Source organism: Phyllobates terribilis, unplaced genomic scaffold (genome assembly GCF_046119375.1).
Source record: "Phyllobates terribilis strain yellow unplaced genomic scaffold, ASM4611937v1 Scaffold_821__1_contigs__length_628702, whole genome shotgun sequence".
NCBI lineage: Eukaryota > Metazoa > Chordata > Amphibia > Anura > Dendrobatidae > Phyllobates > Phyllobates terribilis.
In genome coordinates, this window is record NW_027363581.1 from 286922 (window position 1) to 359010 (window position 72089).

Below are 72089 nucleotides of genomic sequence, written 5' to 3' on the forward strand. Positions count from 1 at the left end.
ATGAAACAGTAATAATACAAATGCCACTACAGAGTAATAGAGATTAGCCATATTCAGCAGCATCATCCCGGCATAGGTGTGTATTCTAATTTGTAATGCTCTCATCAGGACATATATCCCATAATGGATGTGATCACAGAATTCGCCAAATCAAATTGGGTTAGGGAAGCAGCCAAATCTATACACTCCTGAAACCAAAAAGAAAACACAAATAGAAAGGCCACAGATAAAAACCAGAATGAAAAATAAAATGAAAAAATAAAATATAAATAATGAACAACCACCCAATATATGCATGTGTAAGGAGATTATATAGCTCCAAATAAGAAATGCATAGATTGTGGCTATAAGAATGGAGAGAAGCTCAGAGATTCGTTCAAGCCATAAGGTGTCACAGTGTTTTCTGAGCCAATAGCTTTTTGGCATTACCACCCCGTATCCCCATGTGTATTGCATCAATACCACGCACCATGAAAGAGCGGGGATTACAGTTATGTTTCAATTTAAAGTGCCGTGGTATTGTTTTTAGCTGAGCTAGATCGCTCGCCGAGGTAGCTGCTGCAATGTCACAAATATGCTTACGTGTGCGAACCCGTAGTTCCCTTGTGGTTAAACCAACATAGATCATGGGGCAGCTACACGTGGCATAGTAATGATGTTGGATGTACCGCAGGAAATATGGTGTCTGATATCGAATGTTCTGTGGCCATCAGCTGAACAAAAGCTGGTGTACCGCAAAACATTTGGACAGGCCACACAGTGTCCACATTTATAATTGCCTTTAATAGGGCCCCCAGAGCCAAAGGGTCGCGTTACCGGTGCAACGTAGTGACTCTTGGTCAATATGTCGCCAAGATTCCGACATCTCATTGGTGTCATTGATGGAAGAGACCCCGGGTGTCCCCTCAGGGAGGGCTCCACCATCAAGATACTCCAATGTTTTTGAAGGATGGCTCTCATGCTATCCCATTCGTGGTTATAGGTGGAGATGAAACGTATGGTTTCTTCCCTATCCGAAGATCGTATTTTCGGATGCAGGAGGACAGTACGAGGAGTCTTACATGCTCTATCATACCCCCTCCTAATACATCTCCGACTATAACCACGTTGCAGGAAGCGCTGTTTAAGGTCCTGTGCCTGACGCTGAAAGCTCTGTTCAGTAGAGCAGATGCGCCTCATCCTCAGGAACTGTCCGACCGGGACAGCTCCAATTGTGGCTGGACTGTGGGCAGATCCCGCATGAATCAAAGCATTGACCGAGGTGGGCTTTCTGAACACGTCCGTCTGCAGGCCCCCATGGATGTCGACACACAGGGATATGTCCAGAAAGTCCACCCTCTTAGTGTCATGTATATAGGTCAGCTTGATGTTTTATTGATTCATGTTAAGACAGTCCATGAACTCTCCGAGCTGCTGTATAGAGCCCCGCCACAAAAATAAAATGTCATCAATATATCTCAGCCAGCACAGCACATGGTGGGCAGCAGGGATGGTATCCCCATCAAAGATTTCCCTTTACCACAGCCCTAGGAAGAGGTTGGCATATGAGGAGGCACAGGCCGCCCCCATGGCTGTGCCACGCTTCTGGAGATAAAATTGATCTTTGAAAACAAAAAAGTTATGAGTCAGGGCAAATTCCATCAGCTCAAGGATGAGTTCACACAAGGGACTATCCAGGTCGGAGGCTCCGAGAAAGAGACGCACCGCGTTCAAACCATCAGTGTGGTTAATGCTGGTATACAGGCTTTCAACGTCGGCAGTGACCAAGAGAGTCCCCTCATCCACCGTGATACCGTCGACCCTAGTAAGGGCGTCCGTTGTGTCTTTGATGTATGATGGTAAATTGGTCACTAAGGGTTTTAAATAGTGATCAATAAATCTACATATGGGTTCACATAGTCCCCCAATACCAGACACAATCGGACACCCTGGGTAGAAGGTAAAAGGTGGGGATCCTGGGGTAGGCCACTGTCAAGCCCTCATAAACCTTTTTGGAGATTATTGAGCACTCCAGAGCCTGGGTTAGGATGTCCTGCAGCCTAGCAGTGAAGTGGGTCAAAAGACAAGAGGGCAATCTAACATAGGTATTGGGGTCTCTCAATTGGCGGAAAGCCTCCCGCTCATACTTGTTGATAGGCCAAATAACAATGTTGCCCCCCTTATCTACACCCTTGATAACCACGTCACTGAGTTCCTGAAGCTGTTGTAAAGCTCGGCGATGGTTATATGTGAGATTATCAAATTTCCGTTTTGTTGGTAATCTAAGGAAATCTTCAGTGACAAGTTTGGTGAAAATCTCTACTGCAGGGCATAGAGATAAGGGGGGAACCTTGTAGATTTCGGCATAATAGATTGAGGGAACCCACCTCGTGAAGGATTGCAGTGTTCCTCTGCCAGTTCTTCCAAACATCTCAATGCTTCTCTCTCAGTCACTGCTGCATCCATAACCTCCGGGCTCTTGTGATGCAACTTCTTCAATACCAATTTGCGAGAAAATAGGTGTAGATCTTTTATCCCTGTGAAGAAGTTGAAAGCATTAGTTGGAGAAAATGTAAGACCTCTCCCCAGGACCTCCACCTGTGGGGGCTGATATTAGTAGCCGCAGAAGGCTCCATTAGCCAACAATGTTCCCTGGCTATTAATATCAAACCACAGCTGTTTGTTTAGCCTTAACTGACTAGATTACAGGAGCAGCCCAGAAAAAAATTGACATGGGGTCCCCCTATAAAACCTAACCAGCAAAGGCTAAACTAGACAGCTGTGGGCTGATATTAATAGCCAGGGAAGGGGTCATGAATACTAGCCCCCTTCACGGCTATTAATATCACCCCTCAGCAGTCCCAGAAATGGCGCATAAGATCCCCAATACTAACCGTGTAGTAAAGTGAACGGCGCTTTTTCAATAAAAACACGGCCAGAATAAAGTATTTTAATGTATACTGACAGGGGTGTAAAATCACCCCTAGTCAGAATACAGTGCTTCAGGGGGTCACTGTGGTTCATCAGCTGAAGATCAGCTGATGAGCCCCTGTGAGTTTACCACCATGGGAACATTCTTGCAAATGTTCTCAGGTTGAACATCAGCTGATCGGACATGAGACTGATCAGCTGATTACCGGCGTCAGCAATCAGCTAATGGTCACGTGGTCATCAGCTGATTGTTGCCAGCACTGATCAGCTGATGATCACGCGACCATCAGCTGACCGCTGACTTCATTGATCACCTGATGGTCGCGTAACCATCAGGTGATCGCTGACGGCACTGATCACCTGATGGTCACGTGACCATCAGGTGAACGCTGACTTCACCGCAGGTCCTGGCAGCACACTGCGGGGCGCAGGTCCGCGCCCTGCAGTGTACTGCTAGCCACTGAGGACAGAGCATATATTATATATATATATATATATATACACACACACACACATACAGTATACATATACAGTACAGACCAAAAGTTTGGACACACCTTCTCATTTAAAGATTTTTCTGTATTTTCATGACTATGAAAATTGTACATTCACACTGAAGGCATCAAAACTATGAATTAACACATGTGGAATTATATACTTAACAAAAAAGTGTGAAACAACTGAAAATATGTCTTATATTCTAGGTTCTTCAAAGTAGCCACCTTTTGCTTTAATGACTGCTTTGCACACTCTTGGCATTCTCTTGATAAGCTTCAAGAGGTAGTCACTGGAAATAGTCTTCCAACAATCTTGAAGGAGTTCCCAGAGATGCTTAGCACTTGTTGGCCCTTTTGCCTTCACTCTGTGGTCCAGCTCACCCCAAACCATCTCGATTGGGTTCAGTTCTGGTGACTGTGGAGGCCAGGTCATCTGGCGTACCACCCCATCACTCTCTTTCTTGGTCAAATAGCCCTGACACAGCCTGGAGGTGTGTTTGGGGTCATTGTGTTGTTGAAAAATAAATGATGGTCCAACTGTGACGCGAGTCACTACAGAAATAACAGTCTCAGAAGAGGAGAGAAAAGACTAATATTACTGAAAGAAATATAATATTAGAGCTACTTACTAGATAAAAATAGGGAGGTCAAACAATCCAAAGTCAAGTCCAGGAAGATGGCGCAGTACAAAGGGAGCAGACAAAAGAGTAGTCAGATAACAAGCAAATGGTCAAAATCCAGGTAAGGGAAAATAGTCAGGCGGGGTCAGGCACACAGCACAGAGAGATCAGTCCTACACAGGTAATACCAAATGTACAATTGACACTGGGTGAAGGAGCTAGCATGCTTAAGTAGAAGACTAATCAAGGGAAGTGAACACAGATGATTGCAGAAACAACCCAGCAAACCCAAAACAGACTGACAGCCTCCACACAATAGTAACCTAGCAGACAAGGAAAGTGTGGAGACCGTGACACCAACTAAACGCAAACCGGATGGAATACCATGCCGCTGCAAGATGCTGTGGTAGCCATGCTGGTTCAGTATGCCTTCAATTTTGAATAAATCCCCAACAGTGTCACCAGCAAAGCTCCCCCACACCATCACACCTCCTCCTCCATGCTTCACGGTGGGAACCAGGCATGTAGAGTCCATCCGTTCACCTTTTCTGCGTTGCACAAAGACACGATGGTTTGAACCAACGATCTCAAATTTGGACTCCTCAGACCAAAGCACAGATTTCCACTAGTCTAATGTCCATTCCTTGTGTTCTTTAGCCCAAACAAGTCTCTTCTGCTTGTTGCCTGTCCTTAGCAGTGGTTTCCTAGCAGCTATTTTACCATGAAGGCCTGCTGCACAAAGTCTCCTCTTAACAGTTGTTGAAGAGATGTGTCTGCTGCTAGAACTCTGTGTGGCATTGACCTGGTCTCTAATCTGAGCTGCAGTTAACCTGTGATTTCTGAGGCTGGTGACTCGGATAAACTTATCCTCAGAAGCAGTAGTGACTCTTGGTCTTCCTTTCCTGGGGGGTCCTCATGTGAGCCAGTTTCTTTGTAGCGCTTGATGGTTTTTGCAACTGCACTTGGGGACACTTTCAAAGTTTGCCCAATTTTTCAGACTGACTGACCTTCGTTTCTTAAAGTAATGATGGTCACTCGTTTTTCTTTGCTTAGAATTTGTATTATGGCAAGAAAAAAGCAGCTAACAGTCTATTCAGTAGGATTATCAGCTGTGTAGCCACCTGACTTCTGCACAACACAACTGATGGTCCCAACCCCATTTATAAGGCAAGAAATCCCACTTATTAAACCTGACAGGGCACACCTGTGAAGTGAAAACCATTTCCGGTGACTACCTCTTGAAGCTCATCAAGAGAATGCCAAGAGTGTGCAAAGCAGTCATCAAAGCAAAAGGTGGTTACTTTGAAGAACCTAGAATATAAGACATATTTTCAGTTGTTTCACACTTTTTTGTTAAGTATATAATTCCACATGTGTTGTGTGGCGCCCCTGAGGGTTCGACCGCCACAGGGATGCTGCACTTCTTTAATGGATTGTAGTGTTCCTCCTCTGAGGTAAGAACAGTGTGATAGTCGTGACCCAATCTTTGCATCCAACACCACACTTCTCCACCAGAGGGGGCTAGTATGTTACAGGGAGACTGGGGAACCAAGAGTGAGGGGAACCAGTTAGTGGGTGTGGGTGGAGGACCTACAAGTTAGTTACACTTTAAATTTCATATTTAATAAAAAGCCATCTTTGGTTTTGGTCTTTGTGCTGTTAAATACTGTGTGTTACTGTGCTCTCCCACTCTGATAGTGGACCCTGTGTGGGCCTGCAGAGGTCGGAGACACGGCCCTCGTACCCTGGTCTTGGGACGAGAGGCAAGTTGCAGATGGGGAATGTCTCAACCCGGCCAATGACCATGACCAAGAAGGCCTGGAGCTTAAGAGTGTGACTCCACAGCAAATGGATCCCAGGCAGGATGCAGACGGAGCGGTGTACGCCACCTGTCCTCGCCAACCTGATATATTCAGAGGGAGTCCGGCTGCAAGAGGGGTACCTACCCCCGACACCCGACCTTGCTACTCCATGTCCTGGTCGGGGAAGCCCGGTAGGCCCTGAGGATCCCACCGGGTACCGGACGGAGCGGAGCTGCCACCCGAGCCCTTGTTCTGAGAGGAGCTCAGAGGGAGACCCGGCCTATTTGCACACACACTGACAGGAAAGGATTAGGCCCGTAGTTCAGGAACACTCTGGTGTAGTGTCCCGACTGAATGCTGGACTTACTCGGAGGTTGTCGGACCCCCGTCTCTGGTGACCGAAGGACTCCGCGGGGAGCAGGGAGTCACCTTCCTCATGCCATCTATGTGAGTAAAGCCTTGGAAGTTCACCCCTACGGCCTCCGGACTGTTCATTCTGCGCCACACCACGAGACGCGGAGCCCGCATTCCTTCACTACTACCCCCTCCATCCTGTCCCTCTGCCCTGAGGCCACGCTCCGCCTGTGGGGAGTAGTAATAACTTTGACCGCCATAACACCATGCCTCAGCGGACTGAAGCGGCGCTGGTGGCCCTTCACCAGGTACCACCGGTGGCGTAGTCGTTAATCAGCCACTCAACCCGGACAAGCATACACCATCTCTTTTTTTACTGTGACGGCCCTGAGCACGGGTCGGGTCCGGGCCACGGCTACACCCCATCTCTCCATCACAGGACCTGACTTCGAGTCCCCCATCTCCCAGGGTAAAGAAAAGGGCTTTTTCGAGTAAGAGGCGTCACAGCTGATTCATAGTTTTGATGCCTTCAGTGTGAATGTACAATTTTCAAAGTAATGAAAATACAGAAAAATCTTTAAATGAGAAGGTGTTTCCAAACTTTTGGTCTGTACTGTATATATACACACATATACAGTATACATATATATACACACACATATACAATATATATATATACCCAAATATTTTGATTATGTGTATATATATATATATATATATATATTTCACTTTCTTACACTTTTTTTTACTTTTACACTTTGTCCCACTATGGGACTTTCATTTTTTGCAGGCCGATCGCTTGTACAGCATAGAGATGCAGCAGCAGCATCTCTATGCATGCAGCCTGTCAGCGCTGCACACGCACAAGTTATTTTGATTGTGCACTGCGCATGATCAAAGTAACTTTCTGGTGACCCGGATGTTGTCATGACGACATCGGGTCATCATAGCAACGATCGGGACCCCGTGCTCACAGTGCAGTTTTTGATTCAAGGTAAGAGAGTCGCGCTTACCTCCCCCCTGCTCCCGGAATGCTGCGATCGACTTAGTTCGCAACATTTCGAGGGAGCGGTGCGGCCCCACTCCTGGCACAAAGCATCGGGTGTTGGCTGTGAGAATCAGCTGACACCCGGCAGCGATCGCGCCAGCACAGCCTCTGTATGGGTGCGATCGCCAAGGCATAATAATACGCACCTGGTCCAATAGGCCCAGGTCGCAGGTACATATTATTACGCCTGACATCAGTAAGGAGTTAATATCAGATTTGTGGGGGTCCGGCACGTGGCACCTCCACTACTCAGTTGTTTGAAACTCCGGCAGAGGTCAGATGTAAACATTGTTGAGGAGCTGAACATCACAGCTCTGGTCACTGTGTAGTGGCTGCTACCTGGTGCTGCAGATCAGCTCCTATTACATGAATATTAGCTGACTTGCAGGACCCACAGTACAGTGAATGGAGCAGTGATGTTCAGATCTTCAAACTATTTACATCTGAGCGTTGCAAACAACTGATGGGTAGAGCCAGTGCCACGTGTGGGAGCCCACCTATCTGATATTGATAACCCATCCCCAGGATGGCATCTCAGTAGATACCATACCAGGATGGGGGACATTATGCCAGAATGGGTACATTATACCAGAATTAGGTCATTATGCCAGAATGTGAGACACTGTAACAGAATGGAGTGCATTGTACCAGGATGGGGGGCATTAAACCAGTATGATGGTCATTAAACCAGGATGGGGGGTCATTATACCAGGATGGGGGGTCATTATACCAGGATGGGGACATTATATCAGAATGAGGACATTATATCAGAATTGGGGACATTATACCAGAATTGGGGACATTATACCAGAATAAGGGACACTATACCAGAATGGGGTACACCATACCTGGATGGGTGACACTATATCAGAATGGGGACATGTGGAATTATATACTTAACAAAAAAGTGTGAAACAACTGAAAATATGTCTTATATTCTAGGTTCTTCAAAGTAGCCACCTTTTGCTTTAATGACTGCTTTGCACACTCTTGGCATTCTCTTGATAAGCTTCAAGAGGTAGTCACTGGAAATAGTCTTCCAACAATCTTGAAGGAGTTCCCAGAGATGCTTAGCACTTGTTGGCCCTTTTGCCTTCACTCTGTGGTCCAGCTCACCCCAAACCATCTCGATTGGGTTCAGTTCTGGTGACTGTGGAGGCCAGGTCATCTGGCGTACCACCCCATCACTCTCCTTCTTGGTTAAATAGCCCTGACACAGCCTGGAGGTGTGTTTGGGGTCATTGTGTTGTTGAAAAATAAATGATGGTCCAACTGTGATGCGAGTCACTACAGAAATAACAGTCTCAGAAGAGGAGAGAAAAGACTAATATTACTGAAAGAAATATAATATTAGAGCTACTTACTAGATAAAAATAGGGAGGTCAAACAATCCAAAGTCAAGTCCAGGAAGATGGCGCAGTACAAAGGGAGCAGACAAAAGAGTAGTCAGATAACAAGCAAATGGTCAAAATCCAGGTAAGGGAAAATAGTCAGGCGGGGTCAGGCACACAGCACAGAGAGATCAGTCCTACACAGGTAATACCAAATGTACAATTGACACTGGGTGAAGGAGCTAGCATGCTTAAGTAGAAGACTAATCAAGGGAAGTGAACACAGATGATTGCAGAAACAACCCAGCAAACCCAAAACAGACTGACAGCCTCCACACAATAGTAACCTAGCAGACAAGGAAAGTGTGGAGACCGTGACACCAACTAAACGCAAACCGGATGGAATACCATGCCGCTGCAAGATGCTGTGGTAGCCATGCTGGTTCAGTATGCCTTCAATTTTGAATAAATCCCCAACAGTGTCACCAGCAAAGCTCCCCCACACCATCACACCTCCTCCTCCATGCTTCACGGTGGGAACCAGGCATGTAGAGTCCATCCGTTCACCTTTTCTGCGTTGCACAAAGACACGATGGTTTGAACCAACGATCTCAAATTTGGACTCCTCAGACCAAAGCACAGATTTCCACTAGTCTAATGTCCATTCCTTGTGTTCTTTAGCCCAAACAAGTCTCTTCTGCTTGTTGCCTGTCCTTAGCAGTGGTTTCCTAGCAGCTATTTTACCATGAAGGCCTGCTGCACAAAGTCTCCTCTTAACAGTTGTTGAAGAGATGTGTCTGCTGCTAGAACTCTGTGTGGCATTGACCTGGTCTCTAATCTGAGCTGCAGTTAACCTGTGATTTCTGAGGCTGGTGACTCGGATAAACTTATCCTCAGAAGCAGTAGTGACTCTTGGTCTTCCTTTCCTGGGGGGTCCTCATGTGAGCCAGTTTCTTTGTAGCGCTTGATGGTTTTTGCAACTGCACTTGGGGACACTTTCAAAGTTTGCCCAATTTTTCAGACTGACTGACCTTCGTTTCTTAAAGTAATGATGGTCACTCGTTTTTCTTTGCTTAGAATTTGTATTATGGCAAGAAAAAAGCAGCTAACAGTCTATTCAGTAGGATTATCAGCTGTGTAGCCACCTGACTTCTGCACAACACAACTGATGGTCCCAACCCCATTTATAAGGCAAGAAATCCCACTTATTAAACCTGACAGGGCACACCTGTGAAGTGAAAACCATTTCCGGTGACTACCTCTTGAAGCTCATCAAGAGAATGCCAAGAGTGTGCAAAGCAGTCATCAAAGCAAAAGGTGGTTACTTTGAAGAACCTAGAATATAAGACATATTTTCAGTTGTTTCACACTTTTTTGTTAAGTATATAATTCCACATGTGTTGTGTGGCGCCCCTGAGGGTTCGACCGCCACAGGGATGCTGCACTTCTTTAATGGAGTGTAGTGTTCCTCCTCTGAGGTAAGAACAGTGTGATAGTCGTGACCCAATCTTTGCATCCAACACCACACTTCTCCACCAGAGGGGGCTAGTATGTTACAGGGAGACTGGGGAACCAAGAGTGAGGGGAACCAGTTAGTGGGTGTGGGTGGAGGACCTACAAGTTAGTTACACTTTAAATTTCATATTTAATAAAAAGCCATCTTTGGTTTTGGTCTTTGTGCTGTTAAATACTGTGTGTTACTGTGCTCTCCCACTCTGATAGTGGACCCTGTGTGGGCCTGCAGAGGTCGGAGACACGGCCCTCGTACCCTGGTCTTGGGACGAGAGGCAAGTTGCAGACGGGGAATGTCTCAACCCGGCCAATGACCATGACCAAGAAGGCCTGGAGCTTAAGAGTGTGACTCCACAGCAAATGGATCCCAGGCAGGATGCAGACGGAGCGGTGTACGCCACCTGTCCTCGCCAACCTGATATATTCAGAGGGAGTCCGGCTGCAAGAGGGGTACCTACCCCCGACACCCGACCTTGCTACTCCATGTCCTGGTCGGGGAAGCCCGGTAGGCCCTGAGGATCCCACCGGGTACCGGACGGAGCGGAGCTGCCACCCGAGCCCTTGTTCTGAGAGGAGCTCAGAGGGAGACCCGGCCTATTTGCACACACACTGACAGGAAAGGATTAGGCCCGTAGTTCAGGAACACTCTGGTGTAGTGTCCCGACTGAATGCTGGACTTACTCAGAGGTTGTCGGACCCCCGTCTCTGGTGACCGAAGGACTCCGCGGGGAGCAGGGAGTCACCTTCCTCATGCCATCTATGTGAGTAAAGCCTTGGAAGTTCACCCCTACGGCCTCCGGACTGTTCATTCTGCGCCACACCACGAGACGCGGAGCCCGCATTCCTTCACTACTACCCCCTCCATCCTGTCCCTCTGCCCTGAGGCCACGCTCCGCCTGTGGGGAGTAGTAATAACTTTGACCGCCATAACACCATGCCTCAGCGGACTGAAGCGGCGCTGGTGGCCCTTCACCAGGTACCACCGGTGGCGTAGTCGTTAATCAGCCACTCAACCCGGACAAGCATACACCATCTCTTTTTTTACTGTGACGGCCCTGAGCACGGGTCGGGTCCGGGCCACGGCTACACCCCATCTCTCCATCACAGGACCTGACTCCGAGTCCCCCATCTCCCAGGGTAAAGAAAAGGGCTTTTTCGAGTAAGAGGCGTCACAGCTGATTCATAGTTTTGATGCCTTCAGTGTGAATGTACAATTTTCAAAGTAATGAAAATACAGAAAAATCTTTAAATGAGAAGGTGTTTCCAAACTTTTGGTCTGTACTGTATATATACACACATATACAGTATACATATATATACACACACATATACAATATATATATATACCCAAATATTTTGATTATGTGTATATATATATATATATATATATATATATATATATATATTTCACTTTCTTACACTTTTTTTTACTTTTACACTTTGTCCCACTATGGGACTTTCATTTTTTGCAGGCCGATCGCTTGTACAGCATAGAGATGCAGCAGCAGCATCTCTATGCATGCAGCCTGTCAGCGCTGCACACGCACAAGTTATTTTGATTGTGCACTGCGCATGATCAAAGTAACTTTCTGGTGACCCGGATGTTGTCATGACGACATCGGGTCATCATAGCAACGATCGGGACCCCGTGCTCACAGTGCAGTTTTTGATTCAAGGTAAGAGAGTCGCGCTTACCTCCCCCCTGCTCCCGGAATGCTGCGATCGACTTAGTTCGCAACATTTCGAGGGAGCGGTGCGGCCCCACTCCTGGCACAAAGCATCGGGTGTTGGCTGTGAGAATCAGCTGACACCCGGCAGCGATCGCGCCAGCACAGCCTCTGTATGGGTGCGATCGCCAAGGCATAATAATACGCACCTGGTCCAATAGGCCCAGGTCGCAGGTACATATTATTACGCCTGACATCAGTAAGGAGTTAATATCAGATTTGTGGGGGTCCGGCACGTGGCACCTCCACTACTCAGTTGTTTGAAACTCCGGCAGAGGTCAGATGTAAACATTGTTGAGGAGCTGAACATCACAGCTCTGGTCACTGTGTAGTGGCTGCTACCTGGTGCTGCAGATCAGCTCCTATTACATGAATATTAGCTGACTTGCAGGACCCACAGTACAGTGAATGGAGCAGTGATGTTCAGATCTTCAAACTATTTACATCTGAGCGTTGCAAACAACTGATGGGTAGAGCCAGTGCCACGTGTGGGAGCCCACCTATCTGATATTGATAACCCATCCCCAGGATGGCATCTCAGTAGATACCATACCAGGATGGGGGACATTATGCCAGAATGGGTACATTATACCAGAATTAGGTCATTATGCCAGAATGTGAGACACTGTAACAGAATGGAGTGCATTGTACCAGGATGGGGGGCATTAAACCAGTATGATGGTCATTAAACCAGGATGGGGGGTCATTATACCAGGATGGGGGGTCATTATACCAGGATGGGGACATTATATCAGAATGAGGACATTATATCAGAATTGGGGACATTATACCAGAATTGGGGACATTATACCAGAATAAGGGACACTATACCAGAATGGGGTACACCATACCTGGATGGGTGACACTATATCAGAATGGGGACATTACATCACAATGATGATATTATACCAGTATGGGGGATATTATAGCAGCATGGGGGACATTATGCCAGAACTGGAGATACCATACCAGGATGTGGGGCATTATACCAGCTTTGGGGACATTATAGCAGAATTGGGAGCATTACACCAGCATGTGGGATATTATACCAGGTTAGAGACATTATACCAAAATGGGGACATTATATCAGAATGGGGACACTATACCAGGATGGGGACATTAAACCAGAATGAAGTAAATGATGCCAGAATGGGGACATTACCAGACAGGGGCACAGGTGGGGGAAAATGTCATAGCATAAGGCCCAGCATGTGGGAGATTATTACAAGAAGGAGCCAGGATGGGGGACATTACTACATAGGGAGAGAACACATATTTCTTTATAGGATCCAGAACGCTACAAGGGCCCATACATCTGACCAACATGCCGGTGGGGGCCTATCAGACTCTATTTACTCCACTAGGTGGGACCAGATCATTTCCAGGACTCCTTGTTCTTTACATTGAAGATAATTCTTAATGACATTGGCTGTATGTTTGGGGTTGTTGTTCTGCGGAAGAAAACATTTGGATCCAATCGGACACCTCCCTGATGATATTGCAGGATGGATAAGTATCTGCCTCTATATCTCAGCATTGAGGGAACCAATAATTCTGACCCAATTTCCACCTCCATTTGCTGAAATGCAGCCCCAAACTTACTGGACCCTCCACCGTGCTTATGCATCACTATTGCCCACAGACACTCATTATTGTTCTGCTCTCCAGCCCTTCAGTGAACAAAATCTCTTCTGTAATAACATTTTTCATATTTTGACTCAACCGTCCAGAGCACATCCTGCCAATTTTCTACACCCTGGTTCCTCTGTTTTAATGCATAGTTGAGTCACTTGGCCTTGTTTTGATGTGGAAGATATGGCTTTTTCACCACAATTTTGCTATGAAGACCACTTCTGGCCAGTCTTCTCTGAACAGTAGATGAGTGAAGCTGAGTCCCACTGGTTGCTGCCAGTTCTGAGCTGATGGCACTGCTGGACATCTTCTGCTTTTGAAGGAAAGTAACCATAATGTGTCATACATCTGCTGCACTAAGTTTCCTTGGCCGACCACTGCATCTACTGACCTCGACGTTGCACATTTTCTTGTGCATCTTCACAAGTGCTTGAATGACACATCTTGAACCCTCAATCTGCTTTGAAATTTGTGCCTTAGAGACCTTGCTGATGTAGTATAACTTCCTTGTGTATTCTTGCTCAGTCTTGCCATGGTGTATGACCAGACACCTGACTGTATTATTACAAAATCCCTGACTTTGCGCAGGTGTACCTAGAAGAATTGACGCTGTTTTAAAGTGAAAAGTTGGTCACACTAAATATTGATTGGATCTAGATTTTTTGTTTGTTCATTCACTTGTATTTTGTTAATTGATTAAATAGATCATTAACATTTCTATTTTTGAAGCGTTCTTACTTTACAGCATTTTTTCTACAGCTTTCTAGATTCTTTTTATGTGATTGTGTCTTTTATTTGCTCATTAATAATCTGATATATCTTTTGGTATTTTGTTTATAGTTGTTTTTTTGCTGTTGGGGTAAATTGTAGGATATTGATTTCAGAGGGGTTTCCTGACCCTTTGATTGTAGGAATGAGTGGTATATATGTGCTAATAAATTAGAACAAAACGTAGGAAATTTAGGAAAAAACTGAACATCTCAGCAGTAATAACATGCTGATTGTGATGTCATGAAGATGACTTGAATTTCCACCAATCAGAGATCAGCATGTATCAGGTCACCCAGATAGAACAGTCCATGAAACATGAGTCACGGCCACTGTGAGGTCATAATGCTGATTAGAATTTCCACCAGTCAGAAAACAGAACCGCCCAGAAGAACCACCCAGGAGGTATGAGTCATCGCCACTGTGAGGTCATAATGCTGACCAATCACAGAGCAGCCACACCCAGATTTTCCACCAATCAGAGAGCAGCCACACCCAGATCTTCCACCAATCAGAGATCAGCAGTGGGTATAAATAGCCGCTGCCGCCTGCCCGGCTTAGCCTTGCACTGGTTGGGTCTCTCTTTTTTTTCCTCTCTCTTGGTCTCTCTCTCTCTCTCTTCTCTCTCTCTTCTCTCTCTCTTCTCTCTCTCTCTCTCTCTCTTCTCTCTCTTCTCTCTCTCTTCTCTCTCTTCTCTCTCTCTTCTCTCTCTCTCTCTTTCTCTCTCTCTCTCTCCGGCCCTCTTAAGGGCTACCCCAAATGTGTAAAAGATAGAAACCAATATTTGTGTTGTTTGTCCGTTTTATGAGCCTTTGATTAACCCCTTCCCACTCTTTGCCATATATATATATATATATATATATATACAGTACAGACCAAAAGTTTGGACACATCTTCTCATTTAAAGATTTTTCTGTATTTTCATGACTATGAAAATTGTACATTCACACTGAAGGCATCAAAACTATGAATTAACACATGTGGAATTATATACTTAACAAAAAAGTGTGAAACAACTGAAAATATGTTTTATATTCTAGGTTCTTCAAAGTAGCCACCTTTTGCTTTGATGACTGCTTTGCACACTCTTGGCATTCTCTTGATGAGCTTCAAGAGGTAGTCACCGGAAAGGGTCTTCCAACAATCTTGAAGGAGTTCCCAGAGATGCTTAGCACTTGTTGGCCCTTTTGCCTTCACTCTGCAGTCCAGCTCACCCCAAACCATCTCAATTGGGTTCAGGTCTGGTAACTGTGGAGGCCAGGTCATCTGGCGTAGCACCCTATCACTCTCCCTCTTGGTCAAATAGCCCTTACACAGCCTGGAGGTGTGTTTGGGGTCATAGTCCTGTTGAAAAATAAATGATGGTCCAACTAAACGCAAACCGGATGGAATAGCATGCCGCTGCAAGATGCTGTGGTAGCCATGCTGGTTCAGTATGCCTTCAATTTTGAATAAATCCCCAACAGTGTCACCAGCAAAGCACCCCCACACCATCACACCTCCTCCTCCATGCTTCACGGAGGGAACCAGGCATGCAAAGTCCATCCGTTCACCTTTTCGGCGTCTCACAAAGACACGGTGGTTGGAACCAAAGATCTCAATTTTGGACTCATCAGACCAAAGCACAGATTTCCACTGGTCTAATGTCCATTCCTTGTGTTCTTTAGCCCAAACAGGTCTCTTCTGCTTGTTGGCTGTCCTTGGCAGTGGTTTCCTAGCAGCTATTTTACCATGAAGGCCTGCTGCACAAAGTCTCCTCTTAACAGTTGTTATAGAGATGTGTCTGCTGCTAGAACTCTGTGTGGCATTGACCTGGTCTCTAATCTGAGCTGCTGTTAACCTGCAATTTCTGAGGCTGGTGACTTGGATAAACCTATCCTCAGAAGCAGAGGTGACTCTTGGTCTTCCTTTCCTGGGGCGGTCTTCATGTGAGCCAGTTTTTTTGTAGTGCTTGGTGGTTTTTGCAACTGCACTTGGGGACACTTTCAAAGTTTGCCCAATTTTTCGGACTCACTGACCTTCATTTCTTAAAGTAATGATGGCCACTCGTTTTTCTCTACTTAGTTGCTTTTTTCTTGCCATAATACAAATTCTAACAGTCTATTCAGTAGGACTATCAGCTGTGTATCCACCTGACTTCTGCACAACACAACTGATGGTCCCAACCCCATTTATAAGGCAAGAAATCCCACTTGTTAAACCTGACAGGGCACACCTGTGAAGTGAAAACCATTTCCGGTGACTACCTCTTGAAGCTCATCAAGAGAATGCCAAGAGTGTGCAAAGCAGTCATCAAAGCAAAAGGTGGCTACTTTGAAGAACCTAGAATATAAGACATATTTTCAGTTGTTTCACACTTTTTTGTTAAGTATATAATTCTATATGTGTTAATTCATAGTTTTGATGCCCTCAGTGTGAATGTACAATTTTCATAGTCATAAAAATACAGAAAAATCTTTAAATGACAAGGTGTGTCCAAACTTTTGGTCTGTACTGTATATATATATATATATATATATATATATATATATATACATAGTATGTGCAGGTGGGCCTTAAAGGGAATTTCCAGGACAAACATATTCATGGCCTATCCCCTGGTTATCTCATTAATATCAGATTTGTGGGGGTCCGGCACGTGTCACCTCCACTAATCAGCTGTTTGCAGCTTCGGTCGAGGTCAGATGTAAACAGTGTTGAGCAGGGGCGGACACAGACTGTAGTGGGCCCCTGTGCAAGAAATTTTGGGGGGCCCCCCCTGCCCTTCATAAGGCAACAAAGTTATGTAAACATAACCCCCCATGTGCATCTCTCACCCCCCCATGTGCAGCTCTCATCCCACCCATGTGCAGCTCTCACCCCCCGTGCATCTCTCATCCCCCCATGTGCATCTCTCACCCCCCCATGTGCATCTCTCACCCCCCCATGTGCATCTCTCACCCCCCCATGTGCATCTCTCACCCCCCCATGTGCATCTCTCATCCCCCCCATGTGCATCTCTCATCCCCCCCGTGCATCTCTGATTCCCCCCACTCCTAGTTAATTAATTGTATTTAAAAAAAATAAAACTTGTTATACTTACCCCCATGCAATCCCTGCAGAATCCTGGCGCTCGTCCACGTCACTGCCACCAGGTTCTCCTGACGTTCGGCCATGTGACGGCGCCACATACATAGCCATCAGCTTTTGTTTTGGCCAAAAGATTTTTAAAGCCGCCACCACGATAAGGTAGACTCTTCTGGCCGGGCCCTACTCTAACCTATTAAAATTTTCTTAAAATATCCAATACTCTTTTTAGATATATTTTTATTTAGTTTTCTTTAAGGGAATGTGTCATATACATTTTTTTTTTAAATGACCAATAATACCACATACAGGGAATACCGCCACACCATGACCAGACCACATATTACCACAACATAGTGACCGAATAATACCACACAGAAGGGAGAAAAACTGCCACACCATGACCAGACCACATATTACCACTACATTACTAATATTACCACCACATTACTAATATTACCATAAGTGTCATTATACACGGGAGCTCTATACATGGTATGTATAACGTAAGTGTCCAGGTAATCTAGTGATCACCAGTGAAATTATACACAGGAGCTCTGTATATAGTGTCAGTGTACAGGTAATACAGTGATCACCAGTGACATTATACACAGGAGCTCTGTATATAGTGTACAGGTAATACAGTGATCATCAGTGACATTATACACAGGAGCTCTGTATATAGTGTCAGTGTACAGGTAATACAGGGATCACCAGTGACATTATACACAGGAGCTCTGTATATAGTGTCAGTGTACAGGTAATACAGTGATCACCAGTGAAATTATACACAGGAGCTCTGTATATAGTGTCAGTGTACAGGTAATACAGTGATCACCAGTGACATTATACACAGGAGCTCTGTATATAGTGTCAGTGTACAGGTAATACAGTGATCACCAGTGACATTATACACAGTGTACATGTAATAGACTGACTCACCGGTGACGTCTCTAGGTGAAGTCCTTCATCTTCGCTTTTCTCCTTCATCCAGCACAGACCGCCATCACGTCTTCCAGCCAGGACTCGTCTCTGCATAAAATAACACAGTTATCTAGAGCACATTCCCCAACTTCTACATTACGCAGCTGAATACAGACGTGCATCCACCATCAATATATGGTTAGTTATTATGCAACCTACCATTCCAAATATAAATTGTAATCCACCACTGTGCCCCCATTAACTGTAAATAGGCACTTAATATATAATTTAATTAGAACCTCTACTCTTTCCGCCAATTTGTTACCAGTCACACTCCTGCATCCGCAACGCCCCCTACTCTATACTTCCTGCTCCCCGCATTCAATATTTACATGCACCCCCTGCCCCAATTCATTATATCATGTCCGTGCTCTCCCCACCCCATCATCATTTATCATTTACTCTCCCCCACCCCACATTCGTTATGTGCAGCTCATTATCCCCCTACTCCCAATTCCCCCATGTGCAGCTCTCAAACCCCCCATGTGCAGCTCTCACCCCCCCATGTGCACATCTCTCACCCCCTCCCCCACATGTGCCCCTCTCTCATCCCCCTCCCCCACATGTGCCCCTCTCGTCCCCCTCCCCCACATGTGCCCCTCTCTCATCCCCCTCCCCCACATGTGCCCCTCTCTCATCCCCCTCCACCACATGTGCCCCTCTCGTCCCCCTCCCCCACATGTGCCCCTCTCTCACCCCCCTCCACCACATGTGCCCCTCTCTCATCCCCCTCCACCACATGTGCCCCTCTCTCATCCCCCTCCACCACATGTGCACCTCTCTCATCCCCCTCCACCACATGTGCCCCTCTCTCATCCCCCTCCACCACATGTGCCCCTCTCTCATCCCCCTCCACCACATGTGCCCCTCTCGTCCCCCTCCCCCACATGTGCCCCTCTCTCATCCCCCTCCACCACATGTGCCCCTCTCTCATCCCCCTCCACCACATGTGCACCTCTCTCATCCCCCTCCACCACATGTGCACCTCTCTCATCCCCCCCCACATGTGCATCTCCCATCTCCCCCCCCCACACATGTGCATCTCCCATCTCCCCCCCACCACATGTGCATCTCCCATCCCCCCCACACATGTGCATCTCCCATCTCCCCCCACACACACATGTGCATCTCCCATCCCCCCCCACACACATGTGCATCTCCCATCTCCCCCCCCACACACATGTGCATCTCCATCCCCCCCCACACACACACATGTGCATCTCCCATCTCCCCCCCCACACACACATGTGCATCTCCCATCCCCCCCCACACACATGTGCATCTCCCATCTCCCCCCCCACACACACACATGTGCATCTCCCATCTCCCCCCCCTTTCCCCCCCCCCCCCCACACACACATGTGCATCTCCCATCTCTCCACTCCTAGTTAATTGTATTTTAAAAAAAATAAAACTTGTTATACTTACCCCCATGCGATCCCTGCAGAATCCTGGCGCTCGTCTAAATCGCTGACAGCAGGTTCTCCTGACTTCCGGCCATGTGACGGCGCCGTCACATGACCGGAAGTCAGGGGAATTATGAAGGCGCTGCTGCAACAGCGCAGCTCAGCGCTGAAATGTCCCGGACCCGGCGCATAGCATGGGGCCGGGGGCCCCATGAGGAGAGAGACGCACAAGAGGGGGGCCCCCGAGGGGGCCCCTACCGGCCGGGCCCCATACTGGAGTCAGGGCAGTCATGCCCTGATGGCGGCCCTGCTGGAGGCTGGAGGGGCCCCCTCTCCCTCGGGGCCCCCGTTCAATGAACCGGCTGCACGGGCGGTAGTTCCGCCCCTGGTGTTGAGGAGCTGAACATCACAGCTCTGGTCACTGTGTAGTGGCCGCTCCCTGGTGCTGCAGATCAGCTCCTATTACATGAATATTAGCTGACTTGCAGGACCCACAGTACAGTGAATGGAGCAGTGATGTTCAGATCTTCAAACTATTTACATCTGAGCGTTGCAAACAACTGATGGGTAGAGCCAGTGCCGCGTGTCGGAGCCCACCGATCTGATATTGATAACCCATCCCCAGGATAAATCATCATTATTATACTACTGGAAACTCCATTAATGGATTGTCTGGGATTAATAACACGAGCCCCTTCTTTAAGAAAAAACAGTCCCTAACTGGTCACAGGATGAATGTGGGATTTTAGGTCACCCATTTACTGCAATGTAGCTGGCAATGCCACCCAGCGGATCTAAGCAAGTCCCGGGGCCACAACAATATACAGCCAGTGCCCGAGTATAGGATGGAAGATTAAAAAAAATCTTCAAAAATGTATTTAGTGTGAGGCATACATCAAAAATACAGGCAATGCTTTTCCTGACAACTCTGAGTTTTATAATGTGGAAAAATCGTTTAAAAAAACACTGTGTGAACATAACCCTAACTGCATTGTGACTGTGTATATACATATATAAGCTGCCCCTCCCCCACCATGTGAGCATTCTCAGCGTGTACTGACCAATGCTGTCCACCAGGTGGCATCAGCAGGAAATTACAGCGATGAGACAAGCACTGCATGACAGCCCCGCCCCAATCTGCCCTATACCAGACACGCCCCCTACCAACGCCCCACCCCCGCTGCCATGACAACCGAATTATTTAATGGCAGAAAGAGAGACCTTATATGAGCAGAGAAGTAGCGGCCGGAGCGCGGGGTCCGCACAGGTGAGCGCCCCCTATAACACAGTGTATGTACTGCACGTCAGCTCTATGGCAGACTGTCACCTGTGCTGGATCCAGGACGTGTTACACTTATATCTGTACAGAGACACAGAGGACGCAGCGGGGCCCTGTCGCCAGATATATATATGTGCGTGTGTGTGTGTGTATATACAGTATATATGTGTATGTATATGCTGTATTACTGTATATATGCATGTATATATGTACTAGCTATTGAACCCGTTCTACGCCCGGGTGGCGAGCATTTTTATTGGTATATGGTCTCCCATCCTGGTATTTGTGCTGCCCCCATCCTCTTGTGGTATGCATGGCACCCCTCACCCCCTAATCCTGGTATGCATGGCACCCCTCACCCCCTAATCCTGGTATGCATGGTCCCTCCACCCCCCAATCCTGGTATGTATGGTCCCCTCACCCCCAACCCTGGTATGCATGGCACACCTCACCCCCAATCATGGTATGTATGGTCCCCTCACCCCCCAATCCTAGTATGCATGGCACACCTCATTCCCCAATCCTGGTATGCATGGTCCCCTCACCTCCCAATCCTGGTATACATGGCACCCCTCACCCCCCAATCCTGGTATGCATGGCACCCCTCACCCCCAATCCTGGTATACATGGCACCCCTCATTCCCCAATCCTGGTATGCATGGCACCCCTCATTCCCCAATCCTGGTATGCATGGCACCCCTCATTCCCCAATCCTGGTATACATGGCACCCATCACCCCCCAATCCTGGTATGCATGGTCCCCTCACCCCCCAATCCTGGTATGCATGGTCCCCTCACCCCCCAATCCTGGTATGCATGGTCCCCTCACCCCCCAATCCTGGTATGCATGGTCCCCTCACCCCCTAATCCTGGTATACATGGCACCCCTCATTCTCCAATCCTGGTATGCATGGCACCCCTCACCCCCGAATACTGGTATACATGGCACACCTCATTCCCCAATCATGGTATGTATGGTCCCCTCACCCCCCAACCCTGGTATGCATGGCACACCTCACCCCCCAATCATGGTATGTATGGTCCCCTCACCCCCCAATCCTAGTATGCATGGCACACCTCACCCCCCAATCATGGTATGTATGGTCCCCTCACCCCCCAATCCTAGTATGCATGGCACACCTCATTCCCCAATCCTGGTATGCATGGTCCCCTCACCTCCCAATCCTGGTATACATGGCACCCCTCACCCCCCAATCCTGGTATGCATGCCACCCCTCACCCCCAATCCTGGTATACTTGGCACCCCTCATTCCCCAATCCTGGTATGCATGGCACCCCTCATTCCCCAATCCTGGTATGCATGGCACCCCTCATTCCCCAATCCTGGTATGCATGGCACCCCTCATCCCCAATCCTGGTATGCATGGTCCCGCCCCCCAATTCTGGTATACATGGCACCCCTCACCCCCAATCCTGGTATGCATGGTCCCCTCACCCCCCCAATTCTGGTATACATGGTACCCCTCACCCCCAATCCTGGTATGCATGGTACCCCCTCATCCCTATTCTGGTATCTATGGTACCCCCTCACATCCCCAATCCTGGTATGCATGGTACCCCTCACCCCCAATCCTGTTATGCATGGCACCCCTCACCCCCAATCCTGTTATGCATGGTCCCCTCACCCCCAATCCTGTTATGCATGGTCCCCTTACCCCCCAATCCTGGTATGCATGGCACCTCTCACCCCCCAATCCTGGTATGGATAGTCCCCTCACCCGCCAATCCTGGTATGTATGGTCCTCTCACCCCCCAATCCTGGTATGTATGGCACCCCTCACCCCCCAATCCTGGTATGTATGGCACCCCTCATCCCTATCATGCTACACACACATACAAGAAAATAAACACTTATACTCACCTTTCTTCCCTGTGCTCCAGCGCTGTTTCCCGTTCTGCTGGAGGCCGGGGGAGGAGTGCGGCGCCGAAGTACGCGTGTGCCCATACCACGCTGTCCGGCTCCATTTTGCTGAAGACACATTGCAAATGTGTCTTCAGTAAAATGGCGCCGGATAGCGCTATGCCTCCCTCTTCCCCCGGACTCCGGACCGAACAGAAGCGCCGCGGTAACGCTCATCCCGGTCAGGTAAGTATGTAAGTATGGCGCCAGAGATCGCGGTATGTGTTCAGTGTATACGCATACCGTGATCTCCAGCACCATACACTCCTCTTACCTGTAACGGCTCCATGCGTTCTTCAGTCTGGAGCCAGACTGTGCAGGCGTGTCGCACTAGCGCAGACTATAAAGGCTTCAGACAGAGGGTACTCTATATGTATGTATATATATATATGTATACTGTATATGTGTATATGCATACTGTATGTATATATATATGTATACTGTATATGTATACTGTATATGTGTGTATATATGTATACTGTATATGGGTGTGTATATGTATACTGTATATGGGTGTGTATATGTATACTGTATATGGGTGTGTATATATGTATACTGTATGTGTGTGTATATATATGTATACTGTATATGTGTGTGTATATCTATACTGTGTATATATGTATACTGTATATGGGTGTGTATATATGTATACTGTATATAGGTGTATATATATGTATACTGTAGATGTGTGTATATGTATACTGTATACACAAATTCTTTGGTCTTATTATCTTCATTTAATTTGCTTGCAAGGAAAAACACAAAAGAGAATGAAGCAAAAATAAAATCATTGATCATTTCACACAAAACTCCAAAAATGGGCCGGACAAAAGTATTGGCACCCTCAGCCTAATACTTGGTTGCACAACCTTTAGCCAAAATAACTGCGAACAACCGCATCCGGTAACCATCAATGAGTTTCTTACAATGCTCTGCTGGAATTGTAGACCATTCTTCTTTGGCAAACTTGTAGTGAGCTGGCCGTCTCTGGCTGTTCTGTGATAATTGATATAGAGCCTGTTACAGAAGTGATTACACAGGATGATGTTGCCACCTTGTGGCCAGAGGTTGCACCTGCGCAGGGTGTGATGACAGAGAAAAAGACTGAGCCTCCTGTGTCCCGCCCTAGAGAGTCACGTGACCAAAGTGGGAAGCAGGAAAAAGCGCGCGTAGAGTCTGCTGTGGTCTGTGAAAAGAGCCAGGACGGTGTGCAGGCCCTCGTGTGTGGCGCAGGAGAGACTCTCAACGTGATTTCTTCTATCTGACACCATATCCTCGGAGCCTTCCCCAGCTCCTGCACTGCTGAAGGATTCAGCTGTTACACTCCCTGCTACTGGAGTGTGGACTACATAAGGGGACCCACCAGAGCTTCTATCCGGATCAGAGAGACTGTAAGCGGGACCTCTGGCGAGAGGCCGAAGTATCCCTTCCTTTGTTTCCGCGAATTCTGCTGTTCCTGTTTTTTTTTCCGGCTGGGACGCCTTCCTGCAAAGACAGACAGGCCTGCGACGGGGGACACATCCTTCTGGAGTAAAGGACTGGTAACGTGTGAGTAGGGACAGTGAGGGTCAGCTTATCAGTACACGTTATTACTGTGCATATTTACGGTTGTCATTTATTGTTTTTTTTTCTTTGCTGTGTTAAAAATGTATGCGAGTAAAGATACGGTTGTCAAGATAGAGTCTGTGTGTGGGGATCTTGCTGGGCCAGATCATAGATACCAATGCGCGGCCTTGCCCGCGGTCACTTCAAACTGCTCCAGGTCCCTGATATTTGAAGGGTGCCTTCTCCAAACTGCCATTTTGCGATCTCTCCACAGGTGTTCTATGGGATTCAGGTCTGGACTCATTGCTGGCCACCTTAGAAGTCTCCAGTGCTTTCTCTAAAACCATTTTATAGTGCTTTTGGAAGTGTGTTTTGGGTCATTGTCCTGCTGGAAGACCCATGACCTCTGAGGGAAACCCAGCTTTCTCACACTGGGCCCTACATTATGCTGCAAAATTTGTTGGTAGTCTTCAGACTTCATAATGCCATGCACACGGTCAAGCAGTCCAGTGCCAGAGGCAGCAAAGCAACCCCAAAACATCAGGGAACCTCCGCCATGTTTGACTGTAGGGACCGTGTTCTTTTCTTTGAATGCCTCTTTTTTTTTCCTGTACACTCTATGTTGATGCTTTTTCCCAAAAAGCTCGACTTTTGTCTCATCTGACCAGAGAACATTCTTCCAAAACGTTTTAGGCTTTCTCAGGTAAGTTTTGGCAAACTCCAGCCTGGCTTTTTTATGTCTTGGGGTAAGAAGTGGGGTCTTCCTGGGTATCCTACCATACAGTCCCTTTTCATTCAGACGCCGACGGATAGTACGGGTTGACACTGTTGTAGCCTCGGACTGCAGGGCAGCTTGAACTTGTTTGGATGTTAGTCGAGGTTCTTTATCCACCATCCGCACAATCTTGCGTTGAAATCTCTCGTCAATTTTTTTTTCCGTCCACATCTAGGGAGGTTAGCCACAGTGCCATGGGCTTTACACTTCTTGATAACACTGCGCACAGAAGACACAGGAACATTCAGGTCTTTGGAGATGGACTTGTAGCCTTGAGATTGCTCATGCTTCCTCACAATTTGGTTTCTCAAGTCCTCAGACAGTTCTTTGGTCTTCTTTCTTTTCTCCATGCTCAATGTGGTACACACAAGGACACAGGACAGAGGTTGAGTCAACTTTAATCCATGTTAACTGGCTGCAAGTGTGATTTAGTTATTGCCAACACCTGTTAGGTGCCACAGGTAAGTTACAGGTGCTGTTAATTACACGAATTAGAGAAGCATCACATGATTTTTCAAACAGTGCCAATACTTTTGTCCACCCCCTTTTTTAGGTTTGGTGTGGAATTATATCCAATCTGGCTTTAGGACAATTCTTTTTGTGTTTTTTTCATTGAAGACAAATTAAATGAAGAGAATAATACCAAAGAATTTATGATTGCAATCATTTTCAGGAAGAAATTGAGCATTATCTGACAGAATTGCAGGGGTGCCAATACTTTTGGCCAGCACTGTATACTGTATATGGGCGTGTGTATATATATATATGTATACTGGTATGTGTGTGTATATGTGTGTATATGTGTGTATATATGTATACTGTATATGTGTGTATATATGTATACTGTATATGTGTGTATATATGTATACTGTATATGGGTGTGTATATATATATATATATCCTGTATATGGGTGTGTATATATATATACTGTATACTGGGTGTGTATATATGTATACTGTATAAGTGTGTATATATATATATATATATATACTGTATGTGTGTATATATATGTATACTGGTATATGTGTGTATATATGTATACTGTATATGGGTGTATATATGTATACTGTATATGTGTATATATATGTATACTGTATATGTGTGTATATATGTATACTGTATATATGTGTATATATGTATACTGTATATGGGTGTGTATATATATATATATATACTGTATATGGGTGTGTATATATATATACTGTATACTGGGTGTGTATATATGTATACTGTATAAGTGTGTATATATATATATATATACTGTATGTGTGTATATATATGTATACTGGTATATGTGTGTATATATATGTATACTGTATATGGGTGTATATATGTATACTGTATATGTGTATATATATGTATACTGTATATGTGTATATATATGTATACTGTATATGTGTGTATATATATGTATACTGTATATGGGTGTATATATGTATACTGTATATGTGTATATATATGTATACTGTATATGTGTATATATATGTATACTGTATATGTGTGTATATATATGTATACTGTATATGGGTGTATATATGTATACTGTATATGTGTATATATATGTATACTGTATATGTGTATATATATGTATACTGTATATGTGTGTATATATATGTATACTGTATATGGGTGTGTATATATATGTATACTGTATATGTGTGTATATATGTATACTGTATATGGGTGTGTATATGTATACTGTATATGGGTGTGTATATATGTATACTGTATATATGTGTATATATATGTATACTGTATATGGGTGGATATATACAGTACAGACCAAAAGTTTGGACACACCTTCTCATTTAAAGATTTTTCTGTATTTTCATGACTATGAAAATTGTACATTCACACTGAAGGCATCAAAACTATGAATTACCACATGTGGAATTATATACTTAACAAAAAAGTGTGAAACAACTGAAAATATGTCTTATATTCTAGGTTCTTCAGAGTAGCCCCCTTTTGCTTTGATGACTGCTTTGCACACTCTTGGCATTCTCTTGATGAGCTTCTAGAGGTAGTCACCGGAAATGGTCTTCACTTCACAGGTGTGCCCTGTCAGGTTTAATATGATAAAGTGCTTTATTCTTTGTCGGGTCCAGGGGTCCTGTAGAATGTGAATCCCTGAGGAACAGCGGATCCTTGGCTTGTGCCAAGACAGAAGAAAAGTTGCTGAACACTTGGTACCCCAAAGTGATCAATCTATTTGCCAATCAAGATGCCCTGCAGTTGATTAATGCGGACAAATTGGATTCCTTTTATAACTGCGTCTCGACTAGCGGGGTGCCTCAAGGGTCTGTCTTGGGCCCTATATTATTTAATATATTTATTAATGATCTAGTGGAAGGGTTGCATAGTAAAATAGCAATATTTGCAGATGATACTAAACTTTGTAACGTAGTTAATACAGATGAGGATAGGGCACAGCTACAGGAGGATTTAGATAAATTGGGGAGTTGGGCCAAAAAATGGCAAATGGGGTTCAATGCCGATAAATGTAAGGTCATGCACATGGGAAAGAAAAACAGCAGTCACCCATACATATTAAATGGGAAACCGTTGGGGAAATCTGACATGGAGAAGGACCTGGGCGTCTTGGTTAACAGCAAATTAAATTGGAGTGCCCAGTGTCAGGCAGCAGCTGCGAAGGCAAATAGAGTCATGGTATGCATCAGAAGAGGAATAGGGGCATATGATGAGAACATTGTTCTTCCTCTGTATAAAGCGCTGGTAAGGCCGCACTTAGAATATTGTGCACAGTTCTGGGCTCCGGTGCTCAGGAAAGACATATTGGAGCTAGAGAGGGTACAAAGGAGGGCGACTAAGGTAATAAAGGGAATGGAGGGACTAGAATACCCAGAGAGGTTGTCCAAATTAGGCCTATTTACGTTGGAAAAGAGAAGGCTTAGGGGAGACCTCATAAACATGTATAAATACATCAGGGGGCTGTACAGAGATCTCTCCCATGACCTGTTTATACCAAGGATGGTGACAAAGACGAGGGGGCACACTATGCGTCTGGAGGAAAGGAGGTTCCTGCACCAGCATAGAAGGGGATTCTTTACGGTCAGAGCCGTGAGACTCTGGAACTCTCTGGGAGAGGAAGTGGTGATGTCCAACTCACTTAATGAGTTCAAGAGAGGACTGGACGCCTTTCTTGAGAACAATAAAATTACGTCTTATGCTTAGTGATAGTTAATTAATCCAGGGATTTAATCTGACTGCCAGATTGGAGTCGGGAAGTGAATTTTTCCTCAATGATGTAAATTGGCCTATACCGCATGGTTTTTTTTTGCCTTCCCCTGGATCAACGCTGCGGAATAGCTGCAGTGCACAAGAAATAGGCTGAACTGGATGGACGCTTGTCTTTTTTCGGCCTTTTAAACTATGTAACTATGTAACTATGTAACTGTGTAACACTTATGTCCAAGCAGGTAAAGGCGGCTGCAAGATCCGTGATATATAAGGATTCATGTTCATTATTGTATCTCTGGATCAGACATAGACTCAGAGTGATACAACTAAATAGACCCTATAGGGGTAAAGTTGGCATATCCGGGGGGAAATATATCCCAGATTTGCCAAACTGAGCCAACTCATGAAACACATAGGAGAAGAAAGAGTTAATTGGCGTAAAAAATATAAATTTTTATTCCATCAAGTTAAAAAACGTACATAGTAAAAAGAGAAATGACATAATACGGATAGTATAAAGACACTAATTAGATTACCAATGTAGCAAGATATGTTACAAAGTATACATATATGGTCACGCATATGGTCACAGTGGGACATGAGCAATATAGATAATATAGCATAAGGTTAGTATATCAAGACAATCCAATGAGTGTAATAATATATCAAAAAGTAATCCATAAGTATTCCATAGTCATTGGATTTACACTTGCCATATGCATCAGGTATCCATCTAAATAATGCTCCTGCCCACAAATAATCAGATACATGTCACATAAAACATTTTTTAAGGTAGTCTCTTACCACAAAGAGTGCCAAAAAGGAGGGTAAAGTGCATAAAGGAGCGCACAGTGGCAGAGTGGTATTCCCATCTCATATATGTATGGCACTTCCACAGTCTGAGGACGCACATTCGGCTGAAGTATATTGCTGCGCAGGGACATGCCGGGTCCCTGAGCTGCAATGCATGCCGCCAGCCAATCAAAGGCCAGTAGCTGATGTCGGCGTGCCAGTCACGAGCGACGCATGGAAGTGACGTCATGCGCTGCCCTTGCCGGCACACTGAAATCAGCTACAGAAGAAGACGCCGCATGTCGTGGGAGCGCAGGAAGGTAAGAAGAATCATTTATTTTTGTTTATTTAATGTATTACAAAAGAACAACAGAACATTATACCAGGAAAGGGCCAAGGATGGGGAGCATTAGACAAGGAAGGGGCTCAGGGTGGGGAGAATTAGACAAGGAAGGGGCCCAGGATGGGGAGCATTATATAAAGAAGGGGCCCAGGATGGGGAACATTATACAAGGAAAGGGCCCAGGATAGGGAGCATTGTACCAGAATGGGGGTCATTATACCATGACATGGGCCAGGATGAAGGACATTACACCAGGAAGGGCACAAGGATGGAGGTCATTATACCAGAATGGGGCCTAGGATGGGGGACAGGATACCAGGATGGAGGACATTGTTATAGGATGGGGGACATTGTACCAGGATTGGGGACATTGTTACAGGAAGGGGCCAGGATGGGGGACATTATTACAGTAAGAGGCCCAGGACCAAGGACATTATACCAGGAAGGAGCCCAGGATTGGGACGTTATTGCTGAAAGGGGCTCAGGATGGGGGGTATTATACACAGAAGGTGGATATTATAACAGGAAGAGGCCCAGGATCGGGGATATTATAACAGGAAGGGGCGCAGGATGGGGAACATTATACCAGGAAGGGGCCTAGAATGAGAGACATTATTATAGGATGGGGCTACAATGGGAAACATCCAAGGCAGGGACGAACACGCGCATCATTATCGGATCTAGAATGCTACAAGGGCCCATACATCTGACCAACATGCTGGTGGGGGCCCAGGTCCAAATTTTGCACATCTGCAGGAACATGGCATATGGCTTAACAGTATGTCATATGTTGGGAAGGGGTTAAGCTACAGCACATTACATAGCCTCTTGCAGCTATATCAATGGAAAAATTAAAAAATGTATGGCTTTTTGAAGAAGGGAAGGAAAAAATGCAAAACAAAAAATTATCCGGTCCTGAAGGGATTAAGGAGTTCCCACCCACAGTAAATGTTGTCACTCAGCTTAAAATCTTCACTTGCTTATTAGCAGAAGCTAAGGTTTCATTAGGATCTCCGAGGCTAAAGTTACATGCGGCTCCAGCTTACATGTAAAGGGGATGGTATCAAGGAGTCTCACCAAACTTTCCCTACAAATGTCCAACAATTCAGAATTCATATCCATTGATAATTTATCTTCTAAAATGATAGCATTTTTTTTCTATCCTTTTCATTTTATGTGTAATTAACTTTTTGCTCTCCTCCTTTAAGCAATGGGAGGAACGACTGATAAGGATCCAGGAAACCATTGATGAATGGCTGAAGGTGCCGACCCAGTGGCTTTAATCTTCTCTTCTGAGGACATCATGCAGCAAATGCCTGAAGAAGGACGCTTATTCCAGACTGTGGACAGAAACTGGAGAGAGATCATGAAACATTGCGTTAAAGACCCGAAGGTAAATGGATGCTTCATGGTGGACTGATACAAGAAAGCACGGTCATCTTGCATCCAGGATTGATGTTTTCCAAGAGTCCGTGTCCTGATGCTTCCATCACAAGGATCCCGGGTTATGGGGCTCCGCATTGCCTGGACTCCAGCCTCCCGCATCTTCTATTTTCTATCCAAATAGGTTCTAATTTTTCTTTTAATATAAACTATTGGCACAATAGTCAATGAATGTGACCTTTTTTCAGTCTCTATAACTATATAATGGAATCTTACTTATGGGCTATCTACTTTGTTTTAGGTTTTAAGCGCCACTTCTCTGACCGGACTTCTGGAGAAACTTCAGGACAGCAATGTGCTTCTGGATAAAATCATGAAAGGGCTGAATGCCTATCTGGAGAAGAAGAGGCTTTTTTCCCACGGTATAGTCCTTTCACTTGTTGCAATGATTGTATATATTCCTTAAATATTTTTTTTTCTTATTTAAACGCATTGAAATCATTTTTGTAATTGGATTTCATTAATAATTTTGCACTGTTTGCCTTCTATTGGCTCTGTGTTGCGCTGGCTATTGGACTTATTTTTAATCTGTCTTTTTTCAGCTCCTCTTAGCCGATTTATGACCACAGATCACATCAAAGCTGAATGTGCAGGAAACAAAAAGCCTAACGGTGCAACATTTTTAATGAAACTGAATTGTCGCAAATACTCGCAATTAAATGGGTATTCCCATCTCCAAGATCCTATCCCAATATGTAGTAGGCGTAGTAATAATAATAATATTAGCAAATACCTCCAATTAGAAGTGTAGTATAGTTCTTCTGATTCACTATGTCGCTTTCCCCATGTGCAAGGCATTGCAGTAGCTTCGGTATCCATGGTTACGACCACTCATATAGTGACAGTTATTTGCTAGTGGTCGTAACCTAAGCTACTGCAATGCCCTGCACATGGGGTAAGCAACAAAACAAATCAGAAGAACTATACTAAACTTCTAATTGGAGGTATTTGCTAATATTATTATTATTACGCATACTACATATTGGGGTAGAATCCTGGAGATGGGAATACACATTTCAGTTAAATAAAAAAAAGTTCCCAAAGCTGGATAGCCCCTTTAAGCTAACCATACGCATGACATATGAGATACCCGTGGTCTGAATGGTTATTTGGCTATTTCTCCTGACTCCCACCTATTCTGCTGAACAGTCATGTGGTTTTAATGGGGAGAGAGGAGAAAGTCGGTACTGGACACCTCCGGCAGCGGGTTATCTCCCCTGAGAACCAAAAGACCGGGTATTGAAATCCCATCTGCCCGATCCTTCTGGCCCTGACATCCTCTATCGGGGGAGAGTCAGGAGACCCCCATACACATCAGTGGGTAGGCCGGTCCTGCTGCAATCGTCAGGTTTAAACTATTTTAATCCAATGTGTATGGGGACTGAATCTTTACTTTAAAGCTTTGCTTTTCTATTTTCTCACATAGACACTAATACAAATGGCGCCTGACCCAATACTTTAATGACATCTTTATCATATTGTGCATTTTCGCTTTAGCTTTTTCTTCCTGTACAACAATGAAATGCTAGAAATTCTCTCTGAGACTAAAGATCCTCTGCGGGTCCAACCACATCTAAAGAAGGGCTTTGAAGGCATAGCAAAGCTGGAGCTCCTTCCTAACCTGGACATCAAAGCCATGTACAGCACCGAGGGGGAACGCGTAGAGCTCATCCAGACCATCTCCACCTCTGAGGCTCGGGGGGCCGTGGAGAAGTGGCTCATCCAAGGGGAAGATGTCATGTTAAGGAGCGTGCATGATGTTATTGCTCGGTCACGAATGGTACGGATCTACCTACAGACCAAAAGCATTAATTGGAACTAATCTAGTCTATATATATAATCGTCTTATCCCGTCTGTCTGTCTGTCTGTGTGTCTGTCTGTCCAGGAAATCCCGCGTCGCTCATTGGTCCGGCAGCGGCCAATCAGCGCCGGGGGATTTCTAAAAAAAGATGGCGGCCGTTAGCGGCTCATCTGCGGGACGGAGCTGAGCGGCGATGCAGCCGGGAGATGACCGGCGCAAGGCGCTCATCTCCCGGCCGGCAACAGCAGAAGGAACCCGACCGACGGACCCATCTGCGGGATGGAGATGCAGCCGGAAGATGAGCGTCGCGAGGTGCTCATCTCCCGGCCGGTAGCAGCGGAAGGACCGCCGGCGTCGCTGACCTCCATGCGGAAGGGAGGACCGGGGAGCGGCGCTGCGGGTCGGGATACTTCTGCTGTGAGCGCCCGCTATGTCCCGGGTTCTCGCAGCGGAAGTAGCCGCACAGGCAGCGCCGCTCCCCGGTCCTCACCAAGACGATTCGATGATTGATCGCGGTCTTCGGACCCGACCAATCACTGATCTTAGCGCAAAACTTAAACACCGCTGTGCTGATCGGTCGCCGACGCTGCCCGCGACCAATCACCGATCTTGGCTCCACATTTAAACACCGCTGTGGTGATTGGTCGCGGCCGATATTTAAATTTGGCGCCAAAATCGGTGATTGGTCGCGGCCGATATTTCAATTTGGCGCCCAAATCGGTGATTGGTCGCGGTCAGCGTCCGCGACCAATCAGCACAATAGTGTTTAACTTTGGCGCCAAGATCAGTCATTGGTCGCGGGCCAAGACAGCGACCAATCACCGATTTGTGCGGCACTTTTAAATAGCGTCCGTGACCAATTGGATGTCAGCGCCGCTCCCCGGTCCTCCCTTCACACCCTAGCCGCATGGATGTCAGCGCCGCTCCCCGGTCCTCCCTTCACACCCTAGCCGCATGGATGTCAGCGCCGCTCCCCGGTCCTCCCTTCACACCCTAGCCGCATGGATGTCAGCGGCGCTGCCTGTGCGGATACTTCCGCTCCGAGAACCCGGGACATGAGCGGGCGCTCGCAGCAGAAGTATCTGGACTCGCAGCGCCGCTCCCCGGTCCTCCCTTAACACCCTAGCCGCTGATGTCCCCACTGTATCCGCATGGTCTTACAAAGGTCCGGACATTTGTGTTAAAAATCGCTGATTGGTCGCTGGCGCTGCCCGCGACCAATCACCGATTTGGGCGCCAAATTTAAATATCAGCCGCGACCAATCAGCACAGCGGTGTTTAAATGTGGAGCCAAGATCGGTGATTGGTCGCGGCCGATATTTAAATTTGGCGCCCAAATCGGTGATTGGTCGCGGGCAGCGCCAGCGACCAATCAGCGATTTTTAACACAAATGTCCGGACCTTTGTAACACCATGCGGATACTGTGGGGACATCAGCGGCTAGGGTGTGAAGGGAGGACCAGGGAGCGGCGCTGCGGGTCGTGATACTTCTGCTCCGAACGCCCGCTCATGTCCCGGGTTCTCGGAGCGGAAGTATCCGCACAGGCAGCGCCGCTGACATCCATGCGGCTAGGGTGTGAAGGGAGGAACGGGGAGCGGCGCTGACATCCAATTGGTCGCGGACGCTATTTAAAAGTGCCGCACAAATCGGTGATTGGTCGCGGTCTTGGCCCACAACCAATCACGGATCTTGCCGCAAAAGTTAAACACTACGGTGCTGATTGGTCGCGGACGCTGACAGCGACCAATCACCGATTTTGGCGCCACATTCAAATATCGGCCGCGACCAATCACCGATCTTGGCTCCACATTTAAACACCGCTGTGCGGATTGGTCGCGGACGCTATTTAAATGTGGCACCAAAATCGGTGATTGGTCGCGCCCAGCGTCGGCGACCAATCAGCACAGCGGTGTTTAAATGTGGAGCCAAGATCGGTGATTGGTCGCGGCCGATATTTGAATGTGGCGCCCAAATCGGTGATTGGTCGCTGTCAGCGTCCGCAACCAATTAGCACCGTAGTGTTTAACTTTGGCCGCAAGATCAGTGGTTGGTTGCGGGCCAAGTCGGCGATCAATCACCGATTTGTGCGGCACATTTAAATAGCGGCCGCGACCAATTGGATGTCAGCGCCGCTCCCCGGTGCTCCCTTCACGCCCTAGCCGCATGGATGTCAGCGCCGCTGCCTGTGCGGATACTTCCGCTCCGAGAACCCGGGACATGAGCGGGCGCTCGCAGCAGAAGTATCCCGACCCGCAGCGCCGCTCCCCGGTCCTCCCTTCACACCCTAGCCGCTGATGTCCCCACAGTATCCGCATGGTGTTACAAAGGTCCGGACATTTGTGTTAAAAATCGCTGATTGGTCGCTGACGCTGCCGCCGACCAATCACCGATTTAGGCGCCAAATTTAAATATCGGCCGCGACCAATCACCGATCTTGGCTCAACATTTAAACACCGCTGTACTGATTGGTCGCGGACGCTATTTAAATGTGCCGCCAAAATTGGTGATTGGTCGCGCACAGCGTCGGCGACCAATCAGCACAGCGGTGTTTGAATTTGCCGCCAAGATCGGTGATTGGTCGCGGCCAGCGCCAGCGACCAATCAGCGATTTTTAACACAGATGTCCTGACCTTTGTAACACCATGCGGATACTGTGGGGACATCAGTGGCTAGGGTGTGAAGGGAGGACCGGGGAGCGGCGCTGCGAGTCCGGATACTTCTGCTGCGAGCGCCCACTCATGTCCCGGGTTCTTGCAGCGGAACTATCCGCACAGGCAGCGGCGCTGACATCCATGCGGCTAGGGTGTGAAGGGAGGACCGGGGAGCGGCGCTGACATCCAATTGGTCGCGGCCGCTATTTAAATTTAAATGTGGCGCCAAAATCGGTGATTGGTCGCGCCCAGCGTCGGCGACCAATCAGCACAGCGGTGTTTAAATGTGGAGCCAAGATCGGTGATTGGTCGCGGCCGATATTTAAAATTGGCGCCCAAATCGGTGATTGGTCGCGGGCAGCGCCAGCGACCAATCAGCGATTTTGAACACAAATGTCCGGACCTTTGTAACACCCTGCGGATACTGTGGGGACATCAGCGGCTAGGGTGTGAAGGGGGGACCGGGGAGCGGCGCTGCGGGTCGGGATACTTCTGCTCCGAGCGCCCGCTCATGTCCCGGGTTCTCGCAGCGGAAGTAGCCGCACAGACAGGGGCGCTCCCCTGTCCTCTCTAATACGATTCCGCTCCCCGCTCCTCACCAATACGATTCGCTGATTGGTCGCGCTCTCCACACCCGACCAATCAGTGATCTTGGCGCTAAAGTTAAACACCGCTCTGCTGATTGTTCGCGTCCGCTGCCCGCAACCAATCACCGATTTGGGCGCCACATTTAAATAGCGGCCGCGACCATTCACCGATCTTGCCGCCACATTTAAACACTGCTGTGCTGATTGGACGCGGACGCCGGACGCGTCCAATCAACGAGATTGGCGCCAAATTTAAGCAACGCTCTGCTGATTGATCGCGGTCGCTGGCCGAGATCAATCAGCAGTATTGGCGCAAAATTTAAACAACACTCTGCTGATTGGTCGCGGTTGTCGGCCGTGACCAGTCAGCAGTATTGGCGCCAAATTTAAACCTCACTCTGCTGATTGGTCGCAACCACCGGCCGCGACCAATCTGCGTTTTTGGTGCCAAATTTAAACAACGCTCTGCTGATTGGTCACGGTCGCCGGCCGAGACCAATCAGCAGCATTGGGGCCAAATGTAAACCCCGCTGTGCTGATTGGTCGCGGTCGCTGGCAAAGACCCATCAGCATTATTGGTGCCAAATTTAAACCCTGCTCTACTGATTGGTCGCAGCCGCCAGCCGCGACTAATCAGCGATTTTGGTGCCAAATTTAAACACCGCACTGCTGATTGGTCGCGGCCGCCAGCCGCGACCAATCAGCGAGATTGGCGCCAAATTTAAACGCCGCTCTGCTGATTGGTCGCGGCCGCCATCCGCGACCAATCAGCGAGATTGGCGCCAAATTTAAACAACGCTCTGCTGATTGGTCGCTGTCGCCGGCCTCGACCAATCAGCGATTTTGGCACCAAATTTAAAGAATGCTCTGCTGTTTGGTCACGGCCGGCGACCAATCTGTGATTTTGGCGCCGAATTTAAACCCCACTCTGCATCGCTCTGCTGATTGGTCGCGGTCGGCGGCCATGACCAGTCAGCAGTATTGGCGCCAAATTTAAACACCGCTCGGCTGATTGGTCGCGACTAATCAGCGATTTTGGTGCCAAATTTAAACACGCTCTCCAGTCCTCACTAACACGGTTCGCTGATTGGTCGCGGCCGCCGCCCGCGACCAATCATCGATATTGCCGCCAAATTTAAACACCGCTTTGCTGATTGGTCGCGGTTGCCGAACGCGACCAATCAGCGATTTTGGCGCCAAATTTAAACACAGCTCTGCTGATTGCACCCGGTCGGCCGCATACCTATTCTAGAATACCCGATGCATTAGAATCGGGCCACCATCTAGTTCTTTTATATTTGTATAAGATTATTTGGCGGCAGTGAATGATTTGTGGATGATGTATCTCTTGCAATAGAGCCAGGTAGCAGATCTTCTACCTGCAATCGGTAGAAATGAATTTGCTAGATAATACTAGTAAGGTTGTCCCTCTCTTAAATGCTTCTGTCAACGTAATTTAACTTTCTTTTTTAAAAGGCATACCCTGCGACTGCAAGAAAAGACTGGGTGAGGGAATGGCCGGGCAGGTCGTGCTCTGTGTGTCTCATGTTCTGGACAAGTGAAGTGCATGAAGCTATCGGCAGTGGCCTGGAGGTACGGCATAAGCTCCTTTACTGATCAAGGTTGCTTCACTATAAACAGTCATGGCCGGAAGTGTTGGCACCCTTGAAGTTGTTCCAGAAAATGAAGTATTTTTCCATAAAAAATTGCATGTGTATTTTCTGTTATACACATGTTTATTTCCTTTGTATGTATTGGAACAACACAAAAAAAGGCAAATTGGATATAATTTCACACAAAACCCCATAAATGGGTCGGACAAAATTGTTGGCATCTTTCCAAAATTGTGGGTAAACAATTTTGTTTCAAGCATGTGATGCTCGTTCAAACTCACCTGTGGCAAGTAAAAGGTGCGGGCAATATGAAAATCACACCTGAAACCTGATACAAAGGGGAAAAGTTGACTCAGTCTTTGCGTTTTTACGTGCCACACTAAGCAGGGAGAACAGAAAGAGGAGGAGAGAACTGTCTGAGGACTTGAGAACCAAAATTGTTGACTAATATCTTCTTTTTGTGTTGTTCCAATATACACAAATGAAATAAACATGTGAACAACAAAACGTGTAATTGTAATAATTTTCTGGGAGAAATACATATATATACATTCATAGACAGACTTCATGAGTTCTCCTGCTAATAGACTGTCATACCCAGAGACGCAGCTTATAGGAGTTTCCAGGGGGGGATATACCATTGGTGCAACAGAGGTAAGGGGACCCACATTCACATCCAAAGATGCAAGCAGCTTATTTCACAGTACGTTATTAGACTGCAAAGAGCCCATGTAGTGTTCTTGCCCAGGGGTCTTCTCCTGGGGGTTGCAGTTGTACAGCGGCTCAATATCTTGAAGGTACCCAAAAGGCTCCATAGTATTGTTGGGATTTTGCATTGATTCATGCATCTTGTCTAGAGATGCGCAACTAAATTTGCAGGACCTTGGTCTAAGAGAGCAGGTTAGTAGTCTGTGGCTGTTGGATGGGAGCCTTGCTAACCGCCTCTTACATGCCGGCATCCCTGGCTCCTCTTTTGATTAGCCGGCCAGGCGTGATGTCATTTGTGCCTCACACCACAACTATGACATCGACATCAAAAGAGGAGCCGGAGATGCCGGTTCACGGGGCTCCGGTCCTGCGGCCGTGGAATACTGACCGGACTGTTGGACCAGAGTCCTGCAAATCCATTCGCTCATCTCTACTCTCGTCATATCTACCAATAAGGGAAGACATTGTATGGGATTTCCCATAATACCAGCATAAAATTAATCCATCTGCATTGAGTTTTCCATGCTGTTTGTAGCAGGGTTTTATAGAGGTACATCTGGGTATTTGGAGCAATTTGCGAGGAGGCAAATTGTCCCAGCAGACTCGCAGCACATTGGGGGCTCTCGTCACCATAGAGGGGCACGCTCGTGACGTGGTCAGGGAAATGATCGAAACAGGTTTGTGCAAACATCATGGCTGGCAGCAAACTTTCCAATACCATGTTCTATTTATTATACACTACATGGAGAAAGGTATTGTGCCCCCTCCACATTACACCTACAGGGGCTTTTATGGCCTCCTATTCTAATCCATATCCAGGATGTTAATATGGAGTCCGTCCCTCTACAGATATCACAGCTCAGTATGCCGAGCACCTTCATACATTTCACCATATTCCTATGTTCTTTCCATATCTATGTTATGTTCCCCCCTCTTTTCTTTGAGTTTTCATAGGACACAATTGATCTTGTCACAGTAAAGCAATCTTGGGGTGTACTTACAATGACGTCTATGGGGCAGTAGTCATTTCTGCATATTGAGATGGTGGTCCCTATATAGGAATGTTTTGGCATCTGTAGGTGTCGGCATCCCCTGTATATGACTCATTGCCACAATTGATCTTCTTTATAGTCAGTGGTTTGGATGGCCTAGGTGCGGTTTGTAATATTTTCTATCAATGGTGTGTGTGCCCTCCTCTGTGCAGTGTCGTTCTATAACCATGGATGGACTAATAAAGGGGTTTTATGTCAATTCCTTTAATGACCTTTTGTTCGGTTTCTTTGTAGGTATTATGTCATTCTCCGAGTGGTCAGCCATTCTAAGCCTGAGCAGACATATGGCAATGTAATTGATGTGTGCCTGACATTGCTCTTCCCTATGTGGCGGTGACATATTTATGCTGCCATTCTCCAGTATTTGTTCTAATTAATCATCCTAAAGGTGTTTAGTGGGGTTGAGGTTGAGAACGTGTGGGAAACAGTTCTGCTCTTCTATTCCCTTAGGGTTGGAAGCTACAATTGTTTAAAATGTCTTGTGCTGAAGCATTAAGATATCTTTTCACTGGAACTAAGGGGCCTAGACCACCCCCTAAAAACAAGGCCATACCTCCACCACCAAACTGCCCAGCGGGCACAATGCAGTTAATAGGGTAACGTTCTCCTGGCATTCACCAAATCCAGACTCGTCCATCAGATGCCAGATAGAGAAGTGTGATCCGTCACTGCACAGAACAGGTCTCCTCCAGAGTCCTGTGGTGGCGGCTTCACACCACTCCATCCGACGCTCGGCATCGTGCTTGGTGATGTAAGGCTGCATGCAGCTGCTCGGCCATAAAGCTCCAGGCGGGGGCGCAGTGTTTGTGGTGATGTTGTTACCAAAGTAGATCTGGACTCTGCAGTTATGGAGTCAGGAGAGCGTTCTGCCCTCTGCTCCTCAGCACTCAGTGACCCCGCTCTGTAATGTTCTGGGGTCTCCTGAGTTGCTGCAGTTCCTTCCACTCCTTAATAATATCACTCACATGTGATGGGGGAAGATTTAGGAGGGAAGAAATGTAATATCCAGACTTGTTACCCCGGTGGCTCCTATTACAGGACCGCGCTGGTATCAGAGAGCTCTGCACCACCAGCCGTTCTGTCATATGTTAGTAACAGCACACAGCATGGGAGGGCGGATGTTATACACCGGGGGCGTGGGGATTGATGTTATACACTGGTGGGGGGCGAGAGTCTTAATGTTATACAAGGCCGAGGGGCCAGATGTTATACCCTAGGGGTACGAGGGGCTAGATGTTATACTGTCCGAGGGCTGGATGTTATACACTGAGGAGCAAGGGGACGGATATTATATACCGGGGTGAGGGGACGGATATTATACACCGGGGGCGTGGGGACGGATATTATACACCAGGGGCGAGGGAACGGATATTATACACCAGGTGCGAGGGGACGGATATTATACACCAGGGGTGAGGGGACGGATATTATACACCAGGGGCGAGGGGACGGATATTATACACCGGGGGGCGTGGGGACGGATATTATACACCGGGGGGCGTGGGGACGGATATTATACACCAGGTGCGAGGGGACGGATATTATACACCAGGGGCGAGGGGACGGATATTATACACCAGGGGCGAGGGGACGGATATTATTCACCAGGGGTGAGGGGACGGATATTATTCACCAGGGGTGAGGGGACGGATATTATACACCAGGTGCGAGGGGACGGATATTATACACCAGGTGCGAGGGGACGGATATTATACACCAGGGGCGAGGGGACGGATATTATACACCAGGGGCGAGGGGACGGATATTATACACCAGGGGCGAGGGGACGGATATTATACACCAGGGGCGAGGGGACGGATATTATACACCGGGGGGCGTGGGGACGGATATTATACACCGGGGGGCGTGGGGACGGATATTATACACCAGGGGCGAGGGGACGGATATTATACACCAGGGGCGAGGGGACGGATATTATACACCAGGGGCGAGGGGACGGATATTATTCACCAGGGGTGAGGGGACGGATATTATACACCAGGGGTGAGGGGACGGATATTATACACCAGGGGCGAGGGGACGGATATTATACACCAGGGGTGAGGGGACGGATATTATACACCAGGGGCGAGGGGACGGATATTATACACCAGGGGCGAGGGGACGGATATTATACACCAGGGGCGGGGGGACGGATATTATACACCGGGGCGAGGGGACGGATATTATACACCGGGGGGGCGAGAGGCCAGATGTTATACACAAGGGGGAGGGAGCGAGGGGACAGATGTTATACACCGGGGCTGGGGGCCGGATATTATGCAAAGAAGGGCTTGGGGTTGGATGTTATACAGTGGGGTTGAGGGGATGGATTTTATACACTGGCGGGGGGGGGCGAGGGGACGGATATTATACACCGGGGGGGCGAGAGGCCGGATGTTATACACCAGGGGGAGGGAGCGAGGGGACAGATGTTATACACCGGGGCTGGGGGCCGGATGTTATACCCTGGGGGCCAGATGTTATGCAATGGAGCGCTTGGGGTTGGATGTTATACAGTGGGGTTGAGGGGATGGATTTTATACACTGGCGGGGGGGGCGAGGGGAGAGATGTTATACTAAACTAGGGGCGAGGGGTGGATGTTATACATCGGGGGAGGCGAGAGGCCGGATTTTATAAACTGGGGGCTGAGAGTCCGGATGTTATACACCGTGGGCAATGGGACTAAATGAAAAAAGCAGAATTTGGTGACTAGGAGTTTTGTCCTATAATGTATGTGCATTTGCCTTCCCTTTAGAAACTCTCCCTTGTGATTCTGCAGTGTCTTAGAGGTTGACTATCTTTTCCTACATTCCTCAGGAGTTTCTCATGAATAGACTTCCGGTGGCTTGCCCAACTCCGCTATTACTGGGAGAATGAGAATGCGAGAGTGCGAATCATCAACTGCAATGTGAAGTCCGCCTATGAGTACCTGGGCAGCTCCCCACGCCTGGTCATCACTCCGCTCACTGACAGATGCTAGCGGACTCTGCTATGATGTGATGGGTTATGCTCAGAAATGTTTTTGACTTTTGTATGATGCATGAAACTTATTAGCAATTATTATTGATATTTCATACCAGTTCTTTCATGTTTCATTGGTAGATCGGTGCTTTTTATCTAAATCTTGGTGGAGCTCCAGAAGGTCCGGCCGGCACAGGAAAAACTGAGACCACCAAAGATTTGGCCAAGGCGCTGGCCGTGCAGTGTGTGGTCTTTAACTGCTCTGATGGTTTGGACTACATAGCAATGTCAAAGGTACATACAATGTTAAGCTGCTCCATTGCAGATAATAAACTGACTCCATCCGATGTTCTGCTGACATCTTTTGATTATATAGTACAGACCAAAAGTTTGGACACACATTCTCATTTAAAGATTTTTCTGTATTTTCATGACTATGAAAATTGTACATTCACACTGAAAGCATCAAAACTATGAATTAACACATGTGGAATTATATACTTAACAAAAAAGTGTGAAACAACTGAAAATATGTCTTATATTCTAGGTTCTTCAAAGTAGCCACCTTTTGCTTTGATGACTGCTTTGCACACTCTTGGCATTCTCTTGATGAGCTTCAAGAGGTAGTCACCGGAAATGGTTTTCACTTCACAGGTGTGCCCTGTCAGGTTTAATAAGTGGGATTTCTTGCCTTATAAATAGGGTTGGGACCATCAGTTGTGTTGTGCAGAAGTCAGGTGAATACACAGCTGATAGTCCTACTGAATAGACTGTTAGAATTTGTATTATGGCAAGAAAAAAGCAGCTAAGTAAAGAAAAACGAGTGGCCATCATTACTTTAAGAAATGAAGGTCAGTCAGTCCGAAAAATTGGGAAAACTTTGAAAGTGTCCCCAAGTACAGTTGCAAAAACCATGAAGCGCTACAAAGTAACTGGGTCACATGAGGACCGCCCCAGTAAAGGAAGACCAAGAGTCACCTCTGCTTCTGAGGATAAGTTTATCCGAGTCACCAGCCTCAGAAATCGCAGGTTAACAGCAGCTCAGATTAGAGACCAGGTCAATGCCACACAGAGTTCTAGCAGCAGACACATCTCTACAACAACAGTTAAGAGGAGACTTTGTGCAGCAGGCCTTCATGGTAAAATAGCTGCTAGGAAACCACTGCTAAGGACAGGCAACAAGAAGAAGAGACTTGTTTGGGCTAAAGAACACAAGGAATGGACACTAGACCAGTGGAAATCTGTGCTTTGGTCTGATGAGTCCAAATTTTAGATCTTTGGTTCCAACCACCGTGTCTTTGTGCGACGCAGATAAGGTGAACGGATGGACTCTACATGCCTGGTTCCCACCGTGAAGCATGGAGGAGGAGGTGTGATGGTGTGGGGGTGCTTTGCTGCTGACACTGTTGTGGATTTATTCAAAATGGAAGGCATACTGAACCAGCATGGCTACCACAGCATCTTGCAGTGGCATGCTATTCCATCTGGTTTGCGTTTAGTTGGACCATCATTTATTTTTTAACAGGACAATGACCCCAAACACACCTCCAGGCTTTGTAAGGGCTATTTGACCAAGAAAGAGAGTGATGGGGTGCTACACCAGTTGACCTGGCCTCCACAGTCACCAGACCTGAACTCAATCGAGATGGTTTGGCGTGAGCTGGACCACAGAGTGAAGGCAAAAGGGCCAACAAGTGCTAAGCATCTCTGGGAACTCCTTCAAGATTGTTGGAAGACCATTTCCGGTGACTACCTCTTGAAGCTCATCAAGAGAATGCCAAGAGTGTGCAAAGCAGTCATCAAAGCAAAAGGTGGCTACTCTGAAGAACCTAGAATATAAGACATATTTTCAGTTGTTTCACACTTTTTGCTAAGTATATAATTCCACATGTGTTAATTCATAGTTTTGATGCTTTCAGTGTGAATGTACAATTTTCAAAGTCATGAAAATCCAGAAAAATCTTTAAATGAGAAGGTGTGTCCAAACTTTTTTCTGTACTGTATATACACACACATATATATACTGTATATATATATACACACACATATATATATATATATATATATATATACACACACACACACATATATATATATATATATATATATATATATATATATATATATATTGTATATATACACAACACATATATATATTGTGTATATATACACACACACACATATATATATATATACTGTATATAGACACACACACATATATACTGTATATAGACACACACATATATATATACTGTATATACACACACACATATACAGTATATACTGTATATAGACACACACATATATATATTGTATATAGACACACACATATATATATATACTGTATATACACACACATATATATATACTGTATATATACACACACACAAATATATAGAAATATATATATCTGGCGACAGGGCCCCGCTGCGTCCTCTGTGTCTCTGTACAGATATAAGTGTAACACGTACTGGATCCAGCACAGGTGACAGTCTGCCATAGAGCTGACGTGCAGTACATACACTGTGTTATGGGGGCGCTCACCTGTGCGGACCCCGCTCTCCGGCCGCTACTTCTTTGCTCATATAAGGTCTCATTCTGCCATTAAACAATTCGGTTGTCATGGTAGCGGGGGTGGGGCGTTGGTAGGGCGCGTGTCTGGTATAGGGCAGATTGGGGCGGGGCTGTCATGCAGTGCTTGTCTCATCCCTGTAATTTCCTGCTGATGCCACCTGGTGGACAGCATTGGTCAGTACACGCTGAGAATGCTACATTTGCATTGTACTGTGGGAGCTGCTGGTACTACTGGTGCTTCCTGACTGCTGTCCCTATGAGGTATGCAGTATGTCACATGGTGGGGGAGGAACATTTTATATATGTATATGCACTGCTCAAAAAATAAAGGTAACTGTGCGGCCCTCCAAACAAATGCCACCCCACACCATTACTGACCCACTACCAAACCGGTCATGCTGAGGGATGTTGCAGGCAGCAGATCGCTCTCCATGGCGTCTCCAGACTCTGTCACGTCTGTTACATGTGCTCAGTGTGAACCTGCTTTCATCTGTGAAGAGCACAGGGCGCCAGTGGCGACTTTGCCAATCCTGGTGTTCTGTGGCATTTCTTTGGATGGCCGCACAGCCCTCCTTGTGCTCGGCAGAGGTAGCCTGACTGCCATTAGGTACCGAGATGAGATCCTCAGACCCCTTGTGAGACCATATGCTGGTGCGGTTGGCCCTGGGTTCCTCCTAATGCCGGACAATGCCAGACCTCATGTGGCTGGAGTGTGTCAGCAGTTCCTGCAAGATGAAGGCATTGAAGCTATGGACTGGCCCGCCCGTTCCCCAGACCTGAATCCGGGACACATCTGGGACATCATGTCTCGCTCCATCCATAAAACGGACAAACAACACAAATATTGGTTCTATCTTTTACACATTTGGGGTAGCCCTTAAGAGGGCCATTGGGTCAAAGAGAGAGAGAGAAGAGAGAGGGGAGGGAGAGAAGAGAGAGGGAAGGGAGAGATACCGGGAGATACCAAGAGAGGGAAAAAAGAGAGACCCAACCAGTGCAAGGCTAAGCCGGGCAGGCGGCAGCGGCTATTTATACCCACTGCTGATCTCTGATTGGTGGAAAATCTGGGTATGGCTGCTCTGATTGGTGGAAAAACTGGGTGTGGCTGCTCTGTGATTGGTCAGCATTATGACCTCACAGTGGCGATGACTCATACCTCCTGGGTGGTTGTTTTTAATGTATTTTTTGTTGTAACATTTTGTATGGCTGTTTGGTGCAGGGGGTGGGGTCGGGAGTATTTTAACCCCTGCACACCCCCATGACCATATGCCTCGACCCGTAGAAGCGTGATAGACACGCGAAACGGCCGTCGTCTGCATAAGGCGCCGCTTCCCTGTATTTTTAATGGAAATGGAATAAAAGAAGATTTTATTAAATCGGTGTGCCACCTCGCTTTCTTCATGTATGAGTAGTATAATAATGATGATTTATCCTGGGGATGGGTTATCAATATCAGATCGGTGGGGCTCCGACACGCGGCACCGGCTCTACCCATCAGCTGATTGCAGCGCTCAAGTGTAAATAGTGTGAAGATTGAACATCACAGCTCCATTCACTGTACTGTGGGTCCTGCAGATCAGCTAATATTCATGTAATAGGAGCTGATCTGCAGCACCAGGGAGCGGCCACTACAGAGTGAACAGATCAGTGATTTTTCAGCTCCTCAACACTGTTTACATCTGACCTCGGCCGAAGCTGCAAACAGCTGATTAGTGGAGGTGCCACGTGCCGGACCCCCACAAATCTGATATTAATGAGCTAACCAGGGGATAAGCCATCAAAATGTTTGTCCTGGAAAATCCCTTTAAGGCCCACCTGCACATAATAAATATATATATATATATATATATATATATATATATATATATATAGCAAAGAGTAGGAAGGGGTTAATCAAAGGCTCATAAAACGGACAAACAACACAAATATTGGTTCTATCTTTTACACATTTGGGGTAGCCCTTAAGAGGGCCGTTGGGTCAAAGAGAGAGAGAAGAGAGAGGGGAGGGATAGATACCGGGAGATACCAAGAGAGAGAAAAAGAGAGAGACCCAACCAGTGCAAGGCTAAGCCGGGCAGGCGGCAGCAGCTATTTATACCCACTGCTGATCTCTGATTGGTGGAAAATCTGGGTGTGGCTGCTATTTATACCCACTGCTTATCTCTGATTGGTGGAAAATCTGGGGGTGCCTGCTCTGTGATTGGTGGAAAATCTGGGCATGGCTGCTCTGTGATTGGTCAGCATTATGACCTCACAGTGGCGATGACTCATACCTCCTGGGTGGTTCTTCTGGGCAATTCTGTTTTCTGATTGGTGGAAATTCTAATCAGCATTATGACCTCACAGTGGCCGTGACTCATGTTTCATGGACTGTTCTATCTGGGTGACCTGAAACATGCTGATCTCTGATTGGTTGAAATTCAAGTCATCTTCATGACATCACAATCAGCATGTTATTACTGCCGATATGTCCAATTTTTTTCCTAAATTTCCTACGTTTGTCCTAATTTATTAGCACATATATACCACTCATTCCTACAATCAAAGGATCAGGAAACCCCTCTGAAATCAATATCCTACAATTTACCCCAACAGCAAAAAAACAAGTATACACAAAATACCAAAAGGTATATCAGATTATTAATGAGCAAATAAAAGACACATAAAAATAATTTTTAGAAATGTGTAGAAAAAATGCTGTAAAGTAAGAATGCTTCAAAAATAGAAATGTTAATGATCTATTTAATCAATTAACAAAATACAAGTGAATGAACAAACGAAAAATCTAGATCCAATCAATATTTGGTGTGACCAACTTTTCACTTTAAAACAGCGTCAATTCTTCTAGGTACACCTGCGCAAAGTCAGGGATTTTGTAATAATGCAGTCAGGTGTCTGGTCATACACCATGGCAAGACTGAGCAAGAATACACAAGGAAGTTATACTACATCAGCAAGGTCTCTAAGGCACAAATTTCAAAGCAGATTGAGGGTTCAAGATGTGTCATTCAAGCACTAGTGAAGAAGCACAAGAAAATGTGCAAGGTTGAGGTCAATAGATGCAGTGGTCGGCCAAGGAAACTTAGTGCAGCAGATGTATGACACATTATGGTTACTTTCCTACAAAAGCAGAAGATGTCCAGCAGTGCCATCAGCTCAAAACTGGCAGCAACCAGTGGGACTCAGCTTCACTCATCTACTGTTCAGAGAAGACTGGCCAGAAGTGGTCTTCATAGCAGAATTATGGTGAAAAAGCCATATCTTCCACATCAAAACAAGGCCAAGTGACGCTGAGTCACTGCATTAAAACAGAGAAAACGGGGAAGGAGGGGGGGGATTGGCAAGATGTGCGCGGTTGAGCCAAAATATGAAAAATGTGGTTGTTACTGTAGGGAGTTTGTTCACTGAAGGGCTGGAGAGCAGAACAATAATGAGTGTCTGTGGTCAATAGTGATGCATAACCACGGTGAAGGGTCCTGTAAGTTTGGGGCTGCATTTCAGCAAATGGAGTTGGGAATTGGGTCAGACCTCATGCTATAACATTTTCCCCCATCATGGGCCCCTCTCTGGCATATTGTCCCCATTCTGGCATAATTTCCCTCATTCTGGTTTAAGACATCGCTGTTTCCTCCGCTGCACCTCCTGCATTCTTCAATATCCAGATCCATATTCCAGTTTGTCTTCTCTTCTGCACTACGTGAGTCCACAATCAACTGAGGAATACCTACGTCTGCTTACTATCCTTATTTCTGTTTGCATATTACTGTACCTAAGTAAACTTGGACTATCGTTAACGTTTACATACCCTAATAGTAATGAAGGCCGTGCCTTACAGATTAGGTTCTAAGAAGTATTGTTTGGAATGAACTTACCTTCATAAACTGTTTGCTGTGATCTTTTGCACTTGAGTTTAAAATAGACTTTCACACTACTCTTGTCTCAGTCTCTGCTTTTGGCCCACACCATTGGACTTCAGGGTATCTACTAACATCGTAACAGGCAGTTCCTTTGAGCTCATGATTCTCATTTGGTCTGACATGCACTGTGAGCTGTGAGGTCTTATATAGACAGGTGTGTGCATTTCCAAATCAAGTCCTATCAGTTTAATTACACACAGCTGGACTCCAATGAAAGAGTAGAACCATCTCAAGGAGGATCACAAGAAATGGACAGCATGTGACTTAAATATGAGCAAAGGGTCTGAATACTTATGACCATGTGATATTTCAGTTTTCCTTTTTTAATAAATTTGCAAAAATTTCTACATTTCTGTTTTTTTTCAGTCAAGATGGGGTGCACAGTGTACTTTAATGAGAAAAAAAATGAACTTTTTAGAATTTACCAAATGGCTGCAATGAAACAAGGAGTGAAAAATGTAAAGGGGTCTGAATGCTTTCCGTACCCACTGTATATAGTACTCAATGGGTGTGGCCTGCCTCTGATTGAGAAGTGCCTCTTCCGGCAGTCTGAATAAGGGTCTATCGTTAGGGGTGTGACTAATTTGTTTTCACTTAGGGTGATATATGTCCCGCTTTTAATGAGATTTAATAACATTTGTATTTTAGGGTTTCTATTATAATTCTGGGATTTCCTAATTTGTTTATAGAATTTTTGAATTGCATAACACATAGGATAAGGATAATAGGTTTAGTATATGAGATAGGAAATAGTTATTGATAGAACTAGTGCAGTGGATGGGCACTAGTGTTAATAAAAAGAGGGGCACTTCCTGATAGTGTGCGCCATGTCCCATGATTTGGGAATCTTACAGACCATATTGCATTATCATTAAGTTGATGTTTTGTTGCTATGCAGTTAGGTTTTCCTTTCTTATAAGTTTGTCCTTTGTCTCTCCCTGTCTCTCTCAGATGTAGCTGTGATGTCAGTAACCCCTCCCTTCTTCTCCATTCTTCTTCCTCATTCACCATCTTCAGCCATGTTAGAAGCTTATGTGCTTCCAGCCCGTTTCTAAAAAAGTCTTTTTACCTGCTGTACATTTGCACATCATCGAGTATTCTGCTAGAAAATAAATCTTCTTCTGAATCTTCAACAATGTGCTTCTTGCAGTCGAGTTAAACTATCTGAAGACATCACTATGTGTGAGTACGGTAAAGAGACAGCCTAGAAACGGTGTCTCACAGCGCCCTATGCTTGCAGCTTAGTCATGGAGTCAGAATAGTGTGAGTTCAGTGAGAGTTAGTGAAGTGCATAGTGACGGTGAAGTTCAGGTGCGGTGGGCTGCTAGGGGCAGCATGTGTCACTTGTTCCAGGCAGTGGGAGGCATTACTGGGATCCAGAGCAGTCGCTCCAGTCACGTCCAGAGCCTAAGGTCTGGCATAGGAGCTGCCGGACACTTTGTGTACTCTGAAGTACAAAGGAAGATGGACAGGGACCTGCATGGATGGAAGTTGAAGGCCAGTCCCGGGTGCACTGCAGAGGTGGACGAGAAATACAGGATGAGCTAGCAACAGGGCTGAAGAGGAGTTATGCTAAGAAGGAGGATAATGTGAACTGCTGTGCCTTATCCTGTCTGTACCCACCTGATGAACTAGAACTGTCAAGTATATGTTTGACTGTTACAAAGAACTTTGTGTCCCCTAAATTGTGTGCGGCGGCTTCTGAGGAAAGAAGCCTGAAGGCAGTGGAGGCCTGCGGCCTACAAGAGAATGTGCTGCACCCCACACCCTAGAGCACACTGGGACTGGGACACCCATTGTCTGTAAAGTGCCAGAGCGAAATCAGACAGACGTTCAGTCACGACTACCGCTCTGTGCCACTTTACAAGATGAGTGATAAGGGAACTTCTCGATCAGAAGAGAAGAGGAAATAATGGTCGCTGCCCAAACTGTGACAAGAACAGGACCACAATGTGTGTCACCCTGGCCTGGATGCCACAAATGTATAATAAAGCTGTGTCTGAGAGCAAAGGGGAGGTCCTCTAGTCAAGGGCCATTAGCATGCAATACCTCCTGTCACAGGCCAGTAGGGGGAGCAGGCTGCCCCTATAAAAGCTGGAACTGGGGGCAGGGTTAGAGAGAACTGGACAACCTGTCTCTGGATTGAGAGGTGTCCCAGAGCCGGGACAGACAGTTGTGTTGCAGCCTAAGAGGACGTGTGGCAGTAGGAGAGCCACGAGCCAGGGACAAAAGGCGAAGTGAGTCTGTCCTGGCAGATAAAGAAACTAATCTTCCAGACTTTGGTGTCTGAGGCTGTGAGGATTCCACATCCTACAGCAGATAACCAGTCCGCAGGGGACTGTATGTTCCTTGGCCTAAGAAGCCCGGAGGCTCCGCCACAGCAGAAGGGACCAACAGAGCCGTACCAGGCCGGGAGTAGCAAGGGACCCAAGTTGCAAGCCATACGGGCGAGAGGACACGGTGAGCTCAGGAACGTGGGCTGTTACATTACCAGAAGGGAAATAGCCAGAAGGAGCACAGAGAGCACGGTAGGCCGACACCCTCATCTTGACCAGGGCCAGCTTCCCACTTGCTCTCAGACATCCAGGCCCCCTCCTAGCCGGGCCTGTTTCTGGGTCGTTTTACCTGTTCTAATAAAGACCCTGAACTGTTTAAGAGGCCTCCGTTTCCTGGCTAACGCGGTTGGAATCATCCCCTCCATCATCCATCATACACTGCCCTGGGGCCCTACTCTTCCCGTGGGGAGTTGTACTATTCGGAGCTGCACATTTACATCTGCCCCAGAGGTCTGCACTGCAGCGGCGGTTAGCACTGACCGCAATCCACGGGTGGTGTAGTCGGACATTACTTAAAACTTATAAAGGACTGCCACTGGCCTGACCACCCTAAGCCACGGACCGGGTTGCCACCACTACCCCCATCGTCTCCCTATTGCCCGGCTCCGAGTGCCCCACGGCCCAGGGGGCGAGTCAGCTTTGGCGTAGTCGGCAGGATTGTAACCAACCCGCCACAAACGGGTATTGCGTGCCTGAAAAAGACTGTACACGTACCTGAAGAAGAGTTTTTCCACCACCCGGAGCCGTTTCCCGCCATTTTCAACCGTCTCCCGCCATCTTCCGTCGGTTCCCGCCATCTTCAGCCGTTTTCCCGCCAACGGATGCCATTTTCAGGACGCTGCGCGGGAAGAGGAGGGGCGTGGACGTCCAAACCGCGCGAGACCCGAATCTCCGCCCCACGCACCGACGCTGCGCAAGGTCCTGGAAGGGAGAGAGAGCGACGCTGACGTCATCAGGACGCGACGCAGGTCCTCGTCCGGAGCAGCACCAGTGGAGTCGCGGCCTACAGAAGAGGATCGCCAGAAGGTAGGCCACGCTTAACTAGGGGGGAGGAAGATGTCGGACACTGAGGCGCCCACTACCACCAGCACAGCTGCAGCAGCGGTGATGCCATTTTCCCTGCCCTACGTCAATGGAGCGGCCTGGTTGCCTAAGTATTCAGGGGAGCCCCATGCCCTAACTGACTTTAAGGAAAGGCTGTACAGTTTGTTCCAAGTTTACCCCCTGACAGAGGAACAGAAGATTAGCATACTGACAGGGCAGTTAACTGGCACAGCCCAGCGGGAGGTAAAGTAATGGCCCGCTGAGGAGAAAAGGACCGTAAAGGACATTCTGGCCCGGCTGTGGGGTACCTTTGATACACGTACCTCCGCTGAAATTAAAATGCGGTTCTACGGATGTAAGCAGCGGGCACAGGACAGCATCAGAGACTATGCCCTAAATTTGCAGGAAGCCTTGAGAGCCATCAAACAAGCTGACCCTGGCAGCGTGCAGGATACGGATAAGCTACTAACAGAACAGTTCATAGAAGGTCTGCTGTCTAGCGCCCACAGGACCCAGCTGCGCCTCATGTTCTTTCAGAACCCTGATCTGACCTTTGCCCAATTCAAGGACAGGGCCATAAGGGTGCTCCGTGAACCCGCAACAAGTGGCGCTATAAACCCCCGGCGCCCTGCTCTCACCTACCACCAGAAGGCGGCGCCCTCCTCTGTGGACTCTGTGGGGGACGATGCACAGGCCCTGAACCAAGCCCCGTCGAAAGATCTGCATCACCAAGTCCAGGAGCTGACCAGGAGCGTTGCGGCATTGACCAGGACCGTCCAGGCGTTACAAGTGGACCCGTCAAGACCCATCGAGTTGGCTTCAAGTCCGGAGGATGTCCCGTGGCGTCGACAGAGGAGGACCCCGTCGTTCCGAGGAAGGCCCACAGATCGCTACGCAGAGGATGGACAGCCCATTTGCCGTCGATGCAACCAGCCCGGACACATTTCCAGGTACTGTAATTTAAACGGGTCCAACCTGGGGCAGAGAGCCAACCCCCAGGCATAAGATCACCAGGCCCTTATAATTGGCGTGATAAGTACGTTGGGGGGGGGCGCCCGGTTTTACCCGTGGTGCTGAACGGTATCCCCATGAGCGCCTTGCTGGATACCGGGTCGCAAGTAACTACTATCACTTATGTACTTTTTAAGCAGTATTGGACTGATGCTGATATAACACGGTACCCAGACAGTGACTTGAGCATCATCGCCAGTAATGGCTTGCCCGTGCCGCAGATGGGGTTCAAGGAAATGACCATTAAAATTGGTAAAGTTGAACTACCGGCACAGGGAGTGATTATTGTGGACATTGACCGTCGTGAAAGTCACCCTAAAATAACTGTGGGTACTAACGTGATTGAAAATTGTCTTTCAGAGGTAATTGTAATTCTACAACAGGTGGCAGTGAATGCTAGTTCCAGCCAACAGAGAGTCCTCAACAAGGAGATAAAAGCCCTGATGAGACGGCAGCAGGTAGAACTGTCTGGTGGTGAGATCGGTAGCGTAAGACTGAGTGACCCATTCCCCATTTCCATGCCTCCCAAAAGTGAAATGATGATCTGGTGTCGGACTGCAATCGGGTTGAGAGGTAGAGACTACCAAGCCATGGTAGAACCCGTGTACTCAGACAGCAGGCCCACCATTTTGACAGCCTGGGGGGTGGTTGATGTCCGTCATGGGAGGGTGCCCGTTCACATTCTCAACATTGGGGAGAGGGAGGTACACTTACCCAGGTACGCTACACTTGCCAAACTGTTTGCTGTTGAGCACAAAGCTATCAGGGCCGTGGAACCTTTGCCTCCCTCTCCACAGGCGGAGAGTAATGGCTCCCAGAAACAAAAGGAGGACTGGTGCCAGAAACTCCATGTGGGTGCTGACTCCACTCCCCTGCACCAAAAACAAGGAGTCTACCGGGTGGTACAGGAGTACGAGAGAGTCTTTAGTAAGCACCCGCTAGACTTCGGCAGAGTAAAAGGGATAGAACACCACATCCCCACAGGGAGCCACCCACCAATAAAAGAGAGACACAGGCCTGTACCCCCTGCACATTATCAGAACGCCAAAGGTATGCTGCGGGAAATGAAAGAAGCTGGGGACATTAGAGATAGCTGTAGCCCCTGGGCAGCCCCCCTGGTTCTGGTAAAAAAGAAAGACGGCACCATGAGAATGTGCGTGGACTATAGACAAATCAACCGTATCACCCACAAAGACGCATATCCGCTGCCTAGAATAGAAGAGTCTTTAGCCGCACTAAAATCAGCTAACTTCTTTTCTACTTTGGACCTTACTAGCGGGTACTGGCAGGTTCCTGTGGCAGAGGCTGACAAGGAGAAGACCGCCTTCACCACCCCGATGGGACTGAGCGAGTTCAACTGTATGCCCTTCGGGCTCTGGAACGCACCAGGGACCTTCCAGAGGCTGATGGAATGCTGTCTAGGGCACCGAAACTTCGAGACTGTCCTCCTTTACCTGGACGACGTGATCGTCTATTCGAAGACTTACGAGCACCATCTAAAGCACCTGGCCGAGGTGTTCGAAGCCCTGGCAGGCTATGGCCTGAAGGTGAAACCATCAAAGTGTCACCTGTTGAAACCGAAGGTCCAGTACCTAGGGCACGTGGTAAGTGCGGAAGGAGTAGCCCCCGACCCTGACAAGGTCACGGCAATCAAGAGCTGGCCAAGCCCTTCGAACATCAAGGAAGTGAGGCAATTCCTCTGGTTGGTAGGCTACTACCGAAGGTTCATCCCCGGGTTCACTAAGATGGCAGCTCCTATGCAGGACCTCCTGATAGGACAGTCTAAGTCCAGAAGCCAAAAGCCACCCTTCAAGTGGGATAAACCGGAAGAGGAGTCCTTCCGTCAGTTGAAGATGGCCCTCACAGGGGATGAGATCCTGGCCTACCCTGATTATGGCCAGCCTTTTATTCTCCACACAGACGCCAGTAATGTGGGACTGGGAGCCGTACTGTCACAAAACCAGCAGGGCAGAGAAAGAGTGATCGCGTACGCCAGTCGGAAGCTGAGGCCCACCGAGAGGAACCCGGAGAATTACAGCTCCTTCAAGCTAGAATTCTTGGCGGTGGTGTGGGCCCTAACGGAACGCTTCAAGCATTACCTGACCTCCGCAAAGTTCACTGTGTACACGGACAACAACCCGTTAACACACCTAGACAGTGCAAGACTTGGTGCCCTGGAACAGCGGTGGATGGCCCGTCTCTCCAATTATGACTTCGTGATCAAGTACCAGGCAGGCAAAACCAATGCCAACGCTGATGCCCTATCGAGAATGCCTCACTTACCTGAAGGTGACGAAGACCCAGAAGAGCTGGAGGAGGTAGAACTCCCCGCGTTTCACCGGTATGGGGCCGCTCAATACTCCCACCGCGTGAAGGAGGAAGATTTAACAACCGTTATGATCAATCCCCTACCTCACCACAGCTGGGCCGAGACCCAAGATAGTGACCCTGCAATCCGCCTGGTGAAAGATCTGCTGACCCAGGAAGATGCCCGCTTAGATCCGGATGCTCCAGAGGAAGCCAAGCAGCTATGGAAAGAGAAGAGCAAGCTGTTCCTCTATGAAGGCAAGCTGTACAGAAGACTTGTCAACCACCGGACACAAGAGCTGACCTGGCAAGTCGTGGTCCCAAGGCGGGATGCAGCTATGGTCCTGGGGGCTTACCATGACAGAGCGGGGCACTTCGGTTGGAAGAAACTGGAGTTCCTGCTAAGAGGACGGCTCTTTTGGGTCGGCATGAGAGGGGCTGTAGAGAAGTGGTGCAGGGACTGTGGCCCTTGTAACTTAAGGAGAAAAGACCGCACCAGCCAGAAGACACCCTTGAAGCCCATCGTCACCCAGCAGCCTCTTGAGCTGGTAGCTCTGAACCACGTCAAATTGGCTCCAAGCCGGTCAGGATACATCTACGCCCTGACAATCGTGGACCACTATTCCCGTTTTCTAGTGGTGGTCCCGGTAAAAGACTTGACAGCCCAAACGGCGGCCAGAGCCTTCCAGCAATACTTCTGCCGTCCACACGGGTATCCGGAACAGGTCCTGACGGACCAGGGTCCAGCGTTCGGAGCTGAAATCTTGCAAGAGTTCTGCAACCTCTATGGCTGTAAGAAGATTCGGACAACGCCTTACCGCCCACAAACCAACGGGATGTGTGATTAAATGAACAATATAGTCATTGATCTCCTGAAGACGTTGCCCCTGGAGGAATGCAGCCTGTGGCCAGAAAAACTGCCGGACCTGATAGACTTATACAACCATATCCCGGTGAACGCTACAAACTGCACCCCGGCTTACCTGATGCGAGCCAGACCAGGTAAGCTGCCCCTAGATCTGGAGATGGGAGTCCTAACATCTGAGGACACCTCCCTGGATGCGGACTGGGATACGGAGAGGCGACTGCAGTACAAGAATGTACAGGAGAGTGAGGAGAAGAGCCTGGCCCAGGTGAGAGAAAGGCAAGAAAGACTCTTCAACCAACACGCCCCTGCTGGTCCCCTAGAACCTGGTGAGCAGGTCCTGAAGCGAAAGAGAAGGCTACATAAGATGGACGACCAGTGGGAAAGGGAACCCTACACCATACTGCAGTCTGATCATGACAACTCGAAGGTGTGCGTGATCACCAAGGATGGAGGAGAAACCACTAGTACCGTCTCCAGAGACCACCTAAAAAGGTGCCCCGAACAACTCCGTAGTGCAGAAGAGGATCAAAGTGACCTTGAACCCGCAGAGGACAAGGAAGAAATGATCAGCACCGTTCTCTGAGAGTTCCCTCAGTCCTGGACTCGCATAAACGATGCCATAGTGGTACCCGTCCTGCATTTCCTGCAACCGGCTCAGCAACAACCTACACCAGAGCCGGAAGGTGAAGAAGAGCAAGCAGTTCCAGAGGCAGAAGAGCCTGTACCAGCAGCCCAGGAGAATCAACCCTCTGCTGACAGTGAGCCTGCCATGCCTGCGATGAGCCAAAGGACCCGTAGACAGCTGCCTGCCCTACCTGTACACCAAGCTGGTAGCTCTACCCCTAACGCTAGTGAAGAAAACCAGGTTGGTCCACCACCAGACAGTGGGTTACGCAGGTCAACCAGAAGCACAAAGGGGCAGATACCCGCTCGCTGGAGAATATAGGGTGCACTAAAACTGTAAATAACCCTGTTGCCAAGTGTTGAAATGTTTGCAAATTTACATGCATGATTAGTAATTGTGTATTTCAGTTTCTTACAGTTACCGTACGGACTCAAAGGTTATGGACTTTTAATAACCGGGACTTTGTATGGACTGCGTTCGGAGCCTGACCAAGGAATGAACTAAGACTGTAAAGGACTTGGGGCTAGGACAGACCCCCACCTGGTTAAGGCTCCCCGTTGTGTTGGTGAAAATGGACACCCGGTCACAGACCACACTGTGACCTTAAGAACTCAATCTGTGCGTCACTTGCCTGATAATGTTTTATGGTCATGCATATGATCTTTGTTTATTGTTTAGTCCCGGAGTACTAAATTTTACTAGGGGGGAATGTGTCACCCTGGCCTGGATAACACAAATGTATAATAAAGCTGTGTCTGAGAGCAAGGGGGAGGTCCTCTAGTCAAGGGCCATTAGCATGCAATACCTCCTGTCACAGGCCAGTAGGGGGAGCAGGCTGCCCCTATAAAAGCTGGAACTGGGGGCAGGGTTAGAGAGAACTGGACAACCTGTCTCTGGATTGAGAGGTGTCCCAGAGCAGGGACAGACAGTTGTGTTGCAGCCTAAGAGGACGTGTGGCAGTAGGAGAGCCATGAGCCAGCGACAAAAGGCGAAGTGAGTCTGTCCTGGCAGATAAAGAAACTAATCTTCCAGACTTTGGTGTCTGAGGCTGTGAGGATTCCACATCCTACAGCAGATAACCAGTCCGCAGGGGACTGTATGTTCCTTGGCCTAAGAAGCCCGGAGGCTCCGCCACAGCAGAAGGGACCAGCAGAGCCGTACCAGGCCGGGAGTAGCAAGGGACCCAAGTTGCAAGCCATAAGGGCGAGAGGACACGGTGAGCTCAGGAATGTGGGCTGTTACATTACCAGAAGGGAAATAGCCAGAAGGAGCACAGAGAGCACGGTAGGCCGACACCCTCACTCTGACCAGGGCCAGCTTCCCACTTACTCTCAGACATCCAGGCCCCCTCCTAGCCGGGCCTGTTTCTGGGTCGTTTTACCTGTTCTAATAAAGACCCTGAACTGTTTAAGAGACCTCCGTTTCCTGGCTAATGCGGTTGGAATCATCTCCTCCATCATCCATCATACACTACCCTGGGGCCCTACTCTTCCCGTGGGGAGTTGTACTATTCAGAGCTGCACATTTACATCTGCCCCAGAGGTCTGCACTGCAGCGGCGGTTAGCACTGACCGCAATCCACGGGTGGCGTAGTCGGACATTACTTAAAACTTATAAAGGACTGCCACTGGCCTGACCACCCTGAGCCACGGACCGGGTTGCCACCACTACCCCCATCTTCTCCCTATTGCCCGGCTCCGAGTGCCCGAGAGCAAATACATTAAATCACTAGCAGACAGTGCAGTTATCAAACAATAAAAAATAGACAGGATTCAAATGCAAGCAACATAATGTCAGAACTGATATACACATTAAGTGACTAGATTCCCTGGATAGCTAAATTCGCTGCTGAGGCCAGAACATGGGCTGCCCAGCACTATTTAAGTGCAACCCATGAAGATAGACACTCTAATTTACAAGGCCATAATATATAGGTGCATCTCACAAAATTAGAATATCATCAAAAAGTTAATTTATTTCAGTTCTTCAATGCAAAAAGTGAACCTCATATATTATATAGAGTCATTGCAAACACAGTGATCTATTTCAAGTGTTTATTTCTGTTAATGTCGATGATTATGGCTTACAGCCAATGAAAACACAAAAGTCATTAACTCAGTAAATTAAAATAATTAACAAAAAACACCTGCAAAGACTTCCTAAGCATTTAAAAAGGTCCCTTAGTCTGTTTCAGTAGGCTCCACAATCATGGTGAAGACTGCTGACTTGACAGATGTCCAGAAGGCAGTCATTGACACACTCCACAAGGTCCCAGAGTTCCAATTTTCATTTGAAATCAAGGTCCCAGAGTCTGGAAGAAGAGTGGAGAGGCCACGATCCAAGCTGCTTGAGGTCTAGTGTGAAGTTTCCACAATCAGTGATGGTTTGGGGAGCCATGTCATGTGCTGGTGTAGGTCCACTGTGTTTTTTCAACACCAAAGTCAGCGCAGCCGTCTACCAGGAAATTTTAGAGCATTTCATGCTTCCCTCCGCCACAGTATCATAGCTACCAGGGGGGCAAAGGGGCGGTGGCCCCGGGCCCCTCGCTCTTAGGGGGCCCATCCAGGGCTACGCCAGTGTAACTGTATCTGGCATGCCCCTGGTGCCAGCATCGGGCCCCACCGCCCGTCACCGCCGCAAGTTTACTGATGAGAGAGGGAGCGCGGATCTCTCTCCCATTAGTCCCTTCTGTGACTGACGTCCCTGGCATCATCACTTGGCGCCCGGCCCGCTGTGCTGAAGATGTGTGCGGGCTGGGTGCTCTGAGCAGCGAGGGAACCAGGAGGAGAGGTGAGTACCGTTTATTTATTTTTTGCCGGGTGGGGGGCGGCATTATATTACAGACTCTGCCTATGGGAAGGGGGAGGTGCATTATACTACAGACTCTGCCTATGGGGGGCATTATACTACAGACTCTGTTTATGAGCAGGGGAGGGCATTATACTACAGACTCTGCCTATGGGGGGGACATTGTACTACAGACTCTGCCTATAAGAGGGGGAGCATTATACTACAGACTCTGCCTATGGGGGGTGCATTTTACTACAGACTCTGCCTATAGGTGGGGCATTATACTACAGACGCTGCCTATGAGATGGGGGGGCATTATACCACAGACTCTGCCTATGAGATGGGGGGGGCATTATACTACAGATTCTGCCTATGAGGAAGGGGGGGGCATTATACTACAGACTCTGCCTATGAGGAGGGGAGAGCATTATACTACAGACTCTGCCTATGGGGGGGCATTATACTGCAGACTCTGCCTATGGGGGGGCATTATACCACAGACTCTGCCTATGATGGGGGGGAGCATTATACTACAGACTCTGCCTATGGGGGGGAGCTTTATACTACAGACTCTGTCAATGGGGGGAGCATTTTACTACAGACTCTGCCTATAGGGGCGCATTATACTATACGAAGGACTATGGGGAGTGCATTATACTATATTGAGGACTATCTGGTGCATTATACTATGGGGGGGCATTATACTACAGACTCTGCCTATGGGGGTGCATTATACTATATGAAGGACTATGGGGAGTGCATTATACTATATTGATGACTATCTGGTGCATTATACTATATGTAGGCTATTTATACAGTGTGGGAGATAATGTGGGTTCTTTGAACAGCGTGGGGGCCATCATACAGTGTGGGAGATAATGTGGGATCTTTGTATGGTGTGGAGGCCATCATACAGTGTTGGAGCCATCAGCTTGGGGGCTACTAAGGGGTCAGTATACTTTGTGGGGGTACTATACAGTGAGGGGGAATTATATAGTGAATAGGAGAACATCATACTGGTTAGAGCGGAGCTCTACATGGGGGGAGACTCAGGACATTATTAAATCTTAGGTGGGCACTTATTGTTATAGGGGAACTCAGGTTATTGTGACTGTCGAAGGGGCACTATTACTTTCTAGGGGGCACAATGTGGGCACTGTTTTCTAGGACACTTGCACACGGCATTACTTTATTTTAGAGGTTTGTTTTACCATCTAGAGGGCACACAGTAGGTGCAGTAATAGGGACACATTTTGCAGCAGAGGCTCAGTATTGGGGTATCAGCAGGATGAGAAGTTTGTGCAGGTTGGGGATAGATGTGGTCAGTGCCTGAAATGTAAGGAGTCAAATGTGTCTTTGTTGTGATCTCTGCATACCTGAGACTCTGAGCCCTGGCTGGAGAAGTTGTCGTGTTGGTCTGGGCCAGATGGAAAAGACGGGAAAAGTGAACAATTTAATCAGAAAGAACGTCAGCTGTAAGGTACTATATATAACTGAGCTGTGATCTCTTATATGTTCTGCAGGACTGGCATCTATCAATATATGTCACCATATGGCGGTAATATCAGTGCTGGTCTTTGTATAGAGATTATTTTTAGTAGCAGCGCGGTCATCTGCTGAGGTTTTCCTACATCAACTATCTGGGTGCGCCGCTATAGTTGGAATCAGGGTTACCTGGTTAGAGGCCCACTCAGAAGTTTCGGCCCCCTGAACCAAAACCTTAGCTACGCCAAGCTTTTTGGAGATGGAAATGTCATTTTCCAGCAGGACTTGGCCCCTGTCCACACTGACAAAAGTACTAATACCTGGTTTAAAACAACAGTATCACTGTGCTTGATTGGCAGCAAACTCGCCTGACCTTAACCCCATAAAGAATCTATGGGGTATTGTCAAGAGGAAAATGAGAGACACCAGACCCAACAATGCAGACGAGCTGAAGGCTTCTATCAAAGCCACCTGGGCTTCCATAACCCCTCAGCAGTGTCACAGGCTGATCCCTCCATGCCACATTGCCGCATTGATGCAGTAATTGATGTAAAAGGATCCCCGACCAAGTATTGAGGGCATTTATTGAACATACTTTTCAGTAGGATAACATTTTTGATTTTGAAAACATTTTTCAAGCTGTTGTTATAAGGTATTCTAATTAATTGAAATAATGACTTTTGAGTTTTCATTGGCTGTAAGCCATAATCATCAACATTAACAGAAATAAACACGTGAAATAGATCACTCTGTGTGTAATGGCTCTATATAATATATGAGTTTCACTTTTTGTATTGAAGAACTGAATTAAATTAACTTTTCTGGTGATATTCTAATTTTGTGAGATGCACCTGTAGATGGGCTTGGCTGCACCCTGAATAAAAATAGCATGTAAAAAATATATATGAGGTATTGGTCGATATTTTGGCCAAAATATACAAGCTCGCAACCTGCTCAAGGGTCCTCATACTTGCGAGTCCCTACACTAACATTAAAAGCAAAGTCACAAAAACAAGGAATTAAAGTTCCCACCAAAATTCAAGAATTAACACAGCAAATACAGCAACAATAATTACAAGGATGCAGCAAACCCATATAATGAAGAAGTCAGCAACACAGGTGCAAAATATTGATGAGACAACCACTCACAACCTACCAATTCATGGAGGGGGTGATTGCTTAGTATTAAAACTGCACACAAATAAGCCTTGTATAGGGCACTGGTCACACACAGGTAGTGCACAATGTCTGGCTTACAGCCTATTAGTGAAGCCCAAACTATTAGATTAGGCGGGCTGCCCAGCACTTTTTAAGTACACCCCATGAAGACAGACACCCTAGTTTACAAGGCCAACATTGATGGGTCTGGCTGCACCCTGAATAAAAATAACGTGCAAAAAATATATATGATATATATGAGGTATTAGTAAATATTTTGGCCAAAATACACAAGCTCGCAACCCGCGTCAAGGGTCCTCATACTTGCGAGTCCCTACACTAACATTAAAAGCAAAGACAAATTTAAATTCCCACCAAAATTCAAGAATTAACACAGGAAAAAAGGGCAACAGTGTTTACCTGCCTAGGTCTCAGTACTAATCATACCATATAATAACGATGACAGCAATACAGGTGCAAAATACTGATGCGACAACCACTCACATATTACCAATTAATGGAGGGGGGTGATTACATAGTATTAAAACTGCACACAAAATTATATGGGATTGCTACATCCTAATAGTGCATTAGTTCTGAGATCTGGGCAGGTAAATGCTATATTAATAATTGATTTTTTGAGGAAAGTTAAATTCTCTTTTGTTGGCTTTACTTTTAATCTAACTGAAATACACATAAGCTTTTTTCCTAAACATTAGGATCTGTGTAGAGCCATCAGCTCAAAAAGGCTTCCTTTGACAGACTTGGCATAAGCAGGTCAAAAGGAACCCTGATCTTTACCATTACACCCCTTTACAGGAATGGAGACTTACCACATGCTCAGGGTTGCATCTACAGAGTAGCTGCTGGCCAGAGGAGCGAGCTTGAGGCTATAACTTTAACTAAAGCTTTTTTATTACTAAATGATGGGTTCTGTCTAAGGCCATTGGCTCAAAAAGGCTTCCTCGGACAGACTTGGCGCAAGCTACTCCATTCTGCAGATCCCAAGGGAACCCTGGCCTTTACCATTACACCCCTGTACAGAGATAGATACTTACCATAGGCCCAGGGTTGCATCTACAGAGTAGCTGCTGGCCGGAGGAGCGAGCTTGAGGCTATAGTGGTTGATTCAACTCTAACTAAAGCTTTTTTTTCCTAAATACTGGGATCTGTTTAAGGCTGTTGGCTCAAACAGACTTCCTCAGACAGACTTGGCGCAAGCTACTCCATTCTGCAGATCCCAAGGGAACCCTGTTTTTTACCATTACACCCCTGTACAGGGATAGATACTTACCATAGGCCCAGGGTTGCATCTACAGAGTAGCTGCTGGCCGGAGGAGTGCGCTTGAGGCTTGAGTAGTTGAATCAATCCTAACTAAAGAAAAACCTATCTAATGCCACTTTCTTGTTAGGACCTGTCTGAGGCCTATGGCTCAAAAAAGCTTCTTTGGAAAGACTTGGCAAAAGCCAGTCTATCCTACAGGTTCCAAAGGAACTCTGGCCTTCACTCTTACAGCCCTGTACAGCGATAAAGACTTATTACAGGGCCTTGATTGCATCTACATAGTAGATGCTGACTGGAGGGGCAAACTTAAGGCTAGAATGGTTCAGCCAACCCTAACTATTGCTACTTTCTTAAATGTTAAGATATTTCTGAGGCCGTTGGCTCAAACAGGCTTCCTTGGACAGACTGGGCGCAAAACACACCATTTCTGATGTTTCCAAATGAACCCTGGGCTTCACCCTTGAACCTCTATACAGGGACCGTTTCATAGTTTTAAGGTTGAAAGACACAAGTCTGTCAAGTTCAACCTAAAAGCTAATGTGTTGATCCAGAGGAAGGCAAAAACCCCATGAGGCAGATGCTAATTGCCCCATATTAGGGGAAAAATTCCTTCCCGACTCCACATATGGCAATCAGACTAGTTCCCTGGATCAACGTCCCATAACAAAATCTAGTACGGATAACCTGCAATTTTATATTATTTAAGAAAGGCACACACATTCCCTCCTTGAATTTTTTTTAGAAAATTAAGTATTTCAATTTCATGTGGTAGAGAGTTTCATAACCTCATTGCTCACACAATAAAAATTTGCCAACTAACTTCCTTTAGACAAAGTGAATTAGGATCTTTATGCTAGAGTAATTGAATTAACTCTAACTGAAATAGATTAATGCTTTTTTCCTAAATGTTGAAATTTGTTTAAATCCATCAGCTCAAAAAGGCTTTCTCGGACAGACTTGGCGCAAGCTACTCCATTCTGCAGATCCCAAGGGAACCCTGGCCTTTACCATTACACCCCTGTACAGGGATAGATACTTACCATAGGCCCAGGGCTGCATCTACAGAGTAGCTGCTGGCCGGAGGAGCGAGCTTGAGGCTATAGTGGTTGACTCAACACTAACTAAAGCTTTTTTTTCCTAAATACTGGGATCTGTTTAAGGCTGTTGGCTCAAACAGACTTCCTCGGACAGACTTGGCGCAAGCTACTCCATTCTGCAGATCCCAAGGGAACCCTGGTTTTTACCATTACACCCCTGTACAGGGATAGATACTTACCATAGGCCCAGAGTTGCATCTACAGAATAGCTGCTGGCCGGAGGAGTGCGCTTGAGGCTTGAGTAGTTGAATCAATCCTAACTAAAGAAAAACCTATCTAATGCCACTTTCTTGTTAGGACCTGTCTGAGGCCTATGGCTCAAAAAAGCTTCTTTGGAAAGACTTGGCAAAAGCCAGTCTATCCTACAGGTTCCAAAGGAACTCTGGCCTTCACTCTTACAGCCCTGTACAGCGATAAAGACTTATTGCAGGGCCTTGATTGCATCTACATAGTAGATGCTGACTGGAGGGGCAAACTTAAGGCTAGAATGCTTCAGCCAACCCTAACTATTGCTACTTTCTTAAATGTTAGGATATTTCTGAGGCCGTTGGCTCAAACAGGCTTCCTTGGACAGACTGGGCGCAAAACACACCATTTCTGATGTTTCCAAATGAACCCTGGGCTTCACCCTTGAACCTCTATACAGGGACCGTTTCATAGTTTTAAGGTTGAAAGACACAAGTCCATCAAGTTCAACCTAAAAGCTAATGTGTTGATCCAGAGGAAGGCAAAAACCCGATGAGGCAGATGCTAATTGCCCCATATTAGGGGAAAAATTCCTTCCCGACTCCACATATGGCAATCAGACTAGTTCCCTGGATCAACGTCCCATAACAAAATCTAGTACGGATAACCTGCAATTTTATATTATTCAAGAAAGGCACACACATGCCCTCCTTGAATTTTTTTTAGAAAATTAAGTATTTCAATTTCATGTGGTAGAGAGTTTCATAACCTCATTACTCACACAATAAAAATTTGCCAACTAACTTCCTTTAGACAAAGTGAATTAGGATCTTTATGCTAGAGTAATTGAATTAACTCTAACTGAAATAGATTAATGCTTTTTTCCTAAATGTTGAAATTTGTTTAAATCCATCAGCTCAAAAAGGCTTTCTCGGACAGACTTGGCGCAAGCTACTCCATTCTGCAGATCCCAAGGGAACCCTGGCCTTTACCATTACACCCCTGTACAGGGATAGATACTTACCATAGGCCCAGGGCTGCATCTACAGAGTAGCTGCTGGCCGGAGGAGCGAGCTTGAGGCTATAGTGGTTGATTCAACTCTAACTAAAGCTTTTTTTTCCTAAATACTGGGATCTGTTTAAGGCTGTTGGCTCAAACAGACTTCCTCGGACAGACTTGGCGCAAGCTACTCCATTCTGCAGATCCCAAGGGAACCCTGGTTTTTACCATTACACCCCTGTACAGGGATAGATACTTACCATAGGCCCAGGGTTGCATCTACAGAGTAGCTGCTGGCCGGAGGAGTGCGCTTGAGGCTTGAGTAGTTGAATCAATCCTAACTAAAGAAAAACCTATCTAATGCCACTTTCTTGTTAGGACCTGTCTGAGGCCTATGGCTCAAAAAAGCTTCTTTGGAAAGACTTGGCAAAAGCCAGTCTATCCTACAGGTTCCAAAGGAACTCTGGCCTTCACTCTTTCAGCTCTGTACAGCGATAAAGACTTATTGCAGGGCCTTGATTGCATCTACATAGTAGATAGTGACTGGAGGGGCAAACTTAAGGCTAGAATGCTTCAGCCAACCCTAACTATTGCTACTTTCTTAAATGTTAGGATATTTCTGAGGCCGTTGGCTCAAACAGGCTTCCTTGGACAGACTGGGTGCAAAACACACCATTTCTGATGGTTCCAAATGAACCCTGGGCTTCACCCTTGAACCTCAATACATGGACAGTTTCATAGTTTTAAGGTTGAAAGACACAAGTCCATCAAGTTCAACCTAAAAGCTAATGTGTTGATCCAGAGGAAGGCAAAAACCCCATGAGGCAGATGCTAATTGGCCCATATTAGGGGAAAAATTCCTTCCCGACTCCACATATGGCAATCAGACTAGTTCCCTGGATCAACGTCCCATAACAAAATCTAGTACGGATAACCTGCAATTTTATATTATTCAAGAAAGGCACACATATGCCCTCCTTGAATTTTTTTAGAAAATTAAGTATTTCAAGTTCATGTGGTAGAGAGTTCCATAACCTCATTGCTCACACAATAAAAATTTGCCAACTAACTTCCTTTAGACAAAGTGAATTAGGATCTTTATGCTAGAGTAATTGAATTAACTCTAACTGAAATAGATTAATGCTTTTTTCCTAAATGTTGAAATTTGTTTAAATCCATCAGCTCAAAAAGGCTTTCTCGGACAGACTTGGCGCAAGCTACTCCATTCTGCAGATCCCAAGGGAACCCTGGCCTTTACCATTACACGCCTGTACATGGATAGATACTTACCATAGGCCCAGGGCTGCATCTACAGAGTAGCTGCTGGCCGGAGGAGCGAGCTTGAGGCTATAGTGGTTGATTCAACTCTAACTGAAGCTTTTTTTTTTCCTAAATACTGGGATCTGTTTAAGGCTGTTGGCTCAAACAGACTTCCTCGGACAGACTTGGCGCAAGCTACTCCATTCTGCAGATCCCAAGGGAACCCAGGTTTTTACCATTACACCCCTGTACAGGGATAGATACTTACCATAGGCCCAGGGTTGCATCTACAGAGTAGCTGCTGGCCGGAGGAGTGCGCTTGAGGCTTGAGTAGTTGAATCAATCCTAACTAAAGAAAAACCTATCTAATGCCACTTTCTTGTTAGGACCTGTCTGAGGCCTATGGCTCAAAAAAGCTTCTTTGGAAAGACTTGGCAAAAGCCAGTCTATCCTACAGGTTCCAAAGGAACTCTGGCCTTCACTCTTACAGCCCTGTACAGCGATAAAGACTTATTACATGGCCTTGATTGCATCTACATAGTAGATGCTGACTGGAGGGGCAAACTTAAGGCTAGAATGGTTCAGCCACCCTAACTATTGCTACTTTCTGAAATGTTAGGATATTTCTGAGGCCGTTGGCTCAAACAGGCTTCCTTGGACAGACTGGGCGCAAAACACACCATTTCTGATGGTTCCAAATGAACCCTGGGCTTCACCCTTGAACCTCAATACAGGGACAGTTTCATAGTTTTAAGGTTGAAAGACACAAGTCCATCAAGTTCAACCTAAAAGCTAATGTGTTGATCCAGAGGAAGGCAAAAACCCCATGAGGCAGATGCTAATTGCCCCATTTTAGGGGAAAAATTCCTTCCCGACTCCACATATGGCAATCAGACTAGTTACCTGGATCAACGTCCCATAATAAAATCTATTACCACTAACCTGAAATGTTATATTATTCAAGGAACATTTTTCATCAAGCAGTTTTCACCGGAAATGTGTTGCACAACTGTTTGAATCTCAGTAAATTCCTGCGCAACTTACATTTAAATACTCTGACCTTTTTACACCCACTCTTTTAACTTCTTAAATAGTGAACAGAGCTTATCTGGACCGCTTGTGGCTTAGCTTTACCTGAAAACTTATTACAAATTAGGCTGGAAAAGTGGTGTAAAATAGGACTGAAATTGACTCCATCTTTTGACTGGAGTACATTTCTTGAGGTGTAGTACGTCAGCTTTAAGGGGATATTTCAATAAATGAATGACCCTGGCTGCAGGTATAAAGAATCAAACTGTGCTGTCCTGACCCATTCCTGGGATTGTGTATGGCACTGACATCACCTCAATACTGCCGCAGCCAACAAATGTAATCAGACGGACTGCCCAGCTGAGCGCACTGAGCTGCTGCAGCTCTGAGATGGTGGAACCTCTTTTTTTTAATTAAATGACCTGCAGCTAGGGACATTCATTTATTGAAAGGGAACAACCCCTTTAAGGATGAGTCAAGTTCATTAAGAGGTTTAGTCTTTTTAATGAATTTGGTGCACGTTCCTCCAATAGGCGCTTCATGAATGCTGGTATAGAAATCCACCAGCCTTGATGAATCGGCCACCATAGGTTTACATGGCATGAGCATATACAGAACAGTTGTGTAGTATACGTTACCAGGCCCTCATGATGCTCTTGGTCCTGGATGGCCTTCCACAGTCTGCTTTCTTGCTTCATCATCTTGAAGGGCTCCACTTTCTTTTCTTCTGGCTGGCATGGTGCGGCTCTATCATCCTGCTCCTTTAACACGAAGGGACGAATGACTGTAAAGCTGCCAGGAGCGTTTTTTTATCCCCTTAGATCATTGTGACACCACAAAGTGATGACATAGACAAGTGGGTGAGGCGCCTTTATTCAGTCATCGGGTGTGGTCAGAAGAAATTAGCATATTCCGTGATGTTACTACAATGAGAACAGACATGAACATTCTATTCGGAACCCGACCGCCATTATCAGCGGAACCTTCACTGCTGTCAGATTGGCACTAAAAACAAAAAGAGACAGCGGTGAACCTGGACAGTAACAATCTACAGGGACAGTGACTGCTAAGCGGACTTCATGTCAGATGTTATGCAGTTTTGTCAGAAAAAAAAACAATAAAATATATAAAAGACAGGCTCCAATAAACCTTAAACACTGGGCTGTAGTCACAGATTCTCCTTCCACCTGCAGCACATTGCTCCCCTGCCTAACCCTCCCCGTCCTGCAGCATGTTTCTCACCGCTTAATTCTCCCACTCCTGCAGCACATCACTCCCCTGTCTAAACCTCCCCCTCTTGCGGCACATTGCTCCCGTCTAATCCTCCCCTCCTTGCAGCACATTGTGCCCTTTCTAAATCTCCCCCTTCCTGCACCACATCACCCACTGCCAAATCCCCTCTTGCACCACATCGCCCACTGCCAAATCCTGCACTTCCTGCAGCATATCGCTCCCTGCCTAATCCTCTCCTATTGCATTACATCACTCCCCTGCATAAGCCACCTCTTCCTGCAGCACATCGCTTCCCTGCCTAAGCCTCCCCCTCCTGCATTACATAACTCCCCTGCCTAATCCTCCTCTTCCTGCAGCACAGCGCTCCCTGCCTAATCCTCCTCTTCCTGCAGCACATCGCTCCCTGCATGATTCTCCCTATCCTGCATTACATCACTCCCCTGCATAATCCTCCTCTCCCTGCAGCACACCACTCCCCTGGCTAATCTTCCCCCTCCTGCAGCACATCGCTCCCCTGACCCCCTCTTACGTGACATCTTTTCTATCAGTTACATTTGTGAAGTAACTGCTGTCTCCTGTGAGCAGTGGAGAGCGAAGCTGAGAGCCAGGAGGCTCTGCCCCTCTGCCCCTTCTTGCCACATCATCATCCATCTACATCAGGGCTGTCAAACTCAAATATATAGAGGGCCAAAAGGAAGAGTTTAACTCAGAAAAATAAGTCAACACTTTATCAGATGTTTCTGTGAAAACTTGAGTACAACAAATAAGATTTTGTTATTTTCCCTCAGTTATACAAAAAATAGTTATGAGAAAAGTGTGACAAAAAGGAGTCATAAAATGCACCAAAATGAAATATCACAATTTATGGCTCAAATTGAGGTGAAGCAAGAAAGAGGTTGAGCTTAGCTAATGAGATGCATCAAACATACAGGTGCTTCTCACAAAATTAGAATATCATCAAAAAGTTAATTTATTTCAGTTCTTCAATCCAAAAAGTGAAACTCATATATTATACAGAGTCATTACAGAGTGATCTATTTCAAGTGTTTATTTCTGTTAATGTTGATAATGATGGCTTACAGCCAATGAAAACACAAAGTCATTATCTCAGTAAATTAGAATAATTAACAAAAATCACCTGCAAAGGCTTCTTACGCATTTAAAAAGGTCCCTTTGTCTGTTTCAGTAGGCTCCACAATCATGGGGAAGACTGCTGACTTGACAGATGTCCAGAAGGCAGTCATTGACACACTCCACAAGGAGTGTAAACCACAAAAGGTCATTGCTAAAGAAGCTGGCTGTTAACAGAGTGCTGTATCCAAGCATATTTATGGAAAGTTGAGTGGAAAGAAAAAGTGTGGTAGGAAGAGGTGCACAAGCAACCGGAATAACCGCAGCCTTGAAAAGATTGTTAAGGAAAGGCCATTCAAACATTTGGGGAAGATTCACAAGGAGTGGACTGCTGCTGGAGTCATTGCTTCAAGAGCCACCACACACAGACGTATCCAGGACATGGGCTACAAGTGTCACATTCCTTGTGTCGAGCCACTCATGACCAATAGACAACGCCAGAAGCGTCTTACCTGGGCCAAGGAGAAAAACACCTGGACTGTTGCTCTGTGGTCCAAGGTGTTGTTTTCCGATGAAAGTAAATTTTGCATTTAATTTGGAAATCAAGGTCCCAGAGTCTGGAGGAAGAGTGGAGAGGCCACAATCCAAGCTGCTTGAGGTCTCGTGTGAAGTTTCCACAATCGGTGATGGTTTGGGGAGCCATGTCATCTGCTGGTGTAGGTCCACTGTGTTTTATCAAGACCAAAGTCAGCGCAGCCGTCTACCAGGACATTGTAGAGCACTTCATGCTTCCCTCTGCCGACAAGCTTTATGGAGATGGAAATGTCATTTTCCAGCAGGACTTGGCACCTGTCCACACGGCCAAAAGTACCAATACCTGGTTTACACAACAGTATCACTGTGCTTGATTGGCAGTAAACTCACCTGACCTTAACCCCATAGAGAATCTATTATAGAGAATCTATGGGGTATTGTCAAGAGAAAGATGAGAGACACCAGACCCAACAATGCAGACGAGCTGAAGGCTTCTATCAAAGCCACCTGGGCTTCCATAACACCTCAGCAGTGTCACAGGCTGATCGCCTCCATGCCACATTGCCGCATTGATGCAGTAATTGATGCAAAAGGAGCCTGGCCAAGTATTGAGGGCATTTACTGAACATACATTTCAGTAGGACAACATTTCAGATTTTAAAAACATTTTTCAAGCTGGTGTTATAAAGTATTCTAATTTACTGAGATAATAGCATTAACAGAAATAAACACTTGAAATAGATCACTCTGTCTGTAATGACTCTATATAATATGAGTTTTACTTTTTGTATTGAAGAACTGAAATAAATTAACTTTTTGATGATATTCTAATTTTGTGAGAAGCACCTGTAGTATGCTATATGCCCAATTTTAACAAATGTACTGCAATTTTTCCTGAATGTGTTCAGAAATGTACAGATGTGTAAGCAGACAAATGCAGAGA

At 46.7% G+C, this 72089-nt stretch overlaps 1 protein-coding gene across 2 annotated transcripts; it reads left to right on the plus strand.

Annotated features, from left to right (window-relative positions):
- Positions 1 to 20837: 20837 nt before the first annotated feature.
- LOC141240298 (dynein axonemal heavy chain 12-like) lies at positions 20838 to 42800 on the plus strand. Of its 2 annotated transcripts, XM_073668628.1 has the most exons (7): positions 20838 to 20924; positions 27126 to 27232; positions 30723 to 30907; positions 31199 to 31319; positions 32455 to 32737; positions 37475 to 37591; positions 42193 to 42800. In XM_073668628.1, exons 3-5 carry the CDS (start codon positions 30767 to 30769, stop codon positions 32484 to 32486), a joined length of 294 nt encoding a protein of 97 aa, XP_073524729.1. In that variant the 5' UTR covers positions 20838 to 20924; positions 27126 to 27232; positions 30723 to 30766; the 3' UTR covers positions 32487 to 32737; positions 37475 to 37591; positions 42193 to 42800. The 2 variants fall into 2 exon arrangements, with proteins under 2 accessions (XP_073524729.1, XP_073524728.1); XM_073668627.1 differs by lacking the exon at positions 27126 to 27232 and having other exon boundaries at positions 20842 to 20924.
- The last annotated feature ends 29289 nt before the right edge of the window (positions 42801 to 72089 follow it).

What these genes read in the sequence shown, in the direction of transcription:
- LOC141240298 (XM_073668628.1), top strand. Translation starts at nt 30,767, where the DNA reads ATGGCTGAAGGTGCCGACCCAGTGGCTTTAATCTTCTCTTCTGAGGAC. An exon ending in ATTGCGTTAAAGACCCGAAG is followed by an intron (nt 30,908 to 31,198) that starts GTAAATGGATGC and finishes ACTTTGTTTTAG; the next exon opens with GTTTTAAGCGCCACTTCTCT. An exon ending in GAAGAGGCTTTTTTCCCACG is followed by an intron (nt 31,320 to 32,454) that starts GTATAGTCCTTT and finishes TTTTCGCTTTAG; the next exon opens with CTTTTTCTTCCTGTACAACA.